This window comes from Schistosoma haematobium, chromosome 1 (assembly GCF_000699445.3).
Source record: "Schistosoma haematobium chromosome 1, whole genome shotgun sequence".
Taxonomy (NCBI): Eukaryota; Metazoa; Platyhelminthes; class Trematoda; order Strigeidida; family Schistosomatidae; genus Schistosoma; species Schistosoma haematobium.
The window spans coordinates 69751371-69808029 of record NC_067196.1 but is presented as its reverse complement, the minus strand read 5'-3'; the positions used below and the strand labels follow the sequence as shown (position 1 = coordinate 69808029).

At 30.1% G+C, this 56659-nt stretch overlaps 1 protein-coding gene across 2 annotated transcripts; it reads right to left on the bottom strand.

The window, feature by feature from the left end:
* Positions 1 to 819: 819 nt before the first annotated feature.
* MS3_00001989 (uncharacterized protein) lies at positions 820 to 55152 on the bottom strand (the record flags this gene model as incomplete). 2 transcript variants are annotated; one of them, XM_012938408.3, is made up of 10 exons in its annotated part: positions 820 to 2119; positions 2928 to 3057; positions 4295 to 4473; positions 15058 to 15160; positions 17604 to 17803; positions 26443 to 26652; positions 47711 to 48214; positions 48861 to 48937; positions 50325 to 50485; positions 53979 to 54853. In XM_012938408.3, the coding sequence occupies 10 exons, from the start codon at positions 54851 to 54853 to the stop codon at positions 1751 to 1753; spliced, it is 2808 nt and encodes a 935-aa protein (XP_012793862.2). In that variant the 3' UTR covers positions 820 to 1750. The 2 variants fall into 2 exon arrangements, with proteins under 2 accessions (XP_012793862.2, XP_051074991.1); XM_051209537.1 differs by lacking the exon at positions 26443 to 26652 and having other exon boundaries at positions 53979 to 55152.
* Positions 55153 to 56659: the final 1507 nt, after the last annotated feature.

Here is a 56659-nt window from a genome sequence, read left to right as displayed (position 1 = left end):
CATATATTGCATTAGATTATTCAGCTAATAACTGTATGACATCTATGTTGTAATCTACTATGTATGATATAGTCTAGATTGAACAGAGCTACATTGATGAATTCAATCTTCACCCTACTATCGATTTTCACATTGTTAATATTTCATGTGTTTCATCTTCTGGTCACATCTGTGTTACTTAAAATATTTCCGTACTTATGGTTTTATACCAATAGCTGTTAGGTTATTTACATTTCTTTCTTCTTGTTGCGCTTATATAAATCTTTTTTCTATAAACGGATAAATATTTGTTCCAGACTCTTTCTTGGTTGTTTCTGTGTGTCAAAAAGATCAAACGTGTTTACAGCTAAAGCTGGCTTGTATCTATACTTTCTACATAATGTATTCTAATTTTTTTTACAGCTTATGAAACTGTAGTCTCAGACATTTATACATCCACATAGTCAAGTGAACACAAATATAAATATATTTTCGTTTTTATAAGCATAATAATTCTTCAAATATACGTTACCATTTTTAATGTTTTTATTGCTTCTATGAATAAGATTGAGAAACTCTTCCTCGAACTACGCTTCAGACGACCTATATAGATGACCTCGTTACTGGACAAAAATCGGCAAAATTAAGGGTCGTCAGCTCTCTAAATATGTTCATTTTTGTCTTAATTAAGGTGACAACTCTAGTCAAATCAAACTCGAAAAAAATTGCTCACATAGGGAAATATAGTACTTTAGTCCAAAGTATACATTTATTTTCATGAAAAATAGGACTTTTAGTTTAATAGATATCAATATACACTAAGGATACGACAAACAAGAATGAACAAACTAATTACCTATATTTATTCATTAAAATCATGAATAAAAATGATTAACAGAATACAGCAAAATTATCGTTATCAACATTTACATAAGTATATGAACTAAATTTTGTGTGAATAATAATATTTTTTTGATCTGAATCTGTGATAGACAATCATTTTGACATAAACATTTCGTGGTAAAGAATACAAATAATGAAAATAAACAAAATGAATATTATTCATATTATAGTTAAGTGTGATAGAAGGTTAAGTGAAGTGAGAGAATAATGGAACCATAAAAATAAACACTGCCATAGTAAAAACATTTACATATAGTGCCTCCATACTATATTAATGTAATTTATAAATGTTAAATGCTTTTATTTAAGAATCTGAAGGCATAACTCAATAATTCAATATGATAAAATTTATCTAATACTTCCTGACAGTTTCAAATGAGTTGAGTTTTGAAACTGTCAGACATAAGTATTGTGTGGGACCTATCTGCCATTTCAGACTATTAAATAACTTATTAGTTTAAATAAATAGTTTAGTAAATAAACATTTCTACCATGTATTGCAACAAGAAAATAGAGATGAATGAAGCTTAAGATGATATTCAGAATTATAAATAACCCTGGATAATCAAAATTAACAAAAAGAGCATATTTGATTCGAAATGCACACAATCAGTTAATGAGTAATAGCGTAGTAAAATTAATAGCATTGCTCAAGGCACTAAAATTGGGGAATATGAGATGACTGTGATAATTCAAGTGAGATAAGCAAAAACTGAATACTCCATGGGCATCAATGATTTCTTCTTCAATTGTTAGCTTTTTAAACGTGAATAAATGTTATCTAGATAGTAGGATTCAATGGACCTTTAATGACGAAATCAGAAAAACAATATCGGCACATTATTTTCATCATGTATTTATTTGTCACTTAAGAATTGACATTATTTGAAGTGTTAAGAACAAACTGTCGACGAAAAGGTAGTGGAGCTGAAGGTCTGTTTATATTTGTTCGAGATTTAGGTTTCAAAAAATTTGACATATTATGACCGCAGTCAACTGAAAGTTTCGTAAAGTAACTTGGTTTCCCATTTTGTTCTTGCTCATCATCTGAAGCTGGTTCTTTTAGAGGAGCTGAAGATAATAGTAAAGGTTCTGGTCCTGATCCAGTGTGAGCCACTAAAACATCATTTGAAAAGTGTACACTACGACATTTTGGAGTATCAAGTTCACTTGAGCTCCCTATACTAAATCGCGAAGTGTTTTTTGGTTTACGGGGTAAAGAAAGTCTTTGATTTGGCTGAAAAAAATCAGAAGTGAAAGAAGAGATATTCAAGGTTTGACAAGTTAATAAAGCACAATTAATTTTTATTTCTCTTAGTGATGATTTAATAATTTGGATAATTAACCACTAAACGCTTTCAACTGAGATCAAAAGCTACGTCTGAATACATCGATTTTCTTATGCTTTATTTTTTGGAATAATAGTTAGATTTCGAAGAAACTTAACTGAGGAGAGCACTATACTAATTATTCAATAGCTTAATACATTAACACAACAGATACTAAGATTAAACTACTGTAACCAGTAAAAGTAACTAATTTACGAGGTTATGTAAATACTCCTTTCCAACGACTTTTTCCTTCTATTTGAATTTATATGAATAGCTTTTCCGTTGCTGATTAGCTTCAATAGTTTCTGTCCTTTTTCACAACGGGAAAAGAGAACTTAGTTTTTTTTTGAGGGCAGAATAGTACTCAGCTTGTGTATTATCAGAATGGTGATTTTCTAGTTGACAGGCAGACGCTGAAAAATCATTGGCTATTGAAATCCAGAGATCAGATGATCGAGACTTAAACCCAATGTTTGTTTTAACGTCCTTGTTACCTAGGTTCTAAAATTGATTATTTTAATTTCACACCGACATTTTTTAATTTGTCTTAGTTGTTAGTGTACTCAAACTTATAGGACAGATAAGTATAATAGCAATTTAAAAGAATAAAAAAAATGTATCTTGCATATAACCTTAGATGATCAAATAACTTCAATATTTTAATAAACTGTTCACTTATAAATATAATAAGTGTAAATTGATGAACCATCTTACGCGGTCATTGAATTGATTTAAATTTCGTTGTGTTGTTTGATAATTATCAGATTCTGAAGGATTAATACGCAGTGAATGACGACGCCATAGCTTTCTGTCACATTCTAAATTAGGCTGTATTTTGCTTTCACTAGGTTTTATGATAAATAAAATACAAATAAAAATGAGAAGAGAAACTAAACTTATCTCTTTTAACATAACAACAATAATGTATGACTACAGTAACATTGAAGATATTAACGAATCTAGATTATTCTAGTGACAATGTTTAAATATTTGAAGGTATTTTTAAAAAAAGGGACATCAAAAGTTGTAAATGGTGTAAATTTTTTAAATCAGATGTTAAACAAAAATACTTGTATGCTGAAGTGATGATTGTCTTAATAATTTGGCATGGGAATCTTTTACGTAGACCAAGAAATACATCTGATTTAACTGATGTATATTCACAAAGAAACTTTGTAGGATAGTTTTCAAATTGTTTTTCTGTAGGAAGATGCATGTGGTAACTTTGAAGATGGAATTACTGATAGTATGCATTTTACAAACTGTGTAGGAATCCTAAGATATGCATCATGATTGGTGCAAGCTAGTTTTGCAAACCAGCACTATATATATATATATATATATATATATATATATATATATATATACTTTGATTCAGGTGAGTATATTTCACACTAAAGTTATTCGGCCATGGTTACATTTACTGATCCTTGAGTAGATATCCAATGTATAGAAGGCAAATCAACAGATAACCCTAACCTTGGATTTCAGTATTCTTACGTCCAATATTTCATCATGCCACCGATAAATAAAGTGGAAATAAAAGGATTGTCATCAACTTGTTGAAACAGTTTAAAATCAACAAGAAGTTAGTTCAGTCCCAAAACACACATAGTAATTGTTCCTACCACACAAATCCTTAGAACATCGATAACAATAAAATTATTCTGAAAAATGAGATAGTATCACTATTACGAGAATATATAAGTTAATATTTTCATCACTGGAAACAACTTGACTTTTTTCAGTCATATGCAATACTGATTTGCTACTGGATTCATCATAGCTATTTCTCATTGCATATGGTTATTATAACCTGGTAGATACGAAGCTTGTTAGACTGAACATTGTGTAAATTTAGTTATTTGTTGAATGTCACAGTAAAAACAGCCAGATAAATGTATAAGTTCCCATCACAACATTGTAATACCCAGAGAATCTTACAGAAACACTACAGAAGAAATGATTGTAGTTTTATTAAGTGACTAATATAGCTAACCAAAATACTTAATCCCTTATGATTATAGTCATCAATTATACTCATTTGTTTACACCAATGAGGCAATAAAACGACATAATACCTTGGTTTTTTTTCAATGTGTATATTAATATGTTCCGTGCAACTAATTTCATTTGCTTTAGGTAAAATGCTTTCTGATTCGGTTGGTCTTACAATACTTTGCAAAGACAGAGTCCAAGTTTGAAGGTTTGGTTCGTTAACTGGCGATGGATTTTCTGGTTCACATGAAATTTCTAAATCCTAAAAACAATAAATAATAATAAAACTATGTGGCAAATAAAATGATAATTCACTTTACAACGAAATTATTTCAAGGACCTTTAAGCTGGAATTTAAGCTCATCTGGCATGGTATTATATGAAACAGAAAGTATGAAAGCAGAATTATTATTTTTTTATGTATTTTTCTTTTTATTCATCTTGTGGTGTGTGCTACTTACATCGGCATAAGTAGTATATGACGTTAGTTGTGAACAGAATGTCTGGCAGCAGAGAGACAAGAGGATCGAACAGTAAAGAATGGAAATAGAATGCAGTTTGTATGAAAATCCAAGAACAATCAAGTCTGAGTCATTTTGAGACAATTGATGGACATTTTGCAAATTAAGCATTTACTATATGATTGTTATATTTCATTAACAAGTCCTGTAATTATGTGTCAAATACATTCGATTGTCCCTCACTCATGTTCTGTTCACCACAATCTATCCAAGATCTAGATATACATAGAAGACGAAATACAGAGCACATAAAACATCTTTTGTACAAAAAAAATATGTTAGTGACGGATAATTTGATGTATATATTTTTCAAAATTAATATTAGTGTACGGTCTCAAACTGTGACTAAGTACATTAAATGATATATCACGTATAACTTGCAATAAATGAATTACGGTAGTATAATGAACTGGAAATTTTAACAGAGTTAAATCAGCAAGCTATATGGATATTCAAGAAATCAATAATAATAAAATGAATCCAAGTTTTGGATTAACGTAATAAGATCTGGTTTTTTTTCAAGATTTCTCATAACCTTTTCACTTGTAAAGGCATGTATGTATAACTACTAGGTATGTAGTCGAGTTTAAAACAAAATTAAACACTATTATAGTTGGAAGTAAATGTTATGAAATTAGTTAAACTTAAAACTGTGCAGTGTTGTACGATATTTTTTGGTTACAAGTAAATATTCCGAAAATGTTTCATTCATTTCTGGATACATATTTTAATCATGTGGAAAAATTGTATATTTGATGAAATGCATACTTGTTATTTACTGAATTTCTTTTAACCAGGTGATTTCATTCACATGGTTTATGACAGACGATACTCGTATGTTGTTCAAATAATATGAAACAACAAATGTTACGTAATTTCAACAGTTATTTTGGCATTTTGACAATCCGCTTATCATTTTAAAAAATTGTAAGAAATCAAAGTCCATTATGTCCACGTTTGTGCATACAACGTTGTTAGATTTCAGCAAGAGTATTGTTTGATATTTTAAAGCTAGTTGAGTTGACTATAGTACTTAAAATGAAAAAAAAACATTTATAAATATTTTATTAGAGTGTTACTGCCATGTTCATTTTTACTGAATCCGATATTTGTCAATGAGTAATTTTGATAATCGATACTTTCATAAAAACACAGAGATTTATGAAATTATTGCCTTTTTACATGTGATGAACATGTAACAGACCTCTTTTAACAATCTAGACTATATTCCGATTGGTTTATAGTATACTTTTTGTGCGAAAAACTATCATGTGTTAAAAAGAAATGCAAGTATTCATTCAAGATATAGCATTCAATAATTTATTCCATATGTAGTCGTTTAGTTGTAAAGATATTAATTCAAACATCATTTCCTATATAGGCTCAAACTGACCACAGAATTCAGTAAATAAACGAATGCTGATAAGTTTTCGACAAAATTAATAGGTTATGAGTTATGTGTCGTAAATACCTAGGAGTTTATATTATTGATATGTATGCAGTAGTTTCATTAATACACCTATTTGAAAAAAAACTATCTAAATAGTTTTGTATTCTGTTTTAGCATGTAACTACTAATAGTGTCAATAGTTGAAGCTGTTTGGTTTCAAGCGCATAAATATGTTATTGTTTTCAGAAAGGGGGTTTCGGTGAGATTGTAGCAATTTAATAGTTGAATTCATGAGTCGATTAGAGATAGATCACCATGGAAAACCTGGAAACGTGTTTGTTGTGAGATAGTAACTCACTGAAGACAAGTGTGGACAGTGGTACAATTTTGTGAATTGGTTGAAGTTAGACATTAACACCGTTGGATGCCGGTTCAGTGGTCTAGAGATTAAACGTTCACGCACGAGACTGAAAGTCCCGGGTTCGGAGCTCGTGAGCGGGATCGCGGATGCGCACTACTGAGGAATCCCATCCCAGGATGAAACGGTTGTCCAGTGCTTCTATGGTGGTCTAGCTTTAGTGAACTCATGAATTCAACTATTATGTTATTATTTGACAAGTTGTTTAGATCGTTTCATTGATAGGTCAGTTTAATTCGTCAGCACATTTACGATTTTCCATAGTGTTCAGTTTTTATAATCTCTAGGCAAAGTTTCCATAAAAATGAAGAAACTTTGAAATTTCGCCTCATGTTAAATTGATTGATCGAATTTTCGTGCAAAATTCGAATAATAAAAATATTCCACTCTCAAAACTGATCAGCAAGTGGGTAATATTTTCAGCAGTCTTAATTAAAGTCGTGTTTGTGTACAAGCACTGAGACCAAAGATGACGCATCATTCGGTTTAACTCATCATTTGAACTGCCCTGGTTATTTTCCTAGATTAATCACATCATTTTCCTCCATTCATTGGTCATTATGGTGACGGAAAATATGATGGAATACTTTAATCACTCAATATGGGTAGTAGATCCAAGCAACAACTTCGTACAAGGATACTTTTATTAAACGCAACTAATGGCAGCTGAGTAAACAATAATTTTATTTTTGTTCATTAAATTACTGATTTTCTAAATGTCCTTGTTTGAAATGGCCATTCTTATGTGATACAATAAACTGCTTTTATGCCAAATGTTTTTAAAATGAGTTGCAACTTATTAGGAAGCAACCACTCAACCTTTTTCCTACATATGACCGAAAAGTCTTAATTTGGGCACACAGCATTACGTAGGGTTACGTGACGTCAAAATATAAGGAATTTATCTAACTAAAAGCAATTTAAACTAGTTTCAACCAAAAATAATAAGGAGAGGAAATATATAAAGTCAACTATCAAATATCTTAAATGTTTTATTATTGCGATAAAACTACACTAAATTGGAAATACGATTTTACCATTAAAGCAAATATTAGTTTACATTCTATTCGTTTTCTGTAGAGAATATGCCGATAGATTAAACGTCTTACTAAATAAGTATTATTGGATAGGTTTCGCAGTTATAAAACTCTACTTTATATTGCTAACGTAAAAAGTTCAGACAGTTAAAGTTTTTGTAATAAAGGAGAATCAACAGGTTGAAGTATAAGTATGATTGTACAGACAGCTTGATGTATTTCGACTGTGATAAATTAGCTTAACAACACTCAGTCTATTATTCTCAAACATTTACATCCATTGTTATATCCATTTTTTTATCACTTCATTTTATCAGAACATACTGATTAAAATTTACAATTCTCCGTTTTAAACCATATTCAGGACGAATTTTAATGTAGCTACGTATACGAAGAATCAATATATTAATACACTGTAAAAAGTTAAACAGTTAGTTTTCGTACACCTTGAATATATCACCAATTTTTTATTATCAGTCACTTAAACTCACGCTTTTTTTTACTGGTAGGTAAACGTATAACATAAATGTCAGGGATTTAGTGGAACAAATTTCTGTTACAAAAAGAACCATTGAACTAAATCAGTTTTCTGATATATACTGCAGTTAAATAAATGTTTTATAATAATTATATATGATAAATAGTATACAGCATATATGATATTTATATTGTTGCATAAAAAGTTGACTATTTTATTGTCTGAATATTTTTTTGATAATACTTGTTTGATTAGGTAATCAGAAAAGATCGAATCGTTCAATTTATCTTAAAATATGAATAGAGAACTTTGGGCACACATCAATGTATTCGAGTTATAGGTTGTTTTATAGTGTACACATGTGCAATTACATTTGTTTCCTGCATTTAGCATTTATTACTAAATGATATCCCATGGAAATGAGGAAAACATGTTAGATTTTATTTAATAGAAAGTATGTATTTAAACTTAAAAGCGATTGGATGTCTATTTCACGGAAACATTATCTATCGATAAATTGAGTAGTATATCATTGAGAAAAAAGATTAAGATAGAGATCTGTAAGAGGTTAATTAATTATTTTAATAACTAAAATTTGTGGCGATAATATTTTTTATATATTTCATTGATGGAAATATAATTATGTTACATATTATGTTAATTTCATTTTAAATGCAAACAACCATGATGCAGTCAGAAAAGAGGCTGCAAGCCATTTGAAACCAAATGAAACACTTCTAAAGCCTTGGACAATGAATTTACAACTTTTTGAAAGATGATAAGATCCTTTAGAAACTAATTGTATCTAATAATGGTGCTTATTCTTTGTATAATTAACAAAATGGCAATAATGGTACAAAGTGGACTATAAGAGTTAGATGTTCTCAAGGTTTGAAATGTAGATGACTGAACATAAAGTATTTAGCTAGAAATCTAAAAATAAGAATCAATTAATGAAATATTAATATACTGCCATTATTCAGATTTCATTTGATTTAATAACTGTTCAAAATAAACACCTCATGAGACATCCTTAACTTATTTATTCATGAAGTTATTGAGACCAGATCTATTTATTCATATTAATGTTTCATTTATTTATAACAAACTCTAACATGTAACCACGATTCATTTCAGCTGACAGTCTAACTTCTCTACAATAAAAATTCAAGACCTAAAATTTTTTCATATTTAAACTATGCACTTGCTTTTTGTTTTATGCTTATAATAAACAGCTCTGTTAACATAAAGCAAATGCATGAAATTCCTAATGTGGTGTGTGTTACTGATGTCGAAAGATATAAACAGTATATATCCTCAGTCGAAAGTAAAGTGCTTGTCGGCAAAAGGTTAAGAAGATTGAAGGAAAGAGAACGAGGACAGAGATAGATTGGTGTGGAGACAAATCACCAATGAAGTCTGAGACGATTGATTGACATTTTGAAAATTAAGTATTTAGTGTATGGTTCTCAAATTTTACTAAGAGATTCTGTAGTTTTGCGTTGAAATATATTTGATTGTCACTGCTTGTGTTCTCGTTCACTACACTAACTCATAGTAAAGTAAAATAATAATTAATTCTGTTATACAAGCTAAAAAACAATCGATATATATATGCATATAATTGGATGCATTGTATATTCTTATAATAACTTATACTTAATCAGTATTTTGAGCACTAGAAGGAGGCTGATTAAGTTGTGAATAATAAAAATAATAATAAAATAGCGAATTGGTTGTGTTTCGTTTTTAATTACTATTTTGATAGAAGTTTCATCTTTTTTTCGACTGATACACTAATTATATCAACGGTTCATGATATGATCTTTTCTATTTCGAACAAAAATATTGAGATCAAAGTCAGACGATTGTCTAAACGACGTAAATATTTGATTCTTTGGAGCTCTGATACTTTTCAGCGTGTTTTATATATACAAAGATTTTGAGCGGCAAAAAATGTTTTAAAGTGTAAGAAAAAATACTGTGTTTATGTAGACAAGAATAACTTTTAAATGATACACAGTTTATTCGCCGTATAATGACATTACTAAATTTATATCTATCTTTTCGCTACTTTCACAGTAATTTTGAACGTCAATATGACGCTCTATCAATGCGTCTTTGAAAAGTTTCAGTTCAGGAATATAAATGTCTGAAATCTAGGTTCAATTACTCACTGTCAGCACAACAAACGTAATAATATTTAATGGGATAAAAAATTCACTTATAACTGGTTTTATAGATATAAATTAACAAAATTATTATTAGATAGTAATAAACCAAAGTTAACATTTCCAATATTAAAACGAATATCACACAGCATGGGTAGACAAAATATATTTTGGTCATAGTGGGTCAGTGAATAGAGAATACATAATACCACCACATAGCAGTATCGTAAACTTATAGTATATAAACATATAAGCATTAACAGTGAGATTAATATACAAACTCAGTGTTTGCTGCTATTCGAACTTTAAGTGCTAAAATATTCTTTAGAGAATTCTTATAATGGTCGGTTTTCTACGTTTACACATATGGGACATTAATTTACCTTAGACGAATATCTACACTAGATTCCCTCTCAGTGTCTATTCTACAAGATTTCAACACAACTCAGATCAAGAACACGTGATTAGCCTGATAAGAACGTAAATATATTTTCACACCAAAACACGACATAATCCAACAACAATAAACAATTAGTAATAACAATTATAAGGATAGGGGAATATATAACTCATCTGACACCTGTCAGACTATCTACATGTCTGACTAAGCAGACAGTCAATCATTGTCATTCTCGCCCACGCATCAAGAATAAATAATCAGATTGTCATACAGCATACAGATTGTTTTAATAGATAAATACTTTTAGAGAAAACTTTCAAAGATCCCTAGAATTCCATATGTCAAAACATAAGACTTTATGCAGTTACTATTATAGGTTGATAACGACACTGAAGGTTAGTGATGTTTCAACATTTTTGTCATATTAACAGATCTTTAAGTGATCAAGTAAATATACATCCATAAGCTAATGATATCATCGGTTTGCTCAAGATTTCAGATTTATTGATGTATTATCAGTTATTGTCAATAAAGTATTAAATAAATGGAAAAACAAAACAAAAAGAAAACGATAATGATGGAGTTTTGTTCTCTGAGCTGGATGGTTTTGGTCAAAACAAACCTCCATCAAAATCATCCACCTGAACTACAAATCTTCACCATCTCAGAAAACGATAATATTTTTAATTGTTATTTCCAAAATAGGTTGACATTTCTATTAGTTTGTAACATTTTCAAAATGTATCTAACAGTAACAGAATAATTTTTTTCATCGTATTTGAGTTATTTTTTATTAGAATAAGTTGAATTGAACAAGAACTTCTCAAACGATAAATTTATTTTAGCTAATCTTCAATTCATGAATATATATTATATACATCATGAACGAATTCCAATACTAGGGAATGGTATGAAACATTTTGAACAGTAAATAGTTTCTGAATATACAAATGATTCAATTTATCTTTTACGTCCTAAAATGTGTGCTGTATATATATATATATATATATATATATATATATATATATATATATATATATATATCGTTCAGTTAGTCGTCTAATGATTGACATGTTCAAATATAAAAGGTTACATTTTTACTCTTATTCAGTTGAAGCTGGTTAATATCAATAATGCAAACCAGTATGAACATGTTTATTTATATTGTCTTGTTTAATTACGATGATAAATAAACAAGTAATAAAGTTATACATATAAACTTATCAAAAAATGAATGGACAATGATTAAGGTAGAATACGTGTATATTAAAGTCCGTTTATTTTAATCTTACTGTTATATAGAACATTTCAGTTCATATAGTTAGCTTTTTGGCATTTTTTTCTGTTATAATGAATATGATCAAATTTTTGAATAGTGTGATCAGATAAAATCATTTGCAAACAATATAAATATTTATATAACCTGAAGTGGATTCTGTTAAAATACATGACATTTACTTATAAAATAATATTGTCGTATACATTTTTGTATGGTTAGTTTTTCAATAGATGCAAATTACCTGGATGTGAGATTATCTTCAGCATGAATTTATCTAAATATTCTTTTTCATGTCATTTCCACTGCTTTTATCATATTCCAAACAATATTATTGCATCTTATTAGCATAGTAGATAACAGTAAAAACGCAGGGACATATTTTTTTTAGCTTAAAAGTCAATAAAATATGTAGTCATTCGTATAGAACTGTATCATCGATTGAGAGGAAAATCGGTGGAATCTAACAAATAGTTTCGTATAAAGCAGCTAATAGTATTCTATATAAATCGATCTAAACAAATACCATTTTCACTTTTCGTGTAACTCTTCTATTCTCACCACTTGTTCTATGACTAACATAGGAAAAACCAACGCTATCAGATTTAAAGAACATTTATTACCCTTGTAAAATGAGAGTAATTTGTAAGATAAATTTGTGGAAATGAGTGATTCTATCATGCAATAGATAATGATGCAAATTGTTAATGAAGTAACTGTTTCTAAATTCAGTCGACATAAAAGTCTGTTAGACATGAATTATACCAACGTAATTACTAGAAGAAGACGTTATTATAAACAGAAAGCATCCTAAGTATCTTCGTTACTTGTATTAAAAACTCTTCAACTTCATTAAGTTGTAAACGATTGATGTAAACAAAAATGCTATACATTAAATCTCCCGCAATCTACTTAACAATCTGTCCAACGGAAGGTATGTGGTCGGTTCGTTAACAAGGTCACATACTTGGGTCCCAAAACTTTCACAAAGTTGTTTTATCGTTTACTGATCTAAACAGTAGTCACTGAATTATATTGGACATAAAAAATAGGTTAACAGATTAGCTCAATTAATTGTAGTGATTTTTTTGACCAGTTTCAAAGTTGATTGTTTATAGAATAGCTTGGATCGTCACAACGTTTTGCACTTAGTTGTAAATAAGGTTAAAATCACTCGAGGTTGCATTATCACTTTATAACTTCTCGCATAATATATTACTGTTCGACAAAATGTGACATGACATGATTACGAAGACATCTTTGAAGTATTATTTTTGTCAGAAATGGATATCATCTGCAGAAGTATTAGAAATCGGATGCTGTTGCACTGTAACTTAATAATTCTCAGTTATTTTAAATGACTAATGTTTCTAAATATGACAGAATTAGTGGCTATCAAGTCTCGTGAAGGAAGCAATAAGCTATCGAATACTATCTAGATCCTTGAGAAAGACATACTATTCAACAGAGTTCCGAAATATTTTCACCAGCAAAAAACTCATTGTAGGATGCGTCAAGGATAAAATCCCACATCTGGCAACGTCAATGTGCATTTATCGGTCTACTTAATCTTGTGGGGTAGGTTATACTAGCCGCGAAAAATGTGGACTTGGTAAACGAATATCCAAACACGGCGAGACTCTAATTTATGGACGAACCTTGAACGAATCTCAAGTGACCCTGAAAAATATTAGTCAATCAGCAAGCAGTCAGTACAGAGTAAAAATATGTTATACAAAACCAAGGGAATAAAGTGGATACAATTCTTATGTGTGGTTCAAAAACTTGTCGAGGTTAGAAAGAGGTTCAGAGGTTCTAAAATAGTAATGCATGCAGTAGAGGCAATCATCCATACGGCTACAGAACAGTCGGCCTCTGGAGCCATGATAAAGTCTCACAAACTCTTTCAGCCTCGACCACATAGCTTCAATATTGTTTATGAGCACTCCGGTTGTTGAGTGCACAAAATGCTACTTGTGTATAACGAAAAGATGCACATAACCAAGCCTACGTAGGAGTCTGTACGCTCTCCAAACATCCGTATATATTTTGGTACCTGTCTGCAGCCAGTGTTACTTGTAATTTTATTATCCAGTTCGCAATAATTGTCATAATTTGCCTTAGTTAGGAATTATATATGGGGTTTTCATCAAGAACTGACATCAGCTATAATGCCAAAACTCTGTTTAGCCAAATAGGTGAGTGAATTTTGAGCCAAAATCCGAAATCTATTATCTTATACTGTTTGGTTCGTCTACAAATTATAGTCTCGCCGTTTTATTTGTTATAGCCGCTCAATCAAACCCCTGTGAAGCGATCGTACGTTAGTATTAAGCAGTGAAGTTGGCGCCGTGACCTTGAAATCCCTCGAACGCTTCTGATTGGCTCGTTCATAAATTAGAGTCTCGCCCCAAACACTACCCTGTATGGATATCTAATAGGGAATAAAAATTAATCAATAGCTCAGTTCTTGAACACATGGTCAGCTTAGGTCACGCTCCACCAAATAAATTGTCATTCAAAATCACCTGCAATGTGAGAATGACTAGCTCGAAAAAGGCTTCAATGAAGAGTTTGTACATAGTTGAATCTTTAGAACTTCACCATTTCAAACTCGACCTCTATATACAGAAGAGTCACTTCCATTCCATAATATTCATATGGTTTTTTTCATCTCTTTGGGTTTTACAAATTATAAGTGTTAAACAATAGAATTTAAACGATTAAAAATACTAAACGATGACTCGTGCATTTCATTTTGCTAGCAAATCAAGATCAAAACTTTTCTTATCGTTTATCTATTACCGACTTTTATCTTTAAAAATGGATAAGTAAAAATTTTTCATTATAAGTAGGAAATAAGAGTTCCATTTTTAAATAATATAGATTCTCAACTTTCATGTGCATAGTATATTTTAGTGTTTAAAACAAACTGATTATCATCGACAGTGATATAGTTTATAAGCAGCAATAACCGATGTGAATATCTATAATTTGAATGGATATTTTGATAAGATTGAAAATTTCTACATAAAGAATTTTATCAAGCATTTTTAAAATTAAATTTCAAGTGATTGAAGTCATTTTTTCTTGATTATTTAAACAAAAGAAAAAGAAACAGAAATAAAAGATGTTTAAAAAACAAATTTTATTACCTGATTATTTGGAGAATCTAAGCTTCCAGTTATCCATGAATCATCATCATCAAAATCATCTGTTTGTATTATTTTATCAGATTTTCTTCGGTAAAATAAATCACTAAATTGATGTTTTATTAGGAAAACCAAAAAAATAAACACAACATAATGACAGTTAAAAACATAACTTGCAATGGCGAAATCTAGGCGAAAAGATGTTTGTGTAATAGCTAAATCTGTGCAAATAAATTTTGTTATCCATAGAATCAAAATTTTTCAGATTCATTTAGATCAATCAATGAAGAAATAAATTTACTTCGTTTACCTTCTGTTTTAGATATGAATAAATTTTGAGCCTGGTACATTATCAAGGGAAACATTATATTGTCTAACCAGTAGTTGATACAAAATAACGGATGATCATTATGCTCAGAAAGTTAAGAATATGAAACATAAACTCTATTGAAGGATCAGTTATGTATAATAGGTGAATTGAAAATGCTATATATAATGATAGCTGTTAAGGAGACATTTCATTTTTCAGTACATAAAAGTAAATCATTTCAACAGATTCATTGTGAGGATATGTGGTTTTATGCTACTTATGTCGACAGGCATGAGTAGTATGTAACACCAGTCGAAAGTAGAAATCTTGGTAGTAGAAGGCTAATAAGAACAAGTTGAGAAAGTAGAAGGGAAAATAGAAAGGAGTTGTGAACTTGAAGAATCACATAGTATGTGGAGAATAAGTGAGAGAAATTTGTAAATAAAGTATTCAGTGTATGGTCCTTATATTTAATCGAAATATTCTGTAATTTTGTATTAGAAAACAATCGGTTGTTCCAACTTGTGTCCTCGTTAATCACAGATATTTAGACACGTAGCTGCTGAAAATAACCAATTGTTCGACGTTCTATCAATTTATTTAGTTTCTCATATTCATTTACGAAATCGTAAAAAGTTTACAACGAACCAAATGTAACGAGCCCATTCAGATTCACATGAAAGGTATAGAACGGTTAAGTGAAGGAAAACCATAATTTCTAAGGAATTCTTTATCTAATTTTATACTCTGTAATAACTAACATTTCGACAAAAGAATGCTGTCAATAAATCAACCGGTACAAGTATCGATACACTATTTAATGTAAATTAGTGCTTAGTAGATAAAAGGTTAATATTATGATGTGTCTTACAGTCAGGGAATCCTTTGCGGTTAAGACAAAAATATTCAATTTCTTCTTGAAACAGATATTTAATTAATTCCATTAGTATAAATATTTCTTTTTTCGAAACAGCACTAGATTTGACTTTCGATGAGAATTTTATTTGAAATGTATATTTTGCATATTTTAGATCCCAATTTGTATCTACAAGACGGAGTTTATTGGCAAAATATAGTTGTTATTATTGAAAGTTTGTTTTATATTTATCGATATCGGAATTTTTTCAGATTGCATTGAGGGGAATTTTTGTTATACTAATTACATCCTAGTATAGAAAAAATTACCGCCGTGTTTAATAATTGCCAGTTTCGTAATGTTTTCAAATGTACCTAAATTGATCATAGTTTTATCTAACTTAATCCACCCTATTTCGCACATTTTTGAAGATACTTCGTCTATATTCATTTTTTTATACTTATCAATCTATAATTTGTGGTAAAAGTCTTTCTTTGAAACGTTTTGGTGTTTGTCAGTTAGGCATCAGTTACAGACGGTCGACTCCGCGAAAAACTAATTTTCCTAACTCATAATTAAAATGGACAGCATTTTATATAGTGAAGTAAGTCGTTTTATTCTAAAACAATGAGAAAAAATGGAGAGAATTTGTACAGAAGACTATAATCTCACCAGGTTATGGTACTTTCACCGATTATTTTAGACTGTTTCTGTGCACTTTTTCCAATTTAGCTGAATATAGTAAATTAAGGAATTTTTGATATTAGCGAAAATCCTTTACCTTTCATTTTGTGATTCAATGGTCTCAAGATCAATCTATTTTCAAATGCAATTGTAGAGTGTAAATCAATAACGAACATCGTTCGTTTTCTTATAACTATTACACTGAGACATTTTTGAAACTTCGGTGCTTTTATGTTATGTTAACAGTTATTTTTACAGTTCGTTGCAGATATTTTCGGAATTTTTTTATTAAGTCTTATTTTTTCATGAACGAAGCTTTAAACTTCGGTCCGTATAACATCGTCGCAACTTCATTTAATGAAACCGAAATACTGTTATTTTTCCTAGCTGGTTCAAGTGTAGTTCCCTTTAATTCAATTTGTAGAACGTCTTTGCAAGATTACACCAAATGAATTATTTACACTCGATGACTACCACTCATGATTATCAAAAAAACCAAAATTCTTCATCTAAGGCTATACAGCTGTCATGTAGTTTAACATGGATATCTGAAAAGGTTTACAGTTTTTTTTATCTAAACAGATTTATCTCAGGTAATTTAATTGACTACAAGCTAAACCTTCGTTAATTACTTTTGCGCCACACTAACATGTTGTTATGTCGCAGTCGGAATTCACACAACTCAACATAATTACTTACTTTTTATATTGAGAAATGTTATCCTGTTGTTTTGTGGATGGATTCATCTGTTGTGAAACAGCAGGTGGAATTTGAGTTGAATTGGGCCAAACTCCATATTTTTTAGGTGGTTTGTTTGGTGACAAAGAGAGATCTTCAGTAACTATTTGTGTTCTTGTTCCCCTTCCTAAAATAGGAATTTCACCTATCGTTCGAATAGGCTACAAAGAAGTATGAAAATAAAATATGAATTAGTACGCTTCAAAAACTTTTTGAAGATTCCATCCTATTATTTTATAGAAATGTCGTGTAAGTATTTGCATACTGTAAAGCGTTACTATATTATCACTCACAGTTCGTCAAGCCATGTCATAAATTTATGGAGCTTGAGATTCATCCTTAACAAGTACATAGGTCCAAGGGTTGGTCTGTTTAAAGCTGAAACTCGAATGTCTATTTACAGTTTTCTAAAAGTTGGGAAGTAATTAGAATGGATAAATATACTCTATCAGCAAGCTTTCGAATACCTAATGAAAAGAAGACCTGTCAAACGAGGAACACTGAACGTAAGATAATATCTACGAATGGAATATCTTACAATTTAAAGAGTCTAGTTAAAAAAGTACCTCAAAAACTCTAGTCTGGCTAAAACTTGAAGTCATACTTTATTATGATTCAAACGAACGTGTAGGGAGATTGAGTTTCACGTTACGTTACATCGATAAGTCATCAAAATGCTCAAATGTGACATGATTGTCTCTTTCATAGCAGTTTGACTTTTTAAATCACTTCACAAAATTAAGTTTTCTTAAAAATGAGGTTTCATATATTTTCGAATATTCATCAGTATTTAAACGATTAGTTTGACAGAAATCGGGTGCTGAATTCATAGAAGAAATTATATGCAAAAATTTTATAAGCGATAATTTTAGGGATTGAGATTTCAATAATTTCAACATTTCATTCAATAAGCTTGTCTGGACTTATTCAGGGTAATAATCAAAATCACCAAAGACACTACAGTTCAGGAAAAATCTACACTGAAAGCATACTCAGTCATATACAGATGTTGGTTTTGTAGTGGTAGATACACACATACACATTCTTTTTCATATCGTATAACTTCCACAGTATTCATGCATAAATGACCCACATTTTCTTATTGAAATCAATATCTGAATATGATTTGATTAGCTTTTAGTGTGAAGTCGATCGTTAAACATTATATATTCTTTGGATTTAAATTATTGCGCTGAAGAATTCCTGACACAGTTACTGGATGAAGCTTTGAAATTGTTCAACTTTCAATCCCTGACATTTTTTAAAATGTAAGTTTTACCTCTAATAAAGTTTTATATGTTTGCAATTTATCAAATTATCAATCTTTCAAAATCGAAAGTAGATTCTACAAAGTAAAATCATCAATCATGATAAAAATGAAGTAACAATAATTAATGTTCATAATTTAATATTGGCTTAAACACAAAAGATAAATGTAAATTATAATATTCCGCCTAATTCATGTTTATGTTTTACAAAAATAGAAAAAAAGTAGAAAGGAAATATTTAGGCTAAAGTTAATTAACGAACATTTTGGAGAAATTGTAAAATATTTAGAAAATAATATTCAAAGCACTATAGACAACTAGAACTATTATTACTCATTCGAAATTGCCATATTTTACAATACAGTATATTTTTGATGTTTATCAGAACTATGGAAATAATAGATTGTAAAAACTCATATGATGTAAAGTTTTCAAAATGTTTTTCATTTTCCTAATTTCATGGTGTGATCTGATTTTGGTTATTACTGCTGGTCATGTGACATTAATGGAAAAAATCCTATGTATTTTTGGGATTTAATATTTGTTTGTATACAAACTAGGGCTTTAGATTTATATGATGTCTTGAAATATTTTAGACAGTGTAAAATTGGCGATGTATAATGAAGACATGTTTAAAATATGGTGGTAAAACCTTTGATTTTCTGCCTAAACGATATATTTAAGATACTATAAGGTTGCTGAATAATTTCGTATTTATGAAACGACTAGGCTTGAACATATACTGCCGGCTTACTACATGTATCACAGTACAACAACCGGAAAGCTAATAAAGCTGGTCATTAATCTGACAAAAAGAAAATTTGAGTTTTTTCTTACATCAGTAGGAAATAAAAACTGTTTAGACTAATCTCAAACTACTCAGATCATCAAAACCGATTTACTTGTCTCGATAATGAGATATTGTTTCGTTTAAAATTATGTATAAAAGCTAAATATCTCCTTATGAAAGTAGTGATGAACATTTTTTGTTCAGAATAACCTTAAGTGTATAATCGTAAACTGTGATAGGTTATAAATATAGTTACTAAAATATTCCTTTGACACTATGAGTCTGTAATCACTGTCTGTTTGAAAATAGGGAGAAAAAAATCAAAATAACTAGGTGCAAAGAGTTTAAATCATTTGGCTTTTTAAGTTACAACTCAATGATTTATCATTTTGGAGCTACACATACAAAAATGACATTTTTTGAACACGAAACAAACAGGAGAACATAAGCGTGGCAGACTGAACAATATTCATATTGGTTTAACAAAGGATAAAAGAAAATAACAAGAAACTCCATTCTGGGACATTTAATACATAACGGTCACAAAATCGATATGAACTTAACTTTCAAAGTTACTTATCAAACTTTCTATGTTTTGGGAATTCATTTTCTACATATAAAGGAAGTCATAGATATTCACATCAACAAACATAATCTTTGTAAATAAAAAGATTTGTTCAACCTCTTAACTTATCCCGGCCCTTTGCATTGATACTCTAATGGGTTTGGACATTTTCGAATGTGGTCTAATTTTTAGTTCTAATTTTATCACTAGGTAATCTTTAGAATTTGTTTATCTAATTTTTTGTACCCCTTTTATTAACTGCGAATTATTAATATTACTAATACCACTAAATATTCATATTCGAATGCTTAATTTCGAACTTAACCAATTCTTATTTTTAAATAACTATTTGTTATGATTAACCGACTATACAACTTTGCTTTTAGACTTAATTTTGTATTCGTGGATTCGTTAAGTGACTACTAGTTTTAATAAGAGTATTGAGATAAATTGTTATACTGACTAATTACCACTTATTCAGTATGAATATGTTTATACCTGTAAAATTGATATATTTGTGTAGAGCAATCATTAGGAACTAAATGAATAGAAATATTTTTTTGTTCAATTACTATAACCAGCAGTACAGTGGTGAAAGACCTATATGGAAAGGAAGACAACGAAATATTTGTATTCCTTTAAGTCCAAAATGCTTTCGAGATAATCAAGTGTGGACAGGTACAGTTAATGCAACATGGAATAAGTGATTGTCAGAAAATTCTGTTTCTATGTTTTGAGTTACATTATGAAGAAAGAACAATTTTTGACAAAGTAATGTAGCTGTATTTCATGAATTGTACTACAGAAAATTTTTGACTAGAAGATCATATCATCTGAATAAATTTTCTATTCGTTTTTACATGATAAATAGAAATTTTGTCATTTAAGTTCCACTGAATAAGTACGAACTTCTGAACCATTGAATGGCATAAAATACAATCCTTCATTCAAATGTAAACAATCATTAGGAACTTTGGTAGATTGTCAGTATTTTGCTTATCTCTACTTCCTATTTCTCTTCGATTGCAAAACAAATAATTTGATTGTACTAGACAGTTGTTTCATCCCAGTATGAGATCTTGGCTGTGCACTGCTGAAAAGTCTCATACTAGAACAAAACGCTCATCCAGTGCTTCCAGGTTTTCAATGACGGTAAAAATTTGATCAGTTTACGATTTCAATGATATATCATTATTTCATTTTTGACTGGATTCACTTTTTTAAAAATAATGATTTAGTGTCTTAGATCTAGAGACTAAGTAGATGAATATAGTTAAACATTTTCTAAAAGTTGAGTTTAAAAAGTATATGGTGTCAATCACAATTCTATACGAGTAAGAAAATACGGATGAAATATTTATAAATGATCAAGTAAACAAACCAGTTTTTTTATTATAGTCTTTTCATTCAATTTAAAAATGAAAGAAATGGTATCAGACTACAGTTTCTAAACAATATTTTTTTACACGACGTATATTTTAGATTGTAAAACGAAGAGAAGAAACTGACATTGTCTTAACACTGTATAATCATAAGTCTAATGATAGGTCAAAAAGGACATGATTTATTGTACTGAATAAATTGGCATCATATGACATGACATAAATTCTATATCCTAAATATACAGTGAAAGTCTAATTACAATGTAATTTAAAGATGCTTTCAACTATTTTCTCGAGTTATAACCAAGCAAATAAATAAATTTTGGAGTTATGATATATTGAAATGATTCGAGACTAACAGATAAATACTTTACAAAAAGGAATATTATCAAAAAAGATACAGTTGCTTATTGTTGCTTATGATTATCTCATTCAAAATGTTTGGTGTTAGTGATAAAAAACAAGTTATTAATTTTTAAGGGTTTGATATTAATCAAGATTTCAAAAATAACCAATTAAAATTAGGTATAATTTCAGATGATTTTATCTATTACAGTGAAGCGATATTCTTATGTAAAAGTGAAATGTTGATTTGATCTTGATAAAAACGAATAAAATCCTTGGAAATAGAAAAAAGCTAAATAGACTAGTCGTTACCTTATGATGGTGACTGAAATAATTTCAATTGAAAAATGATCAATATCATGTAGAAAAAAACTTCAACATCTTTAGTAATTGTTATATATATTACCGAAAATTTAATAAGGTTTTATGATTGTTTTGATGTTTTCATTAATCGACTAAATGTGACAGTTCATTTTCTTATACCTAATTGATACACCCTTTCAGATCTGGATTAACTTTATTGAAATATGACAAAAACATACCTATATAGCTTTGTCTCATTGAAATCGAAGAAATAGATGGAAGCTTTCGGTTAAAAGGTTTGAATAAAAATGTCGAGAAATGACTTACAAGAGTATTCAAAAGACAAATTAAAGGCTTTTCTGAAGAGGAATATCTTCAACTAAATTACTAAATTTGTTTTGATTCAAATATAAATATCCACGAAACGTTAAGGTTACGGTCATTAAACACGTTTAAGAATCCCCCCTTACTATGTTGTCACTAAATGAGTGTTGGGTCAACCAATGATACACTTAGTAAATTTAAGAGTGTGAAATACATCGAGTAGTTTTAATATCTGTTAGGCATAGCTTTATATTTTTTTATGTGCTACCTTGAAGTGCACCAACTCAAAAGTAGAAATGTGTTTGAAATACATATTCTTTCTGTTTTTCGCATTTATTCCATAATTCAAAAGAAAAATGAATAATTTTTTTTAATTATGTATATACAGTCCATTGTTAAAAGCTTATTTATTCTTTTGTAATCAGGAAATCGAAGATTCAAAACATCTGCATTGTGTATTACATGAAAGATCCTTGAGAATTACGATAAATATTTGAGATTTCACTGGTGAAAATGATGGATAAACTTAAAGAATCGCATAAATGTCTAACCTGATCCTCACAAGTTAATTGTTAACAGTCAAAAACAACAAATTCTTTCGTAACTCTTCATTTCACTTTTCTCGTGCTTTTCAAAATGTTTTGTCCTGTCTATCATTAAAACCATCATCCAGACCAACGATTCTGTTAATTTAATTATTATCCTTGATAGATAACTAGAATGTTTTACACTGTATTCATTCTTATAAGCTTGCACTCGAAAATGATATGATCCTAACTGTTCGAAATACTGACCTTACCAGCTCGTAAAACAAATCAAATCATCTTCAGAACCAATAAAAGGAAAAGGCTGAATTTCCGTTACAAACTGATTAGTGAACCTAATCTAGCAATGTAAATAATATTAAGCCGTTTGTGAGTTGTTCATCAAAAAGGGGCAAACAAAGGTATGTCTCAAACTTGTAGGTTTGACCTGAATGGTTTTTGGTGGAATACTTCAGGTACAGAGAGAACAAAAACTTTTTTTGGTAATAAATATCTTTTTAAGATTTCGGCATTGAAAACATTCATCTCATTAGTCTTATTGATTGTGAAAGTAGTCATCGTTTTATACGAATCTGAGCTTTGAAGTAAGTTAATGTTATTATTCATTATTCCTCAAATGTTACATGTTTTCTGTCTGTTCTCATTTACTTATGTTCACCCCCATTCATTTAGTAAATGATTCTGCATTTATTAACCGTTATTATATGGTGTTGTAAATCATGTTGAGTTCAAAATGATAAACATTTTTCGGAAAGTTTTATTTTATTTGACAATATTTATCTATAAATATCTCATAGGTCTCAAAAATGACGCTAATTGACATCACTTTAAGTTAATATTATTCTATTTGTTTGAATTCGTAATAAGACCTAGAATGATGGCAATTAAAAATCAGACCTGATGAATTATTTTTCAGCAAGAATATTATGTAGCGTTTGAGAAAGTAGATCAATCGTCAAAACTCACTGGGTGTACTAGCTGGCCTGCCATTATTCAAGAAACACAATAATAAAATTTATATTCTTCATTAATTTGTCTACATGTAATCTAAGCTCTTTAAAAACTTTTCAAGTTATTTAAATTACATGAAATTCCTGTATAAAAACTTTATAATTTCTGAAATCAGGAGTTTCAATATATGGAAAACAATAAGTGTACAGATTCTTCTGAATGACTAGTATTTTAGATAATGAGACTACCAAAGTTAATGAGCTCTTTTATTTTTATTTCGGATTTGAATTGCTTAGTCATGTACATTTATTGATATTTACAGCTTGATCAATAAACATATTTGTCAAATAAATACCTCAAATTCTTGTCCTAACATTATTTACATTACTTATACCGTGGGATGCAGAATAAGTGAACTGAAGTACGGTTTCGTTAATTGTAAAATCAATGCAAGTATTTACGTAGCTTAATTTTAAAAAATGTCTGCTTTTCGTCTGTTCTTAATAAATGTGTTTTTCACACATTACAACATATGTTATTTTGATATGTTTAAGCATGATACACAAATATTTAGCACAGAACCTTGATTTATAACAGTTGCTATTTACGTTGAACTATATTCTTTACAATAGCTTACGTAGACATTTTGTCCTTACCGTATATCACACACAAAAGTTATTTTTCCCAATCTTGCAAAATGATAACCTTCTGAAATTTAATTGAAGAAAATTGCTACATTTGTATGTCCTTACTAAATTTTAGCTGCTATCACTTGTGAAACATGTAGTGCTTCATATGTAATTTACTGTTAAACAGATAAATTTAAGATAACAAACTTAATTCACTAACGACGATAGGTGTAAGTATTGGTATAATAAACGTTAATTGTGCATATTATTTAAGATAGCTTCAGTATTCTAAAGTACGGCTTGGCAAGATGTTAAGAAATATTTGCCAAATTATTAAATACATGCGAAACAGTCCATATAGCTTATTGACAAGTCTAACATTTTTTGGTCAAAATATACCCTTGAGTACTAGTTTTTGTGCATTAAAGATATGATATGCATATGATCAAATGTTTAAACAGTAAAGCTGAAACCAGGTTTATTATTTCGGTCATGATGATTAACATATAAGTGATATTATTCAATAAAACGGAAGGTCCTCTTTCTCCAGTACCGGGTATGACACATTATCGTGGTCTGTTTGTTTAATGAATTCTGACAGCAAATAGCATTTTCGTAGTTAAAAGGTAATCAGTTGAAGTTTACTTTTATTTTAAAGTAAGCAGAAAACATTCAACACTCTCCAAGGCCGCCTATGCTAGAAATTACCATGTATTTATTGGCGACTAACATTAAGAGATATTTCAAAGGATTAAATCAAGAAGCCGTGATCAGCGAGGTTCAACTGACTTTGGCATGAGATAAATATCGCGTACAGCAATGGGTGATCATCACGCTACAGTGTTGATTGACCAAATTTAGAAATATTAACCACTATGTTGCAACTCAATTGTCGGAAGTTAAGGTACTCCCTGGGACCCCAGAAGAGCTTTTGTCCAACAACTAGTGGAGTTGTGGATGTATACTGCTGAGGACCTCCATTCTGCGACGACAGAGATATGCAGTGATTTTCAAATAAATTCAGACCATAACGTAAAACCTTAATATTCAAAAATCCCTGTAACTGTCTATGCTGATAATTAGAAATTTTAAATTATTAACATACTAAATACTAAATTAAACTGTAATGGTACCATAACGTAATATTTAAATGATTATTTTGTTTTTCCTTTGGTATACATTCAAAAGAAAAAAAAGAGAAGTTTCCAATTAACTTATTTGATGAGTATGAATATGAGTTACTAAAGATATAATAAACAATTTCAATGCACAGTGATAGAAAAATGATACATACCTTAAACTGAATTAAAGAATTATATTTTTTGAGACAAATTATATCATAGTTCATGATATAACAAGTTGGTGTAATCATCGTACTTATGGATTCTAACACATCCATTTTCCTGATAAGCAATTAATGAATTTTTAAAAGAATGTACGACTTTGTTAACACTCTCACTAAACACTCTTTATCTTCTGAGAGTGTTTAGATTATTTGAACAATGATAATTGCTAACAAAATAAACTAAAGATCGATGAATTAAAAACTGATAAAGTTAATGCTATGTAATTAGTACATTTCATGTTGTCAACATACACAGTAAAATATACTCCAAATATATACATGCTTATATACATTTACTTAAGTGGTATTGAATATAAACATAAATCATTAATTTCTATAAATTTAGAAGTTACCTCAGCTTTGTTGATTTCGTTTGTAAAAGGATATTCATTATGTGTTGGAACAGATTGAACTTCAGATTCTGTGTATATTTTGACCGGTGGATGATTAATATGATTTAGTAAGCCATTTTGACTAACCTTCGAATAATTATTTGTGGGAAATCTTGAATCAGCAGACCAATGAGGTGGCTTATTTATTTCTGTTACATGATCAGTTTTATACTATAAATGAAATATGGGAAAATACGTCTATTGGTATTAAAAACTGAAAGGATTTGGATTTTTAAGTGAGTGTAAATAAAACTGTAGGATATGTAGAAATACACTTATTGAATTCTATAACTAAATATTGATACATGAGAACACGATATTTATTATTGGAAGTATTATTAGAAGTACAAAAAATAAATAATTACAAAATAGAACATAAAAGAAAATATTGAGTCTACAAAATGGAAGTTATTTTAAAAATTATACCCATGGAAGATATACGAATAAAGCAAAATATTATGTGATGCATAATGATCATACCTAATACACATGGCAGTAAGTAATTTAAAAATTTGTTGACTAATCAGTTTGTGCGAACCACTCAAAATATAAAGGGTTCAAAGTAATGAATCGCGAACAAACAATTTGGTTTTGAGGTAGTGGGAAAGCTTGTGCTGATGATGTTGTCTAGAAAGACAATAAAAGCTTCACAATTAATTAAACTAGCTCATAAAACGGAACTGCTCAATTAAAGCAATTTAGTTTAAAAACTTTCATAATTCAAGAAATATAGATGTTGATCTTCATAGATATTTTAACTTGAAATTGTAGTGAACACGAACACGAGGGGGGACAATTGAATGTGTTAGACACTAAATTACATAGCATCTCAATAAAATCTGAGAACCATATAGTGAGTCGTTAATTTGGGAAATATCAATCCATCATATAAAACTTGACTTTTCCTGTTAGGAACATCAATCCGTTGTCTCAGATTTCATTGTTTATGCATTTTCATACCAAATGCGTTCCGTTCCCGTTCTTTCCTCATTGACCTTCTACCGAAATACATTCTATGCCTGACCACCGTTATATACTAATTATGTGGATATAAGTAATTTACTTCACAAAATAACCGAGTAATTGAACGAGATTCCGTGAAATCTGTTATTTATAATATAACTCAAAACGTTTTGCACAATAAAACAAAACATATTAAGTCTTAATTAAATGAAGATAATTTTATAAAGGTTTTGTATAATTTAAAAATAATTTGCTTTGCAAACACAGATTAACTTTCAAAGTATTGACTGTCAAACAACATCGAAGATTTCTAGTCCATATAAAGGCAAACTGAAAATTTAATCCTGGACACGAGTAAAACATTCACTAAGTTTAAATCTAATGATTTTCAATTTACTCTTCATTCATTGTATATTTTATTAGTTTATCTGATAAAAATCCATTGTATATCAAACTTATTTAACCTATTTAGAATACAATACTCTATTTACAGTTCATTAATTTTAGAATGGAAACAATAAAGTTATATATTAGTGTATTTTAAAAGGTTAGTTATTTACAGGTTGTTTAATCAAATTGAACAAGAGAAGAAATGCTTCATCAATTTAATTATATACTATCAATTAACATAGATTAAGTATTGAATATATATTAATCCATATAGATAGTTATCTTTAAATTTAACTAAATGTTGACTATTTCTAAAAATACCACTAATACATTATCAGATGAATAAAACTGAGAAAATACAAAATGAATAATGACATTTATGAAGCATGTTTTTTTTTGTTCTACAATATTATATGTGGATAATTATTTTCTTATATTCTAGTAATTAATTTTAAATATCCTTACATAATGTTTATCTTGATAACAGTATTGACATTTTCTACTCTGTATATTACATATTTCGACTTTTTGGATTTACTTGTTAACTTTCCATCACATCTTATTCCATAATTTTTTAGAAATAGTAAATTCAATTATGTAATTATAAACACTGATAAATGTGTTTAGCACAGTTTGTAAGTTACACTATTAAAGAAAAATACATAGAAGTGAATGACCTTAAAATACGAATAATGATAATAAAATAATTTTACTGACATGCTTATTTTTATATAGTTTGTACTTTTAGCCAAAATCTCATATCTATTGGCAAACAAAATATATAAATATTTTGATTTCAGAACTACTTGTTACATTCTTTATCCTACTAAAATTACCGCTTGATCAATTGTTTTACAAAGAGAAAAGATAATAAAGTCTCATTAAAAACTTTTAAAAAAACAACAACAGAATTCGGCGAAATTCTAGATTATAGTTTACTAGTAAAAAATAATACTTAGTTACAAACTTTTTGGTGCTTCTAAATCGCTTTTAAAAGAATCGGTGACTCAGCAGAACTTTAATAAAACATTAAAAATAGACAATTACATGTACTGTAGAGTGGCCAAATAATTTTAATAAGAAATCCTATTCTTTGAAACTAAAGATTTAATAAAGATTTCCTTGATCATAATCAAAACAATTAAATGGTGATTTTATAATAAGAAAAACTCCGAATTTTAAATTATCCACTAACATAAAATCCAAATATACAGTGGTACATTATCTAATAAGGTGTTGAAACATGCGAAGTTACAATTTATGGACAGTCATAAATGGATTATTCAAAAATATTTTAACAGTCCTAGGTTTCTTCTCTATCCTCAGTGAATACTTGACTAGAAAAAAAAGTATTCTAGCATGTGTATTTAAAAAAATAAAACACATTAATTCAGCTACTTGATAGAATTAAAAAAAGTGTAAATGGATAATCATTTATGTTTTGCAAATGGCTTTGCATACATACACCATAAAAAAGGCAGGTTAAACTAAAAACTTTTCAAAAGCAAACGCATGAGATTAAGATTTTCTTGAACTTGGCAAACATAAATATATTAAATTTCCATTTTTTTACACATTGTTACCGTCTTCGTTGCGTCCAAACTATTACAATATAACACACATAATAAATGGATAGGATTAATTTTCGTCAAAATGATAGAAATTCTCGTTCAATAGTCGTATGAAAGCATGACAAGCTAAGTGTAAAGTTCATATATATTACTTATATCAAATATATTACCTCGAACAGTTTTTCTTCAGCCAGTCTTAATTTTTTATGCTACTGCGAAACTCAAAAGTGACAAGCTTTACTTATAAGTCAGAAGTCGAGGGATCTTTTGTGATTTCAGATTGCCGGGTTATGTTGTCTTATTTTTACTTGCATCTTAGAAATAGTTTTAATGAAGTGTACCAGTCAAATAAAGATTTAAGGAATTATATTCCGAAACTGATGCTTGTATGTTTGATCACATGTAGATAGGTTACATCAACAAATGTCTCCACGACAATAATCAAACACAATTTTAACTGGTTAGTTTATCATATGTAAGCTGAATTTATTAATGTTAAAATAGATAAGTGTTGCTTGTGTTGGTGATTGATAGTTGAAATTGTATATATGATGTGATGATTTATTTTATAAAAACCTAATAATTCTCAAGGTAATCGGACCTATGTAGAATAATTTATTGAAAGTTCATATACATAACTTTTATCTGCAGTTATCCCTAGATAATTACATTCATGTCAACTAGAATACATGTGAATTGGTTTTAAAATAGCTCTTTTTATTGATTAAATCTTAAGCAATGTCTCTAAATATTTTTGTAGATGCTGTTGTCTTACTGTACCAAAATAGTGAATTACGTTAATATAGGTAAATAAGCTATAACGTTCCCAAAGACTGCCTTTAATTAGTGTTTTAATGACGTCCAGTCGATCAATAATTTAGCGCGTTCAATGATCTTAAATATTTCAAATCTGTTCCTAAATACTGTTTTATATAATTTTTTGCGTAACGATAACTATAATGTACAAATTCATTTGATCGTAGATCAGAAGGACCATCTACTTGGTTCATGGCGCAATAAATTTAATCATAAAATGGTTAACTTCTATGTTGATCACAAGAATGAGACACATGTGTGACTTTTACGAAACCTTCATTGACCAGAAAATTAACACTGATAACTTTTAAAATTTCCATGCTATAGAAATACTAGGCTTTATTCGAATGACAAACAAAATTTTGTTTATGTTAGCAAACTAATTAGAGTTCATAGTTTTAGCCACAAAACATAATTGATTTGCGTCTTAATAAAATTTGATAAGCACAAGTCAATCTTATTGAGAAAATAATCATATATATACATGTAAATAAAATCTGTTTTATATTTTATGAAGCGTCAGGTACAAGCTATAGTCTTTGGTGTGACCGATCACAATCTTGATTTCATATGCTTCTAGAATCTATAACATGCATACAATTACCAAGAGTACATTATACAGAAATTATGTCACAACCAATGTAAAACATTGACAAAACTGTTATGTACTTTAGTACAAAGATATTAAAATACATAGTATTCAGCTGAACATTTACGTTCTATAAAGAAACCTTCGAAAAATCGATTTGTCGCAGGTGTTTAGTAATCAAAACCAGTAAATGTAAAGTTAAAATAATATCATAGTAACCAGATGTCTAACAATAATTCATTTGAAGTAAATCGTGATCATAACTTTCAGCAATAAAATAATTGCTATTATCTCCCATTTAATTTTATATAAATATTGAAAGTAGCGAATTAGTTTGTAACCAACAGAGTTACATCTTTTAGCACACTTTTGTAAATTTTAAAGCCTCAGATTCAAAGATCCGAAAACAACCACTTTAGCTTCATTGAAAGATATGAGTTTTATTTCTGATCATAAGATTATTTTCATTTAAAGTTTAGCTATATTAGCGAATTTTATTCCAATTTTCAATGATACCAATAATATTTTCGATAAAAGAGAGGACAATGAAATGTTCTGTTACTTTCTGCTTATTTTATAGCTTTCAACTAAAATATATTAACTGTTTCGATAGATTCACTTGTACTCTATGTAGAACAGTTAACCCAAATGCGCAACCTAGTAATTTTAATTTGCAATCTATGGTCCTTTTCACAATCAGTTAGATGATGAATTCATACATGCCACTAAATTCTTACAAACCTAAAAATACGAGCATTAAGTAGTCTAATGATGTCGAAAATTTCACACAATGAAATGGTCACAGTATAAATTTCGATCACCCAGTTAAAATCTTGGTCACTTGACGTATAAGAGTTACATTTCTATAATGTTTGCTTTGGGATCGTTTCACTTTAAATTACTACTTTTTATTTACTACCTTGTCATAAATCTTCCAAAAGTTAGTCAATTTCAATTTTTGATCCTGTCAATCCGTCATATTTCATTTCGAAAAGCAAATGAATCGTTCAGACGTTAATTTGTATACATGAAAACAGTTAGCATAACAAAATATTGCTTTTTTATAATTGAACATAACGAAAACAAACCACTTCAATTTGTAATAACACAATCCTTAGTTTTGTCAATAAATATGAAATTTTACAGTTAAACAGGAACTGTTAGTGTGATAAGCCAATCAAATAGGTAGTCATTACATATTGCCAGGCACAAAACAACTGCTTTCATTGGAATCATTAGAAAATACACTACCCTAGATCCAGTTAAATATTTAATGTATCTAACAGTGATCCTAAAGTTAATTGATCTGGCCTGGATTTTGTACAAATTGATAAATAATTAAAACACGTTCATAGAAAAAACTAGCCGATACAACTGCATTCCATTGTCAGTGGAAATGATTTTAACAATAGGTCGAATAAAAGTTTTGAGATCGAAAATAAATATAGTGTTGGTAACAAATTAAATCAGAACGAATTTTATGTTAACTATGTGCATAAGTTTCTAATTATTTTTTTTATTTTTACAGATACTTGAAAATATAACGATTAAAGTTATATAAATCTGAAGTACCTAAAGTATGAACGAGAATAATAATATTGAAAGTAAGGTATCTACAGTCAAGCCATTGGTAATGATCTTATTTTAAAACACTTCGAAAGGAAGATATAATGTACTGTCAGTCAAGCCAATTGTTTTAATACACGCGAGGCTTCAACAGTGGACTTAGAAAGTGGTTTGATCATCCTATCGTTTCGAGAGTGCAACAACTTTATGTTGATAATATTTTGGGATTTGTTGAAATAAGTCCATTGTTTAACCAACCGTTTCCATTTTTATTAAATAAACACTACGTTCTTCTCCATCATGTTAATTAGTTTTTGACATAAAAAATCGTTTCAATAGCGCTTATCATACAATTTGAGCAAATATACATCTAATTACCTTTTTAAATTGTTCCTTAATTATGATCCTCGTAAAAACGAAGTACACCTCAAGTGTAGGTTCCACAAAAGACCGTAGTTCAAAATAAAGGATAAATAATAAAAACTAAGTTCTCAATAAATAATATATGAAAATTTATTAGTTTATTGACAGATGAGGCAGCTAGTTTTAGGCTTCATAGCTACTGGCTGTTGGTTAGATGAAAACGTGATTGATAAATACCGTCGAATAACAGTAAATACCCATTTTTATTCTAAAAGTAAATGGTTCACAAATGAAAATAAGAGAATAAATCCAGTTATATCAGCTAATCATCCCCTAGCAATTAAAGTAATTAAGGTGTATATAAAAATACTATTGATAAGCTATTTATCATTAATGTCAAGCTGAAAAGTTCACATAATAATTCAGAACACCGTGGGGGTTAGGTTCTAAACTCTTCTTGAACAATAAAATGACTACAAGGATATTCTTAATCTAAAATACTAATCGTTTAACTTTTCTTTTACTGATCTGATTCACCATTTTTTCATAAATTAAATATTTTAAAATAAATCTTTTAAGGATTATAATAATTTCAAGTCATTTATTATAAAAACAGAAATTTCTCTATGGTTTTAACGAAACGTCTGTCCCAAGACAAAGTGTTTAGTATATAGTGACAATTGAATACTGTTTCTTTATAAATATCATATATGTTTCTCTTTTAAGAACATCATATTGTGTTATTCATCATCATATACAACCTAAACATCGATCAAGCAAATTAGATGGATTAAAAGTATAAAACATTTTGTCAAAACAATTTCATTGAAAATAGTTTGTTACGAATGTTAACCTTGAAGATCATATGTTGATTTTATGAAGAAGTAAAATAAACGTCGGCTGTACAAACGTTTAAACAATATTCTTGTCAAAATTCTAGTGTAAATAATATTTCTTTTATATTCAAGCCTAATTTTTATTTAAAAAAATGTTTTTGACTTATATCTAAGCACTAATGACTTAATGATGAACTGTTAATATATTTTGCTTGTTCTTTTTAAGTAAGTTCATTTGTTTTTACAACAAGCTCTGATCTGACTCCACCACTATACATAGATACATGCTGTTTACAGTTTTGCTTGTGAAGTTCTCGAAAACTCTCCAGTGACTTTTTAGTCAGCATATGTTTTCATTTCTATATTTCCCCTGATAATACCATAGTGTTTTAAATGTATTGATTTCTGAAGTTATTTACTGTCTCATTTTTCTATCAAGCGATACTCACTTATTCTTTATTCATCTGACGGAAGTAGTAATATGCTGAATCTCAGAGTTATATATACAGTGAATATTTGTAACAAGGCAAATTGCCTGAGTCGAACGTCATGCTGAAACGAGATTCCACTGTCGACTTAGGGTCATATTATTTATGATATCGATGAAGTAAAAATTCATTATTTTCTTCATTGTGAATAAGGTTACTTCACATATTTAATCTACTGAAATGCTTTCATCTATTGTCAAGGTAAACATAAGTGACTAATCAAATAAAATATTTGATTACTTTAACTACTGAATGAATTCAAAAATCTGTAAATTAGTTTTAAAGACTATTTTCATTTAAGAAACTAAGGGGCTGTGAGAAGCAAAGAGAATTGTTTAATTAAACTATGAGTTCACTGTATTTGGTTTGAGTCATTAAAAGAAATTTAGAACATTTTGATGATAGTGGAACATGTATAAAACTAAAAACACAACCTTCAAATTAAATTCTTTCCTCTATATGTACAGTATTTCAAGACTGTTTATGTAACGTAGCTGCAGACTTGTTAAAGTGAACAGAAATCATGTACATTACCCTACTGCATTGTTCGAATAAATACCTAAACTAGTGTTATGTTAACGTATTAAAATATTATAAATGGAACTGCTGTTAGCGACTTTCATTTACTTTTGTTGCTTTTCAAGTAGCAAAAATACTGTAAATGAAAGCGTGATAGCCCAAACTACCTGTTAATTTTTAGTTCAAACTTTGTGTTCGATGTTTCATGATGTACAGGCAGAAAAACATACATGGCCTAGTGACCGAATTAACACAAATAAAAAACAAACCATTAAATTATGCCATATTTTTCTTATCCCAACAGACTGTTCAATTTAATTCATTCAGATAAACTGAAACCAGCTGCCAAGTTAATAGATACAAAAAACAAATAGACGAAAATAAGGTATTTTAGTTCAAAAACCCTATTTCAATTTGTAAAAATGAGGACAGTTATAAGAAGATTCTGAAATCATTAATTTATATGAACAATTCCTTAGTCATCCCTTTACGCTTGTTGACTTGAATGTTCAGCTCAAAAATCTAGCAAACATAAAGAAGCTAAACAAGGTTAAGTTTGGTATTTTTACAGTGTAGTTTAACTAAAGTAAGCCCATATGCTATTTATTCAGTCCGGTTTGAAACTGGATTTTTTATGATTCGGAATCATCAAGCTGTATAATCATAAAAACAGTTTCTGCACTATCTAGCTTTTTTGCTGTAGAAAGCATTAATCTAGTTTAAGCCAAGGGACAGAATTTTTCTATCTTACTTAACCGTATTAGTGAACATTTAACCCACATCTCTATTTATTAAATAAAGGTTTTCAGCATAAAAAATGTTTCTTCTCTGTACTATGAAAACACGAAATTTCAAAATATGGGCAACATGGTCAGTGCATAAAGGACAGACATATCACCCAATTAGAAATGAGAAACCTGTGGTGATTGAACAATGGAATATAGATATGTAGGCAGTTCAGACTAGTACTGCCAACCAACGCTGTTAAACTGTAATAATCTATAGCTCCACTGGTATATAGCAATGTAGAACGCTAAAGTTGTGACGAGCTCGAGAAATTAGAAACGCTACCTGAAATCAGTTTGTCATTAAACATATTTTTAGCCATTCTTTAAGCAGAAGCTGAAGCAGCTCGTAGCTGTAAATTATTAACACTAATCGTTTGATGTTTACAGATTACATCAGCTAACTACCATGATATTTATGGGATATAAATGTCCTAATTTCTGAGTTATGGTCAAGTAACACCATGAAAACGTCACAAATAATCGATATAACTTGGAAAAACTAAATGTTACATTTTAAGAAACACTGGTTTACTATGACTAAAGATTCTAATCCACATCACAAACTATAGTACCAGTCGAACCGATGACCTATTTCACGAAATGACATTTGCCAACGAATATCAATCAAGGCCTTAGTGCTTACTAGTTTTCGAGCCCCTTCTAGACCAGTAAACAATCAGAATGTGAAGATAGGATGAAAATCAGTTATCTATAGAACCCAGTTCAATTATAACTTAAGATGATAAGCTTGCCAAAAATTTTCTTATAAAAAATGTTTGAATAAAATTGACACTATTCCAAAATAATGAATACACATCTTCCTAGTGTTTTGGAAAACGTGGGTAATCATTCAATTTAACATCAGTAGGATTTACAGTAATAAATGAATGAACCAAACTGGGTCTGTAAATGTACGATGAAAGGTGCAATAAATTTAAGTTCATGATGGACCACCGGAAGAGAGTACCTTGAGAAATTTAAGTATTATTTATTAGTACAGAGGATTTGTGGAAATTATAAGATTTTCAAAGTTGGAATCATGGACTGATTTTAAATGGACTACCATCGGAAACCTGGAATGACAATATAGTGAGCAATATTGTGGATTGATTTGAGTTAGACATTATCATTGTGGAATATCAACACAGAAGTCTAGAAGGTAAGCGTTCACGTGGAGACTAGAGGTCCTTGGTTCGATTTTCTATGGCGAGGTCGTGGATGAAAATTGCTGAGGAGTCCTACACTAGGACAAAACGATTATTCAATGCTTCTGTGTTTTCAGTAGTGGTTTGACCAAGATCAGTTCGCGATTTAAACTGTGAAAAAGTATTAATTAAAAAACTAAGTTTAGTATTAGTATATCGGAATCAACTTTCAGGAACTGTCAGAAAGGCTTTTCCAAAACTCTCCTTAAAATTATGCTAATAATATTATAGCTACTACTCAGTTCATAATAAAGGGAACTACTGTAACTCCTTTTTGGAACCAAAGCCCATTTATTTGTATGAAGCTTAGGACACTAGAACTGATACTGGTGATATGATTTGTGAAAGTAGTAACATTCCGTCCATAATATTTCATATTTTCATTATAATGTTCCTTAATAATATTAGCTATTTGTTTGAATTTCCTTAGTTTTAAACTGACTGATAAAATGTAGCTGAGTGGAACTTGTTTTCATGGTATCGTGAATAAATATTTGAAAATAGTTTTCAAAAATGAGTTGATGCTTATCTTCTTAATTCTAATGCATATAAAAATATTCTAGTTGATTACGTAATCGTTAAGTAGATGTTTATCATAAATCTACACAAACGTAGATGATCTTTTACATTTGCATTACTAATGGGTCAGATTAACTAATAAGTAAGAGACTATGGTGGGTACCGACTTTTAGTTAAGATTTGGCTTAACTGTTTGGGCGAGACAGATATGAAGTATTTGATGAAGATCTGGCTTCAATTACTTGTAGATACATATCTATATTAATGAGCGATCTTGTGCTTATATTTTGATTTCGTTACTCAACAAAAGCCTTCAAGTTACTCTTCGTTTTACTACTCAAGTAGCTGATAGGCCAAGCATATAAGGAGAGTATTTATCAATATCGAATTTGGACGACCGTCCAAAACAACTACCTACCTGATTAGTACTTGTCTTGGAATGAATTTCTGAGCTCATCTCCATGAGCGACTTTACATCGAAAGAATTCCGCATGGTGGTGACATAATATAAAACACAAGCAACTTAATACTTTTGCATTTTTTACTATATTCTCAACTACAAAGTATTGATAATTAGAGCAGTGAATTCAGTTACCTGACGAGAACATCCAAAACTACATCAGTTAAATTTAGTCAGCTTCAAAAAATATATCATACAAAATGGAAATGCTGACTAAACGTTGATAACATAGTGGAGTTTTGAATTATGAAAAAAAACTGATTTTACACAACGAAAGTTATGATATCAAAAAATTAACTATTAACTAGTTAAAAGGAAGCAACAAGATCGATAGTTCTTAACTTCATTGGTAGAATTCTATCAATACTAAAGGAGTAGACAGACATGATATTAGTCAACGTTCAATGAGCAATCAGTTGCAAATATATCACTCCTACAGAGGGTCAGTTGCTGCTCAAATAGCTCAGAAATAAAGTCTCAGGTTGTAAAGCTAGATGATTTGGGTTCCAATCCTACAGCGATCACCAGTTCTCTCAAAATAGCAGGTACACTTTGTAAACGTCTTTTTACTAATAGAAATCTAAGTCCAGTATATTCTGTCGATCATCGCCAAACACCTAACATCTCAATGGAAAGTATGTGATATTAAGTCACTAAGACCAGTAGTCACATTGTAATTTAATCCATGGAATTGGACCAGGAGTAAATTTTTAGATAAAAATGAAATGGGTTATTACTCCGTAGTCAGCAAATAGTAAATTCCCAACAAGTCAGGTTCCTAAATAAAGAAAGTGCATTTATAATATACAAAACTTAAAACGATGTTAAGGAATGCTTAACTAAGTATTAATTTTACAGATATATCTTTACCTACTAAAAGGATAACATCAACAATTCATAAGCATCTATCCCTTCTACAACAATGTTCATAGACCAATGTTTCAGTAATCTTCAACAAAGGAGATATTTGATCAATTGTCTACATTTGGTATTTTAATAATGATTAGTGAAGTTAGTTTGAAATGTTCATTTCTTACATTTCCTACAGATTATACATTGAGGTACAATCAATAGCATTACATGTTACTACGTTATCACCATCCATTGTAAATTTTCAACAATTGTTTTGAAAAAAAATTAGTATTTTTAACGATTCTACATTCCTATGCTGTCTTTGTTTAAACAGATACAACTAATCAATAATCTTTTGTAAAAGGTTTGTGTTAATTTTACGATAGAACATTTTTCTCAACAATTTGTCAGGTTTTGCTGAACAGATAGTACATTAGAATATACATTCTATTTGTTCATTCAAATGAAAATTCGGCATAACGTAACCACTAAACAATAATGGAATGAAAAAATATTAGGAAAATAGATAGAATGGCATTCGTTAAAAAGATATTAAAAGTAAACATTGCTGTGTTAGCTTTTTTAAGTAATCATGTAAAAAACGGAAAAGAATTAAAGCATAATGATATTTAATTTAGGTATTTAATAATATACGAAGACATCACATTCATTTGAACAAGTAACTTCTGACACTTTATCCGGGAAGTTGAAATGGACCGGACGTATTCAGGCTTTAAAACTTTCTTTTGTTTCAAGATGTTCATGTATACGATAATAATCAAATTAAGAAAATGTTTAAATTTTTTTGTTTGTAAAGGTTCAGTAGATGTCAGAACTGTATGAGTCAGTACGTTGTAAACTCCTGTATTTTACATCCAGGTTAGTTTTAGTAAAGCCATAAATAATTTAACTTGATGCATGTTATTACCACTTCCAAACTATATATTATCATGGTCTAGTTTCATAGTGACAGAATTTCTTCAGCAAGCTTGTTGATTTGTTTCCTAAAGCCTAACAACTGTTTTTAGAAAGCTAAAATCATATGAGATGTATTGGACTGATCACTTCAGAGTACTGAGATTCACACTGATCCTCAAAAACGTTTTTCCATTCAATTAGTTGTAATCGAACAGTCACAAAAATTTCACTTGAGATACCTTGTTCATTAGCTCGACAGATAAACGCTTTTAATCGCTCTGTCCATTATTGTTGATGATTACAAATTGTCACTGAATGAACCAAAATCTCTCTCTCTGGCTAGTTTTTCTTCATCCTGGTGAATACGATTAAATCTCTGTTTCACAAGAACTCGAAACTATTATTTTCCAACTCAACAAGTGATTATGAATATATGTTCTTTTAGTTCACATATAAGCACTTGAAATTTTCCGAATGAAAGTGTGGTGTTCAAGAACTTGACAAATATCGCCCATCATTTTAATAGCTTTAATATGTCAGTGCTTTTCTACATTCCATGAAGGAAAACTCAACTTCACAGGGGTTCACAGCATTGAAAACAACTAATTTTTTCAATACTGAACAGCTTATAATAGCATATTTGTTGATAACAAAATGTACACTAAATATGATGTAATTGCATAACTTAAATTTTGCGTAAGATATAGAGGAAAACTGATTATTTGACATAACAGTTGGCGTACAGTTCTTCTACTGACTTCAGGATCTAGTTTTTCTAGCTAGCTTAACACGTATCAGTCACATAAGTAGGAAAAATAAATTATTTTTTGGATAAATTACGAACATCAATTCAATACAAATATCAATGAAGTTATCTACAAAATATTTTAACTTTTCTACTAGTCTGTTTAGTGTAGCTTGAAAGACTACAAAAGGAACATAATTCGATTTTTTGTCAAAACTTAAAAATCCTCAAATGGGCAATTCTATGGTCTATCTTTTAGAAGGAGCATAATTAAATAATAACTATTCCCAAGTGATTATATCCTGGTATACACCCAAACACTTACATTGATATGATGTTAAAAATAAAACTTTAATTCATTTTAGTAACTTTTGGCATATTGAGTAGTTTGCTTATATGGGAAACCAACATCATTTAACATGTCTACGGTTGAAAAAAGATGTGATTATCATTCACATCTTATATAATTCCTCTACGTAGATCATTTTTGTGTCAGTTTTCTTGTATGATATCAAATAGCTGTAAAATATATATAAGCATGATTTACGGTTCTTTATTCAATTAGTTTACTTCAAAATGTATGTAATAGATATTCTTGTGTTTCTATGGTATCTGATTTCTAATAATATTGTTTACTTTATTTACGCTTTATTCTCATGGGGGATAACAAACATATTATGTCGAACAATTGATAAAAATGATTTGTATACGTACTCAGTTAACCAATAGCATTACTTAAATTAAAAACAAAATGTACCAATCAGAAAAACCTACCGTAAAATCATTTGGTAATATCAGTTAAGTTGAGAAATAAGTGAGAGCAGAAAGTTTTCTCATTTATGAAAGAGTGAATGAATAGACATAAAGTCACGTTTTTTTGGATTCATAGCAATTAATTAAAAGGTTTAAGTTTTTACAGACACTATACCTAAGAAAATAAAAGTTCCTTTAAATAGTGAGTATCAGTTATTAAATAATACACTAGGAAAAATAGATGATTTAATATTTACATTTTGAGAATAATAATAATGAATACACTACAAGTATAGAGTGACCTATTCCCTTCGTATTTAGTAAAAATCTCCAATACATTTGTCCCCCTTCGTAACCACAGTGTCTGCTAGTTCTAACTGATATATTAACACAACTGGTTTCATATTTTTGTTGTGAAAAAAAGAAAATAAGTCAGAAATATTCAAGTTTGTTGATGAACATAAAGACTACACATGTTTATTGCCATGCTTTCTTAATTTTCGATTATCAAATACATATACAAAGATTTACACTTCATGCTGAAAAGCATTGGTATCCAGTTAAACTTAAATTAGGCTCGAAATAACGCAACAAACGAGAAGATTCAAAAGCTAGTTCAACTTACGCCATGTACCACATTTCTCATAAACAGCAAAATGATGCAGAATTCACGGTGGTAAACGAAACGTTCATTTGCTCGAGATACGTTTATACCTGTTATCATAAAAAAGCCTATGTAGATGCCTGCACAAAAGTTAAGAACTCAACACAAACATCAGAGGCTTGAACTCGGATTTTTGGGTGAGGAATCCACTTAGAGGAGTAAGAAAGCACTAATGAGCATGAATTTCAGGATTGTGAAGGTATGGTATGTATTGAAATAATTTGGCCGCTGTCTGCTACGGAGGTAATATATTCTGACATTGCCCCACTGTTTCATGAACCAAGCTTTTCAGTCAGAAACAGAAAGGATGTATTTATAGAAAAGAACCTCATAGTTAGGTTCTGGCATGCTAGTAGTTTAACTGATAGTTGCAGTAATAATGGTGAAAATAAAGGAAACCAAAGTAGATAAAAAATTACGTCATTTCAAACACGAGTTTTATCTCTTTCTATTTAACATGAAATAACAATTATATGCACACATATTTTGCTTCTATATCACAGTTAAAAATAAGGAAATAAGAGTTACAAATGTAGTGTTGTTTTTTCAATAAACGTATTCATATATATTAATGGAATCTCATTAAGTTGAGTGGCAGGACATTTAAACTATTGGCAACTGTCAAAAAAACTTCAAACTCTATGAAATCTTAATTGGCGAAATCAGATAACAGCATTTCATATTAAGCAGACCGTTAGAATGCAAGAGATAAATAAACACAGCAAGTGTGTTGCCTGTTTATGTAATCGGATTGTTCTCAGAACAAGAGTAGTAGTCTATACTTTTGGGTCATTAAATAAATATTCCTATAACCAAAGTATTCCAGTATAGCTCAGAACCATCGGGTTTTAACGGACGAAGATTTAGGTATAACTACTAAAAACTAATATTTACTCTAAAATTGAAATATCCACCACTTGACATATCAGAATGTGATAAGCTTTGTAATTGGCTCTTGTCCTCTGAACCATTAAACTAAATGCGTCAATAAGATACCTGACACTAATTAACACTTTTATACAAGTTCAATTTTTAAATTGTGGGTAGTATTTTGATAGGTTAGTTACTTAAGGTTGGTAGAGGTCTCAAATGGTACACAGGTAGCATTTGTGCTTTAACTATCATGTTAAGGGCATTTATATCTCATCAAGCTGACATATCTCAGTTCTAGGCTACTTTACTTCAATTATAATAGTGTACTATCACACATTATCATTATTAAATCCATTCCAGCTTACTCCCATTTATATTAATCATTTTCGGAGTAGTGCTTCGTAACTTGAAACATGACATCCATGCAGTAAATATATTTAACTATGGCTGATTTTGATAATGTCCTACAATAGTAGGTGCACACGACGAGGTTAAGTACCTCTTCAGGTACACAAAATACAGGGACTTACACCAGTTATTTTGATCTCCTTGCATTTTAGGAGTTTTTAAGATTGTCAATCACAGTCAGTATTTGTGTTTACTGTGGCTGAGATGGCTCAAGACTGTAAGTGAAGATTTTATTATGTACCAACCATTGGTTGATCAAAATAATAAAATGTGAAACAAAAACTTAACTCCTAATTTTATATTTAGTTACATTAGAAGTGATTAACTTTGAAAATTTCAATTTATTAGAATTATTACATCACAAGTAATGAAATTTAAGACTTCAGTATAATTTAATGCAATAATATAAACATTCAAACAACTCTTTTAACTAAAAACGCCACAGTCCTTAAACTTATAATGAAAATTTTACCAATCAAAACTAATTTTATTGACTTTATGAGTAATCCAAATAGATGCAATGACAATTTGAGTTTATTACTTATCAAAAGTAAATAATTAAAGGAATACATTCGAAAAGTAATTATTTACTGTCAAAATAAATCATTTTTGTCATGTAATGCAATTATGATAAAATATGGATAAATAATTCTCTTAGACAGAAATATATTCCTATTTATCTACCTACTATAGGAAAAATATTTTTCTGAATAATGATGTCATTAATGAAATACATAAACTATTAATTCTAAGTATTTTATCACAAAAAGTAGAGATTTTCAGTATTTGATTTTATAGTGAATACCTTTGAGTAACAAATGACCAGTTGGTATAGTATTTACTTTGAAGCTAGAATAATCTTGTTATATCTTTAGGAAGATGGCTAGGGCATGTGTTACGTATGCCCAACCACCGACTGCCTCGACGTGCGATGTTCAGTAGTATAGGAGTAGATTGGAAGAAAGCTAGGGGCGACCAGACCAAAACATGGCATAGGTCCATGAGGTCACTGATAAGTGGACTGTGCTATGTTGGTAGGTGTAGACTATCTGGTTGGGATGCGCGAGATGATAGCAACCGATGGTTAGAGACCCTGAATGACATGGCTCAAAATCGTTTGCAATGGCGCAGGTGCATCCACGCTTTGTGTTCTCCCAAATTCTAATCTTCTGAATTCTTCGTGTCCCTTTTTTTTCTCTTTCCAAATTTATTTCACTGCATTATACCCCTTGAATAACATCTTCAAACCCTAATGTTTCCAATCACTGCTTATACTTTTACCACCTGTACCACTATGGGATTTGAATAGACAATTGTATCTCTGTGCTAATGTGGTATAGCGACTCGGACTGATGTACGAACGTATGAAGTTCTACGTTGTGACTAACTGACTGGATATCTTTAGAAAAGTATGTCTTCTGTTTAAAATTCAGTTTGTTCATTTGAAATACTAATTTTTTGATTGAGATCATGAACCGATTGATGTTAGACCACCACAATTGAAAACTTGGAAGCACTGGACGGTCGTTTCGTCCTATTGTGGGACTCCTCAGAAGTGCGCATCCACGATCCCGCTCGCGGGATAGGACGAAACGGCCGTCCAGTGCTTCCAGGTTTTCAATTGTGGTGGTCTAACATCAATCGGTTCATGATCTCAATCAAAAACTTAATAATCTCCACAACCCCTATACTAGTAAAATACTAATATTTATTCACTGAGAAAATCATAAAATAATTATAAGTTTTATCTAATCCTATACATACAATAAATGGAACTCGATTTGTTTTGTAAATCTTTTTTGTCACTCTAATAGTAACTATATTTAATCCTACTAAGTATTTCTCAATGATTTACCAACACATATATCTGTCTATTCAACGTGTATGAAATTATTAGTAAGAAATGACAAAGAAGAAGGAAACAAAAAGAACTATACACCAGAAAAAGTCATTTTATGATCTCCTGTGGTGTTTGAATTTTCTTTTTAAACTAATATACAGTCAAGCTGAATTCAATTAATACTAATTAAAAAAACTAGTATATTTGTGTTTTTCTTATTTTTGTATTTGTTTGAATCATTTACTAAAAGATGAAAATAATTCAGTGGAAAAAATCAATAAATGTCTAGAAATTTATGATAGTTAATTGATCAAAAAAAAAGATCATTCAACTTCGATATCTATTCCCTTTGTATTGTGAAAAAGCTACTTCACATAAATTTCATGTTACAAGTGGATATTTATTAGCTGATCATCTGATATAATTTATTGGCTTTAGTAAAGGATGATGTGAAATAATTATAATAAGTCAAACCCATAAGTAAGTATGAATAATCGAATGATGTGTTTTATTTAGACCAAAACAGGATTTTGTTATCGCTAAGTAACAAAATATCGTCAAAATCTAATGATTTTAATTACTGAAATACTATACAAAAATGGTCTAGATATATGTCAATCTGATTTATCAGATATATAACAAGAAAGTGTACTATTACAAATGAAATATGTCGTACATTAGTGAAAAAGTATAAATTTCATATTTTCATAGAAGAATTAATGTTCTTAGAAATTCTGAGATCCAAAAGTAGGAAAAAAGGCACTCTGTATTAGACTTTATTTTGTTATTAAAATGTCTGTAAACATATACAATTTACATACAGACGGTAAAATTAAAATTATTAATAACGAAAGGAACCGGTTATACCATGAAAGAAGAGTTAAATACGATTCAGCCAGGGGGCTTTTCTCCATCTTATTATTTTTTTAATTCTACTATCGTTAAGCAACTCTCTTTTGACCCTTGGAGTTCCTGGACACTTTAATATGTAATCCTTTTTCTGTTCCTAAATAAACTACTTTTATTTGTCGACCCACTATAAATACAGTTGAACATCTCCAGTAGATGATTTAGTAGAAAAGAAAATATTCTTAGTTTAATTATCTTCAATTCTCCTTCCAACCAATAAAGCTTGGAAACTATGATTATTTGGAGTCACGTAATCAATAATAATTAATGAAAATAAAAATGCATTTACCATGACTGAATAAATTTTGTCAGTTATTTAAAATTAAATCAAACTAGACTTGTGATCATTGTTATGTTCATAAGTTTTTGCAGAATAAAGATAAAGATGCTTTGACTAATGTTTGTATAAATACGATTCAGAGCACTAATTTTCAGAAACAGTAAGTTTTCAATTATAAACAACGATTTTGTTGGAAAGGCGTATTTTATATTTCGTTATCAGAACGGTTTCTTGGAATGATTTCTATCTACCACCTAATCTTAATGGTTAAAAATATCAGATAATTAAAGCAGACCTACCATAAACTTTAACTGTTCATAACTAAGATAGAGCTCATTACAAATTTCACTAAGACAATCGGAAGCTCTAAACTTATAAAATGACGGAAAAAATTTATTGGAATCGTAGAAACAAGCTTCACAATACCATGGATCAATAATCTACACGTAGTTTAGATTCATGTTGTCATTTTTTAGTTAGCTCTTCAATTTGTAACGAAAGAATTGATTTATTCGGCTTACTAATTACAATTTCAATAGATTAACTGACTATATTTCCTTACTATTTAACTACCTGACGTTTGATGTCAGGTCGATAGGTAAAAAAATTGTACAACCGATGTGTCCCTATCCATGTTACACACTCTCAATAATCACATGACATTTCCAACTATTGGTTTTTTCATAAATTTGGTTTGTTAGATTACAACGTGAAATAGTGTATGATATAATAAAACAGTGCTTTAAACATATTGTTTGATTTCCGTTTAATATATTACATACTTATCTTGTAGGTTGGTCGTGTAAAAATCTGGAACAATTGATCGTACTTTAGAATTGTAAAAAGAAGTAGCTAACACGAAAAATTCCCGAACCCGCTGTCTTATAATGGGAACATTATCTCATCTTCAAAAATGAGGAAACAGCTGTTTGCAGTACAAAAATGCAAAATATTAATCATGTCATTTACGTACCAAATAAAAGAATTTATCCATATTTCTATATTAAGACAAGGATTTGTTAGTTTGTAAACTTTCATAATACACAAATAAATAGTTTAACCCATACATGCCTCATATTCACTAATGGAGCCCATATCTGACAGAGATAATCCAACTATAAACCACCACCAATATTCGTGCCAATTTGAATTTGATTTAATCATATACAGATACTCAATATTGCATTTTTCAAATGACGAAGATCTGTAACTTCTTGACTTGTCCTACATAAAATCCACTTAAGAAATATGTATATAAATGAACCGAACACTAGCTGAACTGTACAAAATTTCCTATAGAACTATGATGTGGTTTAATCTTAATACTTTAAGTAAAACATCATTTGCTAATGAATGGTTTATACAGCGAATATTCCTTTATAAGAGGCTTTTTGTGAGTAACTCTTATTTGGCTTTGTAAATTAGTAAAATTCATTCTTTATCTCACATTATCGTCACTCTTTTTATCAATCATACAAAAGACAATGTGAACTAATTAAAATGAAATATTTTTAGCATTTTTGGGTTATCGCAACATTTTTAATCATTCTCGGGAAAAACAGTTCATTACCTTTTGATAAAGGATTAAAGAAACCATTCATCTAAAACGTAATAATTAGTTCTGTGAAAAAATAGGCGGAGAGTTAGTTGATTCAGGAAATAATGAATGGCTTGCTAGAACAGACCTACGTCGATACAGTATAACAATTAAGTATCGACATTATTACATAATCGAACAATTGTTTGAGAAACAAACGTACTTTTCTCAGGAGTAATCACATAAACGAAAAATGTTAACATATTAAATTATCCTTAGTAAAGCTGAAGTATTTATTTCAGTTTAAATTAATGTTGACAGTGGTGACCTCTATTTAAAAATTTTGACATCCGACACCACAGGAAAAGTAAACTCACATTGTTATTGAACTTGGTGTTGCTAAAGTCAGTTTTGCTCAATACATGTTTAGGTAATTGGTTGACATCATATTCCATATAATCATTACAGTTAGGAGTGAATATGGGTTGAGAGAATGGTGAAGTAATCTTAGGTAAGACAGAGTCCGAGTAACTTGGAGTTCCACTTAAAGGTATACTTGAGGAACTTTTAACCAAACTCCTGTATGGATTTTGGGACGGTGTGTTATACGAATTTCTGATCCACAGGGTTTCTTTAGAAGAATGAGGTATCACTCTCTGTACAGAACTTGACCTTGGTGCGCCTGAGTGATATGTTTTTGCTTGTGGTGTAGGGCTAGAATGAAGTTCTGGCCTCGAAGGAGTTGAGTGAAATGAATTTGCAGGTGATCCAACTGAACTGGAGTAGGATGGACTGGGTGATTTTATTCTTAGTCTTTCCGTTCTTGAGAAGTCAGAGGATATTTGCGTGTGAAACAACTGGTTCGGTGAACTAAGAGCTGCCTAGAAACAGTTAAAATAAAAAGAAATGTATCTATTAGGGAAACAAATGAAAATTCCAACTTTTTCACCTAATGCAAAGCGTCATTAACGTTTTAAGTCGAACTATGGTTAAATTATTACTTGAACGAAACTCATCTCAAGTGTTCCTCCTTTAAAATTAATTTGCTCGATCGGACTCAGAAATCAGATCAACTATTTTCAATAGAACCATATACATTTATTGCTTTGTCAAACACAAGTTTGCACATGTCAAGTCAAGTTTTATCGCTTACAGACTATATTTTAACCAATTATACCTCGTATATGAAAATGCAATAACTAGGAAATTCCATGTGATCAGTATCATATATACATCGCGAGTAAAATGAAATAATCACAAACTATTTGATAAACAAAAACGCAACGTATGAGTTATCTAAGATTGAGTGATGCGGTGGTCTCATTCTCAATTTTGATCAGGTTAGCTAAATGACAAGACATTATAGTATGTTATTTGACCTAATTATCATAAAAATGGACAAAGCATGTATTCAAACATTTCAATAAGTGCTCAATTATGACATTTAAGGCAAACTAGTGAATTTATTACATTAAAAATACTTTTCGAAAATTGCGTTTTCATTACTGATCCAAAACCAGCACTTACTTCAGACTGTTTTTCCGTAACAATACCCTCTCCATTTAGTCTTTCATCCGCAATTATAACGTTAGGTTTATGAGGTCCTTTATAATATGTTAAAAAACCAAAAAAAATTGATATATGAAAGGTAAGTAGAATCTATTATTAATTTTAATAATGTGACAGTGCAACAGAGCTGAATTTAATTTCTATACATTATTATCATTTACGATCATCAGGTTATCTGTAAAGTGTTTCAAAGCCAAAAAGTGTTTTTTTACCTATTACGTATACATAGGTGAATCTTAACTTCCAGGTACAGAATATTTAAATATCTGAAGCCATTTAATTACCATGTTGTAAGAATGCCATTGATATGTTTGTTAAGCTGTACGAGTGATTGTATTTATCGACTGTTCTCAAATGTTGAGAATGAAGATAGAGTTAAAAGACATGTAGTGTTAAATATTTATTTATTTTTCTATGCACCAGATGTAAAACTTATTGTGTTAAATGAATGAATTTTCTAACCTACATGAATGTTTGCAACAGTAATTTATGAGTCTTGATATTCATTGGAATAAATGTTAACCTTTTGACATACTCTTTGGCGCAATAAGTAAATGAACTTTAATGGCTAAAGAATAGTCTGTAAAAGAGTTGATCATTAACTTCAGGAAAACAAATATTACTTGCAATGAAGTAACATTGAAAAGATTCGTTAGTCAGTCTGAATTATTATCGCAACTACGAAGACATTTGGAAGGATGAAATAAGGATGTGATCATAGTGAATTTCAATTAGTGTTTCAGGACTTCATCTTTTAAGTTACAAATTTTTAATTTTTTTCTAACTACTTTGAAAAATGCACCTGCCATCTAAAACAGTAACGTTTTTTACAGCCACCTTCTGTAGGCTAGTTGGTTTCATGACAGGTCTTTCATTTTTAAGTTGGACTTCATTATCTTCATAAACTTTCAAAAAACATTGTGAAAGCATTTTTACATATTTAAATGGTTACCACAGATTTATTTACGTGTATCTGGTGGTTATGTTAGTAATGACTAATGGTGCATGCCTTAACCTCTGGTATTTTTACTCTCCGTTAGCTTCTTCAGTAAATGATGTACTTCATTTGTTCTGAAATACTTATTAACTGTAAGTTTTCTAAAGCGTACATAACATAAGCTTTTTGGCCTAAATAGTATTCAAATATTAACGGTTTATATAACAGATTGTTTAATGATAATGTAAGCAGTTAAACAAACATACGATATCCAGTGAAAAAACATGTTAGCAAATCACAAACTTATCTAGAACACATAAGACACTCTGTTCTATCTGAAACTTTGCTTGTGACCTACATCTTTATCAGCTGTGACATTTTTGAGGGTGGATAATAAACGTTTGAAATCCTTCACCTCAGAAATCTTATGTTCGACCATGAGAAACAAATACAATAACAACAAAACCAAGAATCATTGCACTCACTTTCGAATTTCAGAATATCAGGTTGTGGTGGCATCATGACGATTCTACCCAAGTGTTTTTGTGTATCCTTTTTGCAGTCTTTTGAAGATTGATTGTTATCTAACGTACTGGTAGATGAAAGTATAGGCACTGATTTGCCAGGATCTTTCTCAAGCTGATAACTACAAATAGTGTGAACACAATCATTGAAGTTCTTAAGTTATCATCAAACAGTAAAGAACTAGGGAAATTTAAAGAGAACCGTCTCTTATTTTCCCAGTTTTAAGAAACATCTACCATAGGAAACATCATACCATAATCACATATGGTTGACTACAAAATAACACTACAGAGTTAGATAAGAACCGTTTGGAACCTCAGGCGTCCACAATAAACCTCAATTGTACCCTGTGGTTAAGCATAATATTCAGTTGTTATGTGCTATGAAACTCTTCTGTGTCAACCGTTAACTTTATAAAAAAACCTTCTATTTCAGAATGAAACCCAGTGATAAATTTGATTTCCCTCGAAAATTAAATTGAGATATTCTCCTAACAAATGTACTTATGATACTACATTCCGAATTCATACTAGGCTTAATAACAATTTCCATGTTTGAACAACCCAACATCGATTATCTTCGCATGTTTTGACTCTCATTTACGACTAATTACTTTAAGCAAACGCCGAAATTTCCACAATATCTGACATCTAAGTAAATAACGTAAAGAGTTAGGTACTTTTGAGTTAACAAGTTTTTAAACACGAAGTTTTCTACAGCATCAACAATACAGTTTGTAATCAATATACAGATTAGACTGAGACAGTTCCTCATCTTCACCTCATTTTTTGAATATAATTACTTCCAGATACTTTTTATTCACTCTTGATTGCCTATAACTCTGAATTGTCTCAAGTATCAACGTACTCACATTTTAAGTACATACAATGTAATAATTTTTCTCCACTTTGTTATAACAGAGCTTTATTGATAAAACCGAATCTTGTAACCAAAATATCTATTGGTATAATGGAAGCTATATCAGCCTACAAGATAGCAGAATGATATTTATGATCTTTGAAAATATGTTAAGGTGGCTTAAGTCGTGCTCTTTGATTAGCATTTTGAAAATGTTTATGTGTTTGGTTTTCTTAACCCTAGTTAGCAAAATCAGATAAAAATTAGAAGACAGTAGCTTATTCATAATTCACTTGTGTATCTAGTGATAAGGATAAAAGAACTCACTTACGGGTAACAAATACCTATATCCAAGATGTGATTTTTACCTGAGTAGGTAGGTTAATACTTGCCCTATTTATTTACAATAGATAATACACGGTAAAGCTTCACGAAATAAATGTCCCATAGCCATATGAATCGCGGTAGCAAACTCACGTACGTCATAGTGGTTTATTTATTAATTAATTGAACATTGTCGTTGCTAATAATATTTATCTTCAGTGATCATTAACACTGGTTATAAATGTTATTATGTCTAAAACAATGCCTATTGTCTAAGTAATTGGTCACTTATTTTCAGTTTTATGCAGCCTTCAGATAAATAAGTGGACAAAACTTTCGTGTAAACGCGTTTTCAATGGTCTTCTCATGATTTTCACGTTCCAGGTACGTAAAAGGCGTTTGGTGTTTAATGCATTCGTAGTTTCTTAAGTCTGTCTAAAAAAACGACGCCAGATATTTATCAAGAGTAATATTTCACAGAATGAAAAAATAAAAGGTAAAGAATATTGATCGACATTATTGATGGACATAAAGGTCAAACAGAAATTGAACAACTAGGTGGTCAAAATTTTAATTTTAATAGTTCTCTTATTGATGTCGACCCTGTAAAAAAATCCCGAAATACTCATGTTTAAGGTAGGAGAGTCTAAGGATTGGACAGTTGTTTAAAGAAATGATTTTTAGACCGCAATAGAGTTCAACAATTGATCTCGATCCAGTTTGCCAACATTTTTGTGACTCCCCTAAGGATCAGTTGTTAATTTTATTTGTGCGTGAAGTCGATAAAACTTTATTCGAGACATATAACTCAGGCAGAATGAACTCATTTATAGCATGAAGGGGTTAATCAAAGGTTATCAAGATCATGAAAATCTGAGTCACAAATTAAATCTCCGGTTTTTCTTGCGAAGAGTTGAATCTCTGTTATCTTCAATTACTGCTTTGCCTGAGACTACGTATTCGTGTAATTACGGTGCTTTGTATCATAAACTGTGACTTATTTATCATTATTTCGGTTCGTGTTTCTATTCTAAAACCGGTGAAACCAAGAGATAATATGTTGGCGGACTAAGTATTTTCCAGCTAAGCTTGGAGGTTTGTTTTCTGTATATACTTATAAACTATTAGAACACGATAATAAAGAATATGACATCCGAAATTACTTACACTTTTAGCTCAGGACTAGTCTTATACTGTCCTAGTGACTAAAAATGATTTTCTTCTCTAAACCAGTGAAAGCGTTTCAAAAAATGACCTAAAAAATAAACCTTTAATTATTGACTTATGGATCATACAAAAATGTCTGATTATCAGTATAGTTATCAACTAATTAACTGGATTCACATCTTGATTACTATTTCGTCAACTAAGATTTTTTAAACTTTTGTTCAAGGTAATTCTCTCCCTACTAAAATAGAGTCAGCTACTTAAACGTGATCACTGACTTATATTTTTAAGGTTAAAACAAACAGACGACCGAATTAACTTGTGTAAATATACATAACATTAGTAAGCCTTTAGCTGTAGGCTGCTTTCAAAGTGAGCAACACTTATGAGGAATTACTTATCTGATAGTTTGTTTTTGGAGATCGAAAGATTAAAATACTTTAACCTATTTTTCTCTGATCGGAGGTCCGTGGTACTAAATGAAGTCTAACTTGTCTTACTTTCTCATTATACTTACGAAGAAGCATGGTTTGAAACCGCTCACTATTTTTAAATGAGGATTGTAAGAGTATTTGCAACTACTTTACAACAAGACCATAGCTGCGTACTGTTACAGAGTAAACGTTCTAGCACAGACTTTTGGAAGAGAAACCTTGAGGTTCGTTAATAGCATTTTAGTGATAATAACTGCTTATCAATCCATTTGTGCGTGTCCATTCATTTTTTAACGAAATTTAAAGTTAGCTTACTCAAAGAACATCATTAGAAATCGTGACCAGCATAAAATAAGGTAAGTTAAGTTCGTATTTACACAGATATACTTAATAATCAGTAATAGCAGGTCATTTGAGGCTCATACTTTAAGATGCTATTTAACAGAGGCACGTTGAACAGAAATTTATTATGTTGTGTCCCAGGTATCAACTTTATCCACGAGGATGCGACAGTCATCGAAAGGTTTTAGATTAACGTAAGAACTTACATACTCCTCAGAACGTTACATAACATTATTGCTTCATTCATGACATCTAAAACGTTCTTGTTTATTGATAGGTGGCCGAAATAAATTCTCTGAGACTTTAGTAAAGTCTAAATAAAAAGGTTTATGAATCCTATCGTTTTATTGCTACATAAATATAGGTTTTCTTGATTTAGACACAAACTAGAAATAAATCGCCGTATAGTACAAAACAAAATTAAGCCCAAATATGGCTTTATAAAGATTAAAAGTTTGTTAAACTAAGTACTCAACAAATATAACCTACTGTTTTTCTGACTTCAATACAGCAGTCTGCAGACCGGACTCAAAATTCACTGGTGTTTGTTGACCGGAATCATCTGAATCTAAGTTATTCTTGTTAAACCAATTGCATTTATCGGTCTTAGTAGAGTAAGATTCTTCCAAAGAATTGCCTGGATTATCTGGCTGCTTTATGACCTTACAAACGCTACGTGCTGTGAAGTTTTGCTTCTTCATGAAAGCAACTGGTATGTCGATAACATGATCCAAAGAGCTAAAGAAACTCGTCGAAGTTTTAGTTCGATCGCTTTGAGCAAGATCATATGACGTTTGATGCATATGGCTTACTCCCAACATAGAAGAAGGTCTTTGGCGACTGACTGTATTATCAGAATTCTGAGTATCTCTCTTTATTGCACATTTGTGTTTATCATTACTGTCTATTACAGGTGAATGTATCGGCGAGGTGGAAGTATCTCTCAAGGTTGTTGATTGTTTTTCTCTCATCATAGAGGAAAAGTCCTTCAGGTTTTTGACGTACTCTTTCAAGAGCCTTATTGCCATTTCTCGTGTAAGAGATAGGTGTTCTTCACAGCACTTTCCTTCAATCACACTGGAGCTCATTAGGTCAGAAGAGGAAGATGAAAGAGAAGTGCTGCTGCTTTCATCGGACAGTCCAAATTGAACTTCATTAGCAGTAGTATGATTTTTTGTCCAAAATGTATCCGTGTTATTTAATCTACCAGTAGCGCCCAACCTGTTGAAGGACAAGCCGGAATCACTTGATAAGACTTGATTGTTCGAACTTGATGGATTATCGCAGTCTCTCAAGGCCATTTCTGGAGTTACTTTATAGCCGACAGGCTTGTAAAATTTTGAAATACTCTTATTAATGGACATTCGTAGTATCTCAAAAATTGGGAGAAAACAATCTCATTTAGTTGTATATCTGACAAAAAAATAAGAGGATGAGAAAAAAAAATTGATCAAGGATATGTTCTAATGACGAAATGAAGAATTCAGTTATTCTATTCATTTTCTAACTTGTTTATTACTGAAGAACTTCATACGTCAGTGAAGTCACGAAGTTAGAAATAGATGTTCATTTTTCGAACAATCTGTGAAATACAAATGAGCCGTTATTTTTCGAAATATTGCACATGTCAAATTAGAAGGGTAGCGCAAACACATGACCCAATATATAAAATTAAAAATGACCGCTTCAAACCGTGATGAACACGTGATGCGTATAAACAAACTATGTCAGTTGTTCTTACTTCTCATGTTGCTTGTGGTTATCAAACACCACTACGCTTAACCGTTATGCAATCAGTTTAAGGGATTTTAAACTGCTGAGTACATATAACGAGATTATGTATCTAACCCAATAGTGGTGAAGATGACACAGGTATTAAGTGTTTGACAACGCTTTTACCAGTAACACCTAATATATTTCGTTCCCACCCACAGAAATCAAAAGACAGAGTCGAGGAGATCGGAAGAGTATATTTGGCGATAACCAATATATTGGAAGCAGCGGCTTAATGAATTATATTTCGCAAGAAAAGCTCATGGGCAGACCAATGTTGGAAACTTTCAGAAATACTTATTTTGTGATAAACTTCTTCAAACGTAACACATACTATGTTCAGGCAAGCCCAGTGTGCTAGTTGTGGTTGTAAGATAACAATAACGCCATGAACCTTCAAGAATAAAATTAAAACATCAAAAACAATACTCCTTTCACTTATTGAATAAACCAACTTTTCAATACGTAAAAAATGTGTTTGGTTGGTGGGATATAAGTGGTGAGATAATTTACTCCAAACTTAGTTTCAAGCGAATTTGGAAAGTGTTAGTTCAATACCATCTGAGTTCGAGTTGTAGGTGATAGCTTCTTGATATAAGTGTGTAAAGCAGTTGATCGATTTTTTAAGGTTCTTAAGCAGTTAAACTACAGAAAATCCGGACGAAACAGAGAAAGATTATGGTAACATAAGAGAAACGGAAAACATTACAATGACGACAAATTCAAATGGTATTAGTGGTCAGGAAGAATGTATGCTTAAAAGTATACAAACGCAGGAGTAAGTCTGTTTAAATGGGTATCTCTAAAGTTAAGAATAGTTTCATTTCAAAATTGGGACGAAACACTTGAAAGCCCTAACCATTCCCCTTAGTCTAGTGTTGTTAACTAAAACTGACAAAGTAAGCAACGGTGCCAAATTTTGTAAATCTAGCTATTTTGGAATTCCAGTCACGTCTATGACATGCTTTGTCACAATCGCAGTGGGATGACCACAAGGCTTTGTCAGTCATGCGTTAAAACCTGATTAACTTATCTTTAATAAACCGTCTCTTGGTGCCATATAGTTAATCATGTTAATACTGGAGTCATATAATGAACAAGGAATTAATGTATGTCGTTACTGTGTTCCCTCCATTGCCATCCCCTGTTATTTAAGGATGTGTTTTGCTATGCGAATCATGGAAACAATGATCAGATAACACATTTTTGTTGTAGAGCAAGTGTCGAAAGTTCAACTCTTGAGACTGATTAACGGATTATCATCCATATTCCTATTTCGTAATTACATGTCTTTATTGTTGTACACGTTCATTCTGTCTCCTGTGAGCTTCCAGTCAACCTGTTAACCATTTTACATGATTAATTATTTGTTTAAAGATCCTATCATAATAATAGAC